Genomic DNA, 72,089 nt, shown 5'->3' with positions numbered 1-72,089 from the left:
TGTCCCCAGAGTTCTCATCTGGTAGCTCCGCTTATACTTCCTGCCTGGCTACTGACCAATCAGTGTTTTATTCAGCAACCAATAAGAGAAACATATATACAGAAGGACATCCCCCATCAGGGTTAATTTTAAAAGATAAGAATTTAATGATTCATGCTTCCTGTTAGGTTTTGTTTTGTTTTGAGCCTTTAACAGAATCTGGCTCATTTAAATTTCTGTTTATGCTGAAATCTATTAACGACTATTTTATTTTTGGATGTGAGCTTAGGCATTAATGGCCGAGCCATCTCTTCAGCCCTTGAGCAACTATTTTATGGTTCTAGGTAAACATGGTTGTCACAAGTATGAGGTATACTTACAGGTCAGGTAGTAAATCTACTTGTGATCATGAATGCTATTTTCAAATATATGTAAAAGATGTTTAAAATTGTAAACTTTTTAAAGAGACAGGCTGTCATTATGTTTATAGCCCTGCCCCTCCTAGAACTTTCTGTGTAGACTAGGCTTGCCTTAAACTCACAGAGATCCTCCTGCCTCTGTCTATTCAGTGCAGAGATTAAAGATGCATATACCACCCACTTGGAAATCTAAGCAATTTTCTAAAGTCATTTTTTTTGAGTCAGGGTCTCATGCAGCCTAGGCGAACTTAGAACTCACCACATGGCCAAGGATTCCTTAAACTCCTGATCCTTCTACTTCTACTTGCCAAGTGCTGGAATTACAAGCGCGTGCCGCCATACCTGGGAAGGACTGAATTCGGTGCTCCAATGTAAAGTAAGAACTTAACCACAAGTAGCCAGTGTCCTGAGAAAGGTCGAGTGCTTTGACAAAGTCTCATGGTCAGGCACAGGGAAGCATACCTGAAACCCTAGCACTTAGGAGGCAGTTACAGGAGGATCGCTGCAGGTTTGAGCTAGCCTGATCCAAAGCAACAAGCCTTTCCTTAAAATAGTGTTCCACTCTCAGTGCAATTTGCAAAAAGGACTTGACTTAGCTGTCCAGATTTATTTTATTAAGATAATTACTTATGTTTTCTGTTGGGTTTGTTAGGCTTTGGAGGAAGCTGAGCTGAATAAAGCCTGGGTTCAGTTAAGTACCTGCTTATATTAGAGCCCCTTAGTGGACCTCTTTATATACACTGTTATTTTAATTTATGACATTCAAACCTTTCTGATATATGAGTAAATATGCACCAGAGCTAAGTGTCTAAGCTTCATTTAAACACTGTGAAAACATTTGCAGAGCTACAGGTACATATGTTTAATACATACAAAGTGACCAACAAGTGTTCTCTGTCACACAGCATGTATTGGTTCTGGGCTTGTAACACAAAACGGCTCATAAAGTTCTTTTAATACTTCTACTATTTATTATATAATTGATACAATTCACATTTAGGCAAGCCTCCTATTGAAACCTGTTCTATATATATTCACCTCACACAAATGATCATTTTGTTGCTGTATATATGAAACACACATTAACGACATAAGAGGAGTCTATGTGTGCACATTGTTCACAAAGTTTGTAAGAAGTCTAAATGTTTTTTGGGGGATGATTTTTCAGACAGGGTTTCTCTGTAGCTTTGGAGCCTGTCCTGGAACTTGCCCTGTAGACCAGGCTGGCCTCGAACTAACAGATATCCGCCTGCCTCTGCCTCCTGAGTGCTGGGATTAAAGGCGAGAAGTGTAAATGTTTATACTTGCCAACGCAGTGAAGATATTGCTTTACCTAGATAAGGATTCTAAATTTTGCTTCCAAAGTAGAAGCTTCAGCTGAGGAGCTGGCCCAGTGCAAGAGGACCTGCAGCACAAGCTTGTGGCCCTGGGTTAAAATCTTCCTCTGGTCTCTGCACCATGTTCCTCTTCCTGAGGATGGAGATCTGGATGGAGACTGATGCTTTGAGCATCTCATGGGCAGAGCTTGTGAGGAGTCTACATGCTCTTCCTCAGCCCGACTAAAGAGGTACTCACCCATTCAGGGGGAGAGATCACACGTGCTATGTGAATTAACTCATGACTTCCCATGTGCCTTGCTCTAGGGGATCCATCTCCTGTCTTAGGAATAGAAGCTGAATTAGTAGGTATGTGAAGGACTTCTAAGTAGCTGTGCTCTGGTGACTTTGTGTGCCTTGTGTATCTATGTTCCTCAAGTGCTTAAGCCTTCTAGAGTACAAAGCTTAGGAGAGCATTTTGCCAACTTGGTATCCTCTAAGCGGAGATGGTTAGTGGTACTTCCTCTTCCTAGCTTGTGATCCTGTGATACTGTTTATGTAAAGACTACCACTTTTAAGAAAATACATTCACACATGTCCTAGACCTCATTCCAAGTGGTGGCTCTTTGATAAGCCGAAGGTATAGATCAGCTAATGAGTGTACTTGTAAACAAGGCCTAACTTTTCAAGGTATTTTTAAATCATAGTTGGTTTTTTATATGTATATGGACTACTTTACAACATGAACCACATTGCAGGACCAGAGCTGAGATAATATTGGATCAATATTAGGCAAGACCAATCCTTAACTAGAACTGCTTAGTTAGGCATACCTCTGTGTGGTTGTTTGAGTGAGAATGGTCTCTATTGGCTTAGACACTTGAATGCTTGGTTAACAGTTGGTGGAACTGTTTGGGAAGTATTAGGAGGTGTGACCTTGTTCGAGGAAGTATGTCACTTGGGGTGGCCTTTAAGATTTCAAAAGCCAACACCATGTTCAGTTGCCCCACCCCCAACCCACACCTGCCACTACCTTGTTCTTGTGGATCAGATGTAAGACCTCAGCTCCTGCTCCCCTGCCATGCCTGTCTGCCTGCTGCTATGGCCCCCAACATGATGGTCATGGGCTCTAATCCTGTAGAACTGCAAACCCTAAGTTACCTTTTTTCTTGTTGTCTTGGTCATGGTGTTCTGTCATGGCAATAGGAAAGTAACTAAGACAGAACACTGTCTCTTTAAACCTAAACGTCATGTAAGTTTCCTGGAGTTGATGTTACTGGACTTTTCATATCTGCTCCTTTTTTCAGTGTGGGATGAATGTCCTCTCTGCTTTTTACCATTACTTGTCTCTTTAATTGGCATACTGGGCACAGGTAACTGAGCCTACCTAGCCTGTGATAGTTGGGGCTTTTACTGTAAAACTCTGGTAACTGTGCTATAATTTCAGCTAGTATGATTTGCACCCCATCAACAAAAACATCAAAATTCCTAGGCTGCACCAGAGAACTGCTTGATCATAGCTCCATGGGTTCATTTAATGTATGTTGCTTTCAAACAGAGTTCTAACCAAAACAAATTCTTCCCTTCCTGAATCAAATGGTGCTACATCTGTTCAGCAAGGTCAATCTTTGAGTACGATTTGAAAATAGGAATAAAGACAGGAAAGCCTGTGTTCACACATACTAATTACTAAAGTCCTTTCATGAGAGAGAGAGAGAGAGAGAGAGAGAGAGAGAGAGAGAGAGAGAGGGAGGGAGGGAGGGAGGGAGGGAGGGAGGGAGGGAGGGAGGGAGGGAGGGAGGATGTTATGTTTCCTATGTTTTTGTGCTCTTTTTTTTTTCTGTTTTGCACCTGAAAGGTTTTTAAATACTAAGAGAAATGGTTCCTAGTGAAAATGTTCCCTCCTGATCCATTGGCTGGCTGGTAGCATTTTGGAGTCTGAGTTTGAGTCTACGTCTCTTCTATTCTGAATGTTCAGCACACGTCGGGACAGTGATGTTCAAACCTGCCCCCACTCAGGCCCCAGGAGTAGAGGGAGCACTGTAGGATGAAGGTGGTGGCAGACTGGAGCATGCCAGCAATAGAGTGACCACCAGGAGGAAAGGCACAAAGAGACCCTGTTCCAGTGTGAACCTGAAAGGTCCATGAAAGCTCAGGTGCTTTCAGCTCAGGAGCTTTAGGAAATGACGGCATCACAAGCACTGACTTCATCAGTGGGGCATCCATTCACATTTCAGGGGCTTACTGGAAAGCAATAGAGATTGATTTGACTGAAGAAAGTAAGTGTGGCGACTTGAACAGGAATATACTCCATAGGCTCTTATATTTGAATGCTTGGTCATTAGGGAGTGGTGCTACTTGGCAGGGATTAGGAGGTGTGGCCTTGTTGGAGTAGGTGCAGGCTTGTTGGAGGAAATATGTCACTGGAAGGTGGGATTTGGGGTTTTGGAAGCCCAAGCCACCAGCTCTCTCTCTCTCTCTCTCTCTCTCTCTCTCTCTCTCTCTCTCTCTCTGTTTCTCATCATGATGATAGTGGACTAAACCTCTGAAATGTAAGCCAGCCCCAATGAAATGTTTTCCTTTGTAAGAGCTGCTGTGGTCATGGCATTTCTTCATAGCAACAGAAACCCTAACTGAGACGGTAAGTCAATGGGAAGTATGCCTTCGAACTCCTTGCCATATCCTGTCTCTCCACTTCCTGCCACATACTCCCACCATCAGACCTAAAGCAATACAGCCAGCCAACAAATGGTGAGCCAAAATAAGTATTTCCTTCCTTATATTGATTTCCTCAGACATTTAGTGATAGCAGTGAAAATCCTAAGCAATGTAGTTCCCAAACCCAATGAGACTCAGGTATGCATACATCTTTCTTCACAAATAAGAGAGGAATAAGGAATGTAGGCTATTTTTGAAGGTAGTAAGAGGTCACTAAAGGAAGAAATGGACCAAGAGAAAAGACACTAGTTTGCCGTGGGAGCAATTATCCTTCAAGGCATGCTGCATTAGAAAGGACTGTCTGCCTGTTTTTTGTTTGCTTGTTTTTGAGGTACTGAGGATCAAATCCAGTGCCTCATGTATGCTAGGCAAGTTGCTCCACCTGAACTACAGCCCAGCTCCACTAGTTTACAATGATTCTCTTTAGAAAAGTGGACGGGTTTAGAGACAGTCAATACTGGTGACAAAGTCTGTGAACTATGGAGATAATTTCTTCATCTTCTTTCTTGTATCGTGAGTTCAGCACTGCTGTTTGGCTGGATGTTGACCTCAGAGCTTCTTTTGTGCTAGCCAAGTGTGTGACCACTAAACCACACTCTAGCTTCTGCTATGAGTTTAGTTAGTGAAACTCAGAGAGGGGACCAATGGCAGCCCATCTGGTCAGTATGCCTTTAGGCAAATGAGTGTGATAGCTAATGTTAATTGTAAAGTTGACAGAATCTAGAGTCACATGTGAGACAGGTATCTGGGCATGCCTGTGAGGTATTATCTTGACTGTGTTAATGAGAAGACATGCCCACTGTGGGTGGTCTACCATTTCCTTGGGCTTGGATACTGAACTATAGCAATGGAGAAAAGGAACTGAGCAGCGCTGACACGCTCATCCCTCCCTCCTTCCTGATTGGATGTGATCATCTCCCTCAAGCTCCTGCTGCCATGGCGTCCCCACAATGATGGGGATGTGAGCCAGAGTAAAGCCTTTCTCCTTTAACTTGCTTTTATAAGAGTGTTTTATCACAGCAGTAGGAAAAGAAACTAGAGTGATGAAGGACTATCTGAACACGTCATCTTCTAGAGTCACTAAGGGCCTTTCTTTGGAAATCGTCAGATTACTAGGGTACCATACTGTGGGGTGAAGTTCAGGGGTTCCTTCATAGGTGATAATGAATATCTGATTTTTATACTTCCGAATCTTGACTTCAGAATGGTTGAATAGGGCCCAGGGAAACTTATTCTTTAGTCTCCTCTAGAGACAGCATCATTGAATATTGGAACAGATGCTGCTGAAGCAGTAACAGTGAGGATAGTGTGTGGAGATCTCTGATGTAGACAGTAATGGGGGTGTTTCCTGAGTGTGTGTTGAACATAAGCAAAGTCAGTATTTTATTTTTTTCTTATGCAAAGTAACAGATTTTTGAGCAACAGAAGGAATGTTCTATAACACATCTTGCTTCTTAACTCTTAGGAAAGGGCTGATGTTTTGTACCCAGTTGGGCCTAGTTAAGGCGGTTGCCTCAAATGTGATTTCACCCTGCATTACATCACCCAAACTGCCTTAATAAGCTTTCCCTGTCAGTTTCCAGGCTGTTCAAACTGGTGATCTGAGAATCCTGTCTCATTAACCAAAGGGGAACTTGCCTTTCCTTGACAGATAACCCCCTCTGTATCCATTCTTCAATTTATTTTCAAAACAACTATGAATAAACTCACCATTTGATAATTACACTAAAAATTCTCCTAAAAAGGATTATGCTGTCCTAGAAAAATAGATTAGTCTCCCCCCTGCAGATAATCTACTTAAGGCTTATTTCAAGGCCTGTATGAATTGTTCATTGATTTTTCCCCCAAACTTTTCCAAGATGTATTTCCTTTCTTATCATGTATAAAGCAGTTAACTATTCAGATCCCTTAAACAAACAAATGTTCCAAATGTAAAGTTGATAGAGCAAAGAATATCACCTCAGTTACATCTGATAAATACGTCCATCGTGCTGGGAATGGACGCTAGAACCTTGTACCAGCTCAGTCCCGTAAACTGCGCTCTAGTTCAGTAATGGAACTGTAGAGTTGGAAGGATTCCTATAGCCTGCTCTGCTCACTCACCTTATTTTTCAGGAGAAAACCTGAGGCCCAAAGAATCAAAAGACTTGCTGGAGGTTTCTGATGAGTTCCTACAGTGTGCATTCAGAACGCAGTTCCAGCACTCCTGGGGGGAGCTGTCTTTCTATACATTAGGAAAGGGAGAATCAAGATCACTTCATTTATCAACAATAGAGCAGTTGGCTTCTTTTTGATGTTGTTGTTGTTACCTCTATTTAACGAGCCTATGATGCCCCCTGTCCACCATGCCACTTTCCTGGGAACCAGAATAAAATAAATTTAGCAATGTAATTGGCCGCCATAAGATCACAGGGAGTGGCACTGTTCAGGGGTGTGGTTTTGCTGCAGTAGGTGTGGTCTAGTTGGAGGAAGTATGTCATTGTGGGGTTGGGTTTTGAGGTCTCATATATGTTGAAGCCATAACTAGTGTCTCAGACCATTCATTGCCTTTGGGATCAAGATGTGTTCCCTCTCCACTCTCAGCTCCTTCTCCAGCACCACATCTGCCTGCCTGATGCCGTGTCCTGCCATGATGATAATGGACTAACCTCTGACACTATATACCTCCTGTCTTAGTTAGGGTTTCTATTGCTGTGAAGAGACATCATGGCCACAGCAACTCTTATAAAGGAAAGCATTTAATTGAGATGGCAGCTGGCAAGTTCAGAGGTTTAGTCCATTATCATCACAGCAGGAAGCATGGTGTTGTCCAGGCAGACATGGTACTGGGGAAGTAGCTGAGAGTCCTACATTTTGCAGGCAACAGGAAACGGACTGTGGCACAGGGAAGTATTTTGAGGATACAAATCCTCAAAGCGCACCCCAACAGTGACATACTTCCTCCAACAAGGCCATGACTAGTCCAACAAAGCCACACCTCCTGATAGTGTCTCTCCCTGTGAATTTATGGGGGCCAATTACATTAAAACGATCACACCATCCAATAAAATTTTTCCTTTATAAGAGCTGCTGTGGTCATGGTGTCTTTTCACAGCAATAGAAACCCTAAGACAATAATACATTTCATTTAAAATTCCTATTACATCCATTTTATTTGAGTGTGTGTGTGTGTTTGTACATGACACAGTGAGTCATTGGAAATCAGAGGACTACTTGGATGAGTTGCTTCTCTGTGGAGATTAAATTCAGGTCATCAGGCTTGCAGGAAGAACATTTACCCACTAAGCCAACTCACCAGACCTAATTGTAAACTTTATTATAATTATTATGTGTCTGATAAACGAGTGGGTATGAGTGTGATATGTACATAAGACAGGGCCTATGTGGAGGCCTGAATTCAATTCTTTCCTTCCACGTTGTTAAGGTAGGATCTCTCTTCTTTCTACCACAAGGCAACCCAAGACTTTCCAGAAGATTCCCCTGTCTCTGCCTTCCATCTTACTCTGAGAGTACTGGGACTAAAGATGCTTGCAATTATATCCAGCTTTTATATACACATATGTAAATATATAAGATAATATATGTATAGTACTAATTCTTGAGAATTCCACACATTTTGATAATATTCATCCCACACTCCTTCACATAATTCCCCCAGGTGTACCTCCACCTACCTACCCACCTTGTATTAGCTACTTTTCTGTTGTTGTGATTAAAAAACTGTAACCAAAGGCAACTTAAGAAACAGTTTGTTTGGGCTAATGGTTTTAGCGGGACAGTCCATAACAGTGGGCTGTACGGCACAGCAGTCGGTGGCTGCAGTAGTGGCTGGGAGGTCACATTTTCGAGTACAAACACAAAGCAAAGAGAGGGAACCAGAAGTGAGGTGAGACAATACACTCCCAAAGCCTACCCTTCATAACACACTTTCTCCAGTGAGGCCATACTTCCTAGACCTCCCCAAACAGCACCACCAACTGGGAACCAAGTGGTCAAATACCTGAGCTATGAGGGAGTGTACCTCACTCGTGCCTTTACTCCACTATACTCCTCCAACTTCATGTCCGTTTATTTTCTTTTACTAACCCATTAAGTACAACTTGTACTGCTCATATACACGTGGGGCCATCCACTGGAGTATGGTTGACCTTCAGGAGCCACTCTTAGAGAAAACTGACTCTCCCTTCTCCGGGCATGATCAACTGTGCACAGATCCTCAGTTAGGGGTGAAGGTTTGTGAAGCCTTCCACACTCCATGCTATAATGTGGACTGGATTGGTCATGTGCAGGCATCCATAGCTGCTGTGAGTTCATGAGTACAGAACTCTTGCTGTGTCCACAATGGTGTGATTTTGCCCTGATCCTCTCTAATCTCTGACTATTGCTATCTTTCCACCCTTCTTCATGATGATCCTTGAGCTTTGTGTGTGGGGCTGTGCTATAGCTGTGCCAGTTTGGATGAGCATTCCATCTACATTTATTTTCTGCACTTTGACCAGCTGTTTCTATGGTAACCACCGTCCACTGCACAAATATGTGGTCTGAAAGCTGAGCCAGTCTATCAGTGTAGAATATGAACTTAGAAAGCAGTTTGATTCTATGTCCACTTAGGAAAATTACAGTAGTAGGTTCACTCCTACTGCCTGCGAACTCCCCAGCTATGGGTTGCTGGCCAGACTTACAGTATCAGTTATGTGTTTCTTCTCTTGGTCTAAAATCCAACAGAAAAGTGGTTGGTTATCCCTCTAACATTCATACCACTATTACACCCATGAACATATCTTGACAAGCTGGTCGTGGTTGTAGTTCTCAGGGCTCACAGCTGGATAAGAGTGTTGATGACATCTCCCTCCCCAGCTCCTAGCAGCTTACAGAGCACTCTCCAGTCCTGTGAAAGCTAGCAAGCTAGCTAGCAGGGAGGGAGCTTTCCCGTCAGTACCAACTTGGTTTCCTGTTGTATGGCCAATGTATGTGGTGGGGTGTTTTTGTTTGTTTGTTTGGTTTGGTTTTCTTTTTGTTTTGTTTTCAAGACAGGGTTTCTCTGGGTTTCTTATAGCCCTGGCTGTCCCAGAACTCACTTTGTAGACAAGGCTAGTCTTGCCTCCCAAGTGCTGGTATTAAAGGAATGAGCTACTACCACCTGACATGTATGTGGTATCTTTAGCAATAAGGTCTTGCCATCGAGCTCTTGTGGGAAATCAAGAATGATGGCAATAACCTGATGGGGGAAGTCCTTCTGTATAGTTTCTCTTATTGGCTGATGAATGAAACGCTGTTTGGCCAATGAACTGGAAGATAGGCAGGGCTAGGAGATGAGGAGAATTCTGGGAGAGATAGGCAGGCCCTGGCAGAGTCACCATGCTGCCAAAGGAGTAACAACATGTGGGGCATTACCAGGTAAGCCACAGCCTCGTGGTAATCCATCCAATGGGTTAATAATGAGACAGAGCCAACCAATAAGAAGGCCTAGTCACTGAACAACAGTTTCACAATTAATATAGTGTCTGTGTGTTTATTTGGGGCTCTCAAGGGTGGTGGGACCCGGCCAGGACAAAGAACCTCTTGTTACAATAGCCTGTATTGCTTCAGGTTTTTCTGGGACAACTCTGAGCTTTTAATTTGTCGCCCTATTGATTCTGGTGAAAACATTATCCTCAGGTACAGTAATAAATTACCTTTTATATGAACACACACATGTACAAACCTTGTAAAATAGTAGAGTTTTTTCACATCTAGATTTTTTTCCCACAGATTCCAGGGATTGAACTTGAACTCAGGTCACCAGTTTTGCTTAGCAAGTGCTTTTACTCACTGAGTCATCCTGACAGCCCCAGTCAACTCAGTTTTAAAATGTTTTCAGAAAGAAGATACCTTATTCTGTGGTCATCTTTAGATGCATAGTATTGTATATTCTCTGCCTGCCCCCCGCAAGAGCTCAACTAACCTAGAAACTAGGGCAAGTACTTGGCCTTGAGTTGTAAGCACAGGACCTCCCTCTTCTGTCAGAGGCAAGTAGGAAGTGTCCCTCCCCTGGACCAGTGCTTCTTTCTTTGTAACTCGATAGGAATTCTCCTTCAGTCAGGCGAGATCAGAAAGTGGCTGAAAAGCAGGGCTTTCTTTTAACCCAGAATGAAAACATTCCTCTCTGACTGGAGCATGTAAAACACGGCCAGCATAACACAGAACAGCTTTATCACTTCCAATTCACTGTTTTATGACTCCATTGTCAACCCCCACCCCACATGAGTGAGTTTTTGCATTTGTAGCAATGGAATGGATAGAGAGGCCGAGCTCCACAGACTCTGCAGTGTCTAGGGCCCCCAGTTTCTCTGATGTGATACGTGCCAGTGCACCCCAAATCCAAGGCACTAGGACCTCTTTCCTCCTCACCCAACACCTCTGAAAGACTTGCCCTTACTGACCAGATCAGACCCCCTCCCTCATCCCAGAGGGAGAGCATCAAGAGTCAAAGTTAGTCTTCGGAGATCCATGTTCTGCTCGTTATTGGGAACGAATCAAAGTCTTTCTACCCCACTTCGGAGCTCCTGCACTGACAGGCCCGGCACTGCTTTCAGTCTCGTTCAGAGGTGCACTTCTTTTTGCAGCGGGCAGCAGTCACTTAAGAGACACATAGCTGGTTAGAGTGCTGTGAATAACAGACTGGGTGTCAGTTCTAAACAACATGTCTGTATCAGCTCTGCCACCACTAAGACTCGGGGAGCATCATGGGAAGGAGGCAGAGAAAATGTAAGAGCCAGGGAAGAAGAGTGCTGTGGAGCCCTGTCTCCTGGATGTGATGTAACTATCAAGGTCATGCACTTACAGCAGCTGCCTGTTACCTGCATAAGACCTACACAAGACCAGGTCAGCCAGCTTTCCTGCATAGCTGTAGTAGTGTAGGGACCAACCCCCCCCCATTTTAGCAGCCATGACAGGCTACCATGTGCTTGCATAACCTTGCCACTCCTGTCCTGGGCACTGGGAGTTCAGATGCCCTCCTTGTGGCAAGGAGCCAATGGGACGTTAGCTGGTGGGGCTGTGCTTTACGGCTCTGGGTGTGCTTTACAGACAAATGCACAACAGTGATGTGCAGAGCATAGCAACCACCCTGGGAGGGCCTATGGGCCATAAAACCAGTTGACCAATCAACACAGGGCAGGTCGTCCAAACTTGGAAGTGCATCAATCCTGAGACTGTTTCATACCCCTAGACACTCCCCTCACACTGCCCTTTAAGATCTCCAATTTGAGGGTTTTTGGGGTCTTTCTCCAGCCATCCTTCATGTTGGTGAATGAAGGGCCCAAGCTAATGGGTTAGCTCATTAAACAACTACAATAAAAGACTCTTTGTTTTTGCATCGAGAAGGGCCTCTTGGTGATTTTGGAGTTCAGAATTTGGGCACAATAGTAGATGACCTTCAGGCCACACTCCACACTGAGGAGCTACAGGCAGTGGCCAGTAGTTAGGGCAGGGACCATCCTTCTTTGTTGAGGATGTGACCACTGGTAGGTTTTCCATGCTCTAGTGGCTCCACACCATGTATATATGGGTAGCACTCACTGGGTTTAGTGGACTATCCAAAATAATTTTAAAAGACATGAAAAAAGGAGGGTGTCATGGTGAGATGAATACAGGGGAAGCTAAAGGGATAAATTGGAGGTAAATATGTTCATGTTTTATTACATACATCTATTAAAATATCAAAAATAAGTAAGGAAATTAAAGACCCCATTATACACACTGTGCACTAGTTTAAAAATTACAGAAGGATGGCTGGTGAGATGGCTCACTGGATAAAGGTGCTTACTGTTAAGGTTAATGACATGAGTTTGATCCCTGGGACCCATGTAAAGGTAAGGAGAGAACCAATTCATGCAAGTTGTCTTTTGATGTCTGTCTGTGAACGTGAAACTCACTTCCCTCTTATGCAAAAACCCCAATATTTTTCAAGTATTTCTTTCCATAAGGGAAACATTTTCCACCAAGAAATAGAAGTCATGTAAGTCAAGAAGCTCTCTGGGGAGTGGTCAGTACACCCTCTGCCCCCAAGAACCAATTCCAAGGGAACAAATGGATACCAATATGGAACATGGTGATGCTTCATACTGCTTGTGAAGGGTGCTGAGTAAGAGCTGACACACTTGGGGACTGTACAGTCATTTTACTGGACAAGGACTAGGGTCAGAGGTCGAGTGCTTGTCTAGTGTGCAAGAAGCCCCAGCAATAAAAAAACAAGCAACAAAAACCCTGTTGGAGTGTCTTTCTGGAGAATCTAAGTTGCCCAGGGATTCTCCTATCTTTGGTAGAGAGCTGACTCTTCTCCCTCCCCCCAAATACTGGAGACAGGCAGCAGGGGTGATGTCCCCTGAAGTATCTGGGCTTTCCCTGCTCCAAGGTGGGCTGTTCTGCAGGTCATCCCTCTCCTTTGCAGGGACAGTTAATGGACTCTGAGAGTATATCCAGCTGCAACCAAGAAATTGGAAGGCCTCAGAAAGAGGAAAGCAAACTTTCCAAGACCCTCAACTCCCTTTTCAACTCCACAGGAAGAAGTTTATGTTTGGGATATTTGATAGCAGTTTGGGTCTAGTTAACACGTCTCTCCCACCACAAATTATGACTTTGCATTCTTAAATGACATTGGCCAAATAAACTCCAGGAGAGCAAGGCTTTTGTTGAAATGTAAAAGAACAATGGAGAAACCAGATATAAGACACAGGGGTACGACAGGCCAGAACTGGCGTCAGATCCTGGGAGCCTGCTCCTGCTTCCCTTGCCGCAAAAGCAGAATTTTGGTACAGTGGGGGTATGGAGAATGGCACACGGCCCTTCCTTAGCAACCACTCCTGCGCAGTTAAGTCAGTTTGCAGAAACTTGACGATGCTTCCCCCGATCCAAGTGCAGGTGTTTATAGACTGAGAGCTTTAGATGGGTTAGGCCACACCTCTGTCAACTGTTACACTGGATTCCACACAGAGAAAACAGAATTAGGAGAACTGAGTTTCTAGGAAAGAGCAAGGCATTCTCCAGAATGGTTCAGTTGTCTAATGTGCCCTCAATGTGATATGCAAAGTGGCAAAGTCAACGGTATTGATTTTTGCGGTGCTGGGATCAAACCTGGGGCCTTACACATGGTGGGCAGGCTACCAGCAAGGGCCAGGTCCCCAGAAAGAAACAAGAGCCTTGCTTCTCTTAGCATGATCCAGTAAGTTTGTGGTGCTCTGGGGTCTCCCCCACATGCTGTCATCCAGTCTCTCTCTTAAAGGGCATCTGGGTAACCGATGGCGAGCAGAGACTCGAGGCCTCGTGAGGATAGTGGCATCTGGCTTTCTTTCTCTTCTTTTTTCTTCTCTGTTAGTGGCAGGGACTGTTAGGAAGCCCCGTGGTCCCAGACATTCACTTCTCACCATGCCTTCCCTGTGTCTTCTGGCATTTCTTCTAACTCTGCTTTGCTGGAGCAGGCAGGTTGTTCTAGAACCCCCAATGTACTCCAGGAAAACAGTGAGGATCCAGGGGCACAGTACTGGTTGACCACCCTTTATAATCAATACAGGCTCTCTGGCAAGTTCACACAATTTCTGAGAAAACTGCAGACTCCCAGGGTCCAGGGGTTTCACAGCTGCCCCGTAGGGATGCAAAGAATGTGCAAGAGCTGGCCAGGGGCTTCAAGCCGGAAGCTGCTTCCTTAGCTTCCTTCCTCAACCCCACCATCTCATCCCAGGTTCTCCGAACCCAACCATCAGTAGGAAACGTCCGGCTCTCTCCTGGTACACAACAGGCAGACACACCAAGAGGAAAGCAAGGCACTGCTCTGCCAGCATTTAGCACACAGCATGGGATAACACAGCCTAGCTCTGGTCCCTGACAAAACACCCCAATTCTGTGTAGATTCAACTCAATGTTGGCGGTGGGAATTGAAGTGTTTGCAGACAGAGTGAGCGTAATGCTCCCCGAAGTCAGTCAAGGGTCATCCACGCCCCATCCAGGTCTGTCACAGGCACATGTACATTGCTGCAGTTTTAGTGTCTGGGAGGACACAGTATCTGATATCTTACTATGCAAAGTTTTTCTATGCAAAGTCTATTTACAGTGGTCCCCATTAGGCAATGGGATTTCAAAATGTCTTTTCTACTTTTCTGTATTTGCTGTGGCAAATAATAGTGCTTTTTTTCTGAGTAATTTTGTTATTCTTTTGGAAATGATTATTTTTCATGAGGGTATTGTTTATATGTACATGGGATGGGTTTATTGTTCTTGCTTGAATCAGTAAATATCCTTGAACTATGTGGCTCAGTTTATAGCCTATACCTAGGATGCAGAAGGCCCTGGGTTTTAATTCCCAGTACTGCCCACTTGTTGTGATTGCTGAGACAGTATCTCTCACTAACATCTTTTGGCTAGGCTGGCTGGCCAATGAGTTCCAGGTGTCCACTTGCCTCTGCCTTCCTAAGCCCTAGGCTGTGGTTAGGGATATGTGTGGCTGTACTTAGTATTTGTGAAGATGCTGGGAATCTGAACTCAGGTCCTTGTGGTTGCACAGCAGGCTGAGACACCTCCCCAAGCTTGACGGTATATTAATATAAAATGTCATTCATAATGTAAAAATATTTGAACTTCTCTATTTGAATTTTGTGGTAGAGAAAATAAGGACATATCAAAGCTACAGAGCCACCATTCTTCAGGACTGAAGAGACAGTAGAGAAAATGCGGCTACAGACACGAGGACCTCAGTGTACATCTCCAGAACCCCTGTAAAAATTTGGGTATGGTGGAGTATCTGCCAGAATGCTAGGGCTTTGAGACAAGAGACTCTCTGGAACTTTCTTGGCCAGCTGGTCAAGTCAATATGTATGTGGGAGACCCTGTCTTAAAACACAAGGAGAGCAATTGCAGGCACCTGATGTAGGTCTCTAACAACACCCCCCCCACACACACACATACTTATTTGCACAAGTAGAAAACACAACCTTCATCAAAGAGAAGAGATAGTTTATTTTGGAGGAACATTTGAGTAATCATGGCCTGGGAACACAGATTTAGGTTACCTCAAGCTCTATGTTGCAATATGACAGCAGATTCATGAAGTTTTTATAGTAACAGAACAAAGAAAGTCATAACTCATGAGTTAGACAGATAACAGTAAAGTGGGAAAATCTCTGCTGTAGACTTCAAATGGTGTCTGATGACACTTTTGAGTTGGTGGAAGCCAGAGACCTGATCACACATTCTAAAAGGGTTTACTAATATTTACGGGCTGTTTCCAGCACATAGAGTTAGGCAATAAATGACTAAGCAGAGCATCAAAAGAGCCCAAGATCCTTTGGCTCCAGACCTGTAACATTCCAAGCTCTCCATGATCACTCAAATCCTCTGTAATCAGTTTATCAGCTTTGTAGAAATTCAGTTAACAAGCACAAGTGCACGAGTGTGTACACACACACACACACACACATTTAGAGTATGAAGGGGGTTCTAATGTCAAAATAGTTAAAAAATGACATGCATAGAAGACACAGAGGGTTTGGAAACAGAACCTAAACCCGGGCTCCAAGTCTGTCACTGAAAGGACGTGAACGTTCGTAAAGCTACACACTCTGCAGTCCCAAGACGTAGGCACAGAAGTTGACTTTTGCCTCTCGCTGGTGGGACTTTGGGCGAGTCACTTTATCTCTGTGACAGAGATAACTTCAGCATTTCTCCTTGCCACTTGATTTTAGAGCTAACAGCTCTACCCAAAATACAGGACGAGGTTGAAAAACATTATTCCCTCTTGTTAGGCTGACACTTTTTTAAGTGGAAAGAAACAAAATAACATCAAAACACACACACACACACACACACAGACATACACAAACAAAACAATACAGACAAACAAACAAACAAAAATCCACCCCACTATCTTACTTCCTTTTCCATTTTCTCCAGGCTTAAAGTGATCAGTAATAAAATCTGATTCTAAAGCCGCTGGAAGCTGCTATCACCATGGCCACCTCTGTTGCCTCGTGGCCGAGGCCTGGGGAGACCCTGACTTCAAAATGAGTCCTTGTTTGACAGGAGGATGCATGTGGTCAAGGCAAGTTGTGACTTTAAAGCAACAACAGGGAACGTGTGAGCATGCAGGCTGTCGCACAGGCTGGGAAAGCTCTGGAGAGATTCAGCCATGCTCATGCCATGCTTTAGACTTCATAGACCTGGGAGACATCCAGCTTCCCCCTGAGCAGCCACAGCCTGGTCCCTTCCCCTGCCACACCATCTGGTCCACAGAAATACCAGACTTCCTTGTCTCTCGGCCCTATAAAAAGCAACATTCCTTTTCCTGTCTTCTCTACACCCGCCCCTCCCACCCACTCCTGCCTCTTCTTTCTCCTGTGCCTTTGGTCTCTCTTCTGTCTTACCCCGTCTCCCCTGTCAATCACTTCCTTCTTCTCAACACTCCTCCTCCATCTCTCTTTTGTGCACCTGCCGTGTTCTTCTTTATGCAACCATGAAAACGTCCCCGAAGGGCTTCTAGAACATTCACATGTCTGGTGGAGTTAAGAGTCCTTCAGTAAAGGCTGGCAGTTCCAACGCCTTTGCAGCTAGCGCGGGTGAACTATTTATTCCGAGGCTTTGGGCGCCCTCTTGTGGTTCCTCTGTCGCGCCAACACCCGCAGACAATGGCTGCTTTGTCCAGAAGGGAAGCCGACTTAGATGACAACCTGCCCCAAACCACAGAAGCCTTCAAGCTCTCCTTCTTCGAACAGTTTTTATTAGAAGGATGGCGATGAAAAAGGAAGTCGTTAAACACAGAGACCAGGCGCTTCACAGCGATGTTCACGCGGCCCGGGAAGATTCCCCACACACAAAACCAAGGCAACAAAAGCAGGGTGCAACAGATGTGGCTTAGCGGTGGGTGGGGGAAGCACAGGAGAGAAGTGCGTCCTGCCTAGGTGAGGCTTGGCATCTCCGGGGCCCTTACACACTTGAGCCACTTCACACTTGAGCGCAGGTCAGCACAGAGCATTTACGAGCAATTTCTCTATCCTGAGCACAACAGTCTCTACCCTTAAAGAGTCCCACCTGGCCAGACTGCTCGGCTGTCTCAGGAGGTCCGGGAGCGAGCAGAGGCAGATCCTGGCTCCTATGATTACTGCACAGCTCTCTCCCTCCTCCTCCTCCTCCTCCTCCTCCTCCTCCTCCTCCTCCTCCTCCTCCTCCTCCTCCTCCTCCTCCTCCCTCTCTTCGCCTCCTCCCTTCCTCCCTTCCTTTCCTCCCCCTCTCTCCCTCTTTCCCCCATCTTCTTACTACAGCCCAGGCTGGCCGCAAACTCACAATCCTGCCACCACCTTTGGTTAGTGAGATCTCAAACACATGCCACAAAGCCCTGCCTGCCTTATTCTCTCCAAATGGCAGGTTGTTCCAGAGAAACCTGTTCCGTACAGTGAGCCCAGGATGAACACATGCTTTAACTTGTGACTTCGAAAATCAGGTTGCTGTGACCTAGAACTCTGGAAAACAGCATCACGACGTCACAAAAACTTGTGCTGGGTTAAAACAGCATGCCCTGGCGTCAATAACTCATGCAGCTCTGTGAGAGCAGATTTAATGATGCGAGCCCATCCGTGGGCTAGTACAACAGCCCCGGTAATAACTGTTGGCTTGTTTTGACTGGGCCTAGGCTCAAGTTCAGGATTAGGCAGGAATAGTATTTCCACTTAGACACTTTTAGGTAACAATAGCAGGGACTTAGGGTTTCTGATGAACGGCAGGTCATAAAAATGTTACCACTTTGCTTTTAATAGGTTCATGTAGGCAGTAGGTATGCCATGGTCTTATTTGATCCATACTGATTCTTCTTCCTCTTCTTCCTCCTCTTCCTCATCTTCCTCCTCCTCTTCTCCTTCTCCTCCTTCTCCTCCTCCTCCTCCTCCTCCTCCTCCTCCTCCTCCTCCTTCTTCTTCTTCTTCTTCTTTTGAGACAGGGTTTCTCTGTATTGTTTTGGAGCCTGTCCTGGAATTTGCTCTGTAGACCAGGTTGGCCTTGAACTCACAGAGATCCACCTGCCTCTGCCTCTCGAGTGCTGGAATTAAAGGCGTGCACCACCAATATACTGATTCTTAACTTCTCAGATTGGTTTGATCTGAGTTTTGGGTTTTCCAGACCCAGCAGAGACTAAGGGGAGTTGTGGCATGTCTCCAGGAAGGGCATCATGTTGAGGTTGGTGGAGACTGCAGAGTCCTGGTCAAGTGATCAGGGGCTGCAGCATCTGGGCATCAAAATTTCTCTTAGGAGTTGTATGTCTCATTAACAGAAGAAAGTACAAAGACAGGGAGAAGCCTTTCCCAGTACACCCCAGGCTAAGAAAAGCTAATCCTTTAGGTTAAAGCCCAGAACAACCAATTAAGGATGCTGACACCAGCATTTAACTTTTAATCACACATTTAGCCTCAAGACTCCTGCCACAATTTTACGGGGACCACTGTGAAACTCAGACATGGGCATGTCCTGAAAACGTGGGGGCCCAGAGGCTGAAAGCAGGGACAAGCTGGGCATCGAAAGCACCGATGCTTCTGTCTGGGTAAGAACAAGGGGGCTTTCGATGTCTACTTGTTTGTCTCCAGTGTGCCCTTTTGTCATGGTGGCACTGAGCTGTGGAGAGAGCCCTGAACCGGGCATCTCTCTGGAAAATTGGCCACCAACTGCTCAATTCATTGGCACCAATATATAATTGTAATTCATCAAGTAATTGCTGAGATCATTCACTATGGCCAATGAGGTGTGTCCCCCAAACAAGTCACTGCAAAGAGAGAGAGAGAGAGAGAGAGAGAGAGAGAGAGAGAGAGAGAGAAGAAAAGAAAAGAAAAAAAAGAAAAACAAAAACAAAAACCAAAAAGCCCTGTGACCTCCCAAGGGTGCACTTCTGTGGCAGAACACTGCCTAGCGCGTGCGGGGCCCTGGATTCCCACTTGGGTACCACACACATCTTGTCTCTAAAAGCCCAGAGCCACATGACTTATCCCTAGCACTGGACAAAAAAGTTAAAGGATTGCTAAAGTTGTGAAATAGTAAAATTTACCAATTTGCTAGTTTTCACCAAGCACATATTATATGAAAGATTGTATTGTGTCATAATAAAGTATGCAGACATATTTTTTGTCTTACATAAATGAGAAAAAAATTTATATGTTTGTAGCAAATTTCTCTTTCATTTATTTTTATGTTTTAGAGAGCTTTTCATATCAGGACATGTATGTCTGACACCATTTTCAACTGTGCAAAACAAACCATATTTTTATATAACGTTTCTCTTTTTTAAAAGTTTTAATTAGTTAACAGAAGAAAAAAGTATTTATTAGCATGTATCAACTATGTTTAATAATGGGCTTCATTGTGGCATCTTCATATGTGAATATAATTCAAATTGATCATATTCACCCCCATTACCCCTTCTTGTCCTTCTCACACTCCTAATGACCCCCTCCCCAATTAGACCTCTTCTATTATATTGGTGTGTGTGTGTGTGTGTGTGTGTAGGGGGCGGCTAGTGAGTTTCACTATGGTTGTTCACAGGAATGTGAGTGAAAGGTCATTTATAGGGGCATGGGCACCTTACGTCACTAAGGAGATGTGTCTCCTTTGCCTAGAAACTGTCAGCTGTCTGTAGATAGTCCGGGAGGAGAGGAGCCTTGTGAGCTTCTCCTGCTTCCACGACAGGATGTTGATGGGCTCAGTCTTGTACACAGAATTGCAGCTGCTTTGAACTCAGGAGCGTAATGGCCAAATCATGCCCAGAGGTGTCCTGTGATATTCTGTTCCTTCTTCAGGCCCTTACACTCCTTTGTGCCCGCCTCTTCCATGGGCTCTCAGAGCCTTGGGGGATTTGGATCCTCTAGGCGTCCCATTTGGGGCTGAGTGCTTTACCAGTCACTTCTCAGTACCTTGACTAGGTATGAGTAACCCTTCTCTTACAGCCCATACAATTTAACCTGTTGCCAAGATGTTACTACAAAAGCATAATTAAACAGAATTTTAATTGCTGTACCAAATGTAAGTATACACAAATTATAAATATGAGACCATTTATGTTTATAGATGTAGGTATGTTTTTGATTTGTAAAGGAAAAAAATATACCATAAGTTCATTCCTCAAAATAGAGTTACTCCAACATCATAAGCATCCATTTTTTTACCCGGTGAGTTAAGAGCAGACACATTAAAGAATGCTCAGCTCTATTTTTCCCCTCTTACTCTGTAAACTGAATATATTCAGTCAACAGAATCTCTATGATATCTGAGACAAAGCGCATACTATGTATATTAATTTATCCTGATCCAGTTAGAGAAAAACAGGTTGTTTAGTGAACATCTTCTAGGTCTCGTGCGGCTGTTAGTTCTTACATGTATTAGACATTTGATTTTTTTTCAGTAAATCATTTATTTCTTTTCTTCAATTTCGGTTGAATTGTTTTTCCTTTGAATACAGTTATTAAATGTATACATATATTTAATTGTACACATACATACCTTGTGTGTGTGTATACATGATCTGAAAATAACAAGAGTGATCCCCAGTGTCCCATCCAGCAATTGTACCTTGCACTAGCTTAATCTAGATATCCTGTAATACACCATGCTGAAGTCTGCAAGCTCTTTCCTATGATGACTATAATCTAGACAACTGCTCTTGGGTAACAGTTCCCAGTTCCACTGGCCATGAGAACCATCTGGATTCTGGTGATAACTGGGTCCTGTTCCCAAGTAGGTGTGGGGTGAGACCCAAGATTCTGTGCTGGTAGCAGGTGCCTAGGTGGCAGGGACACTGCTTTGCCAGCCGTTGACCTAGCATCTCTACACATCTCCCACGTAGTCTGGCTCTTTCTTCCCCAGTGTCTGTGGGCCAGATGTTGCAAGGGCTGCTCCGTCCTGTAAAGCTGTCTCTGGCCTTATAATGAAGGAAATGTGCAGGTTGAGAGTGCCTGTCATCTCTTCGTTGTTAGCCAGTGGAACGTCCATTTGAGCCTCTTAATATTCTGGAGAGATTATCAGCACAAACGAGGCAAACACTAAATGGCAAAATGGATCACCTTCCCACAGCAGCTGCTACCACACCGACGACAGTTCAGCCACATGAAAGGACACTCCGCTATTATTCCCTCTCACTCTGTAAACTGAATATATTCAAAGTCAGCAGATCTGTAAGATATTCGAGACATAGCATCAGCAGCGAAGAGTTAAGATCTAAATGCAACAATTCAAAAGCCAGGAGAGAGACCGAGAAGCACATGATAGCTTTATTATTCTAAATTGCCCATTTTAGCACAGATTCTAAAATTGGAGTAGAGCACATTCTGCCTCTGTCTGTATCAAAAGTGTTCTCACTGCCCTCCAGCCCTCCAGATCTGCAGATTGGAGAGACAAATGAGCTAATGGGTCATTCTGCGCATGTGCCCAGGTGATCCTTTATGTGTCCTTTCTTTCAGGAAAATGCCCTCAACTGTCAGCACTAAGCCAGAGCAGTTTGTAGGTTGGTCCTTCTCAGCAAAAGTGCTCACTCTTAATCCACGCCTGGTCAGCCATTCTTTGTCATTGTCAATGGCAATGACAAGCCAGGAGACATCCCATGACTCTTAGTGATTGTTTTGCCTTTTTTTTTTTATCTTTTTTAGACAGTAGGGTGAACATAGTCAAATTTGGCTGTAGGTTAATCTCTTGTGCCTGTTAAAAACTCTTATCAAATTATTTTGTAGTTAAAAGCTCTGTTGCCAAGAACCTGGAAACACTCAATGCCGCATCTTCAGTCCTAATTTGCTTCTTAAAACCCCAAATTTGGGGAGGAAGCCTGCTTCCTCAGATGACAATCTTTCACCAGTTGTTGGAATTCCCAGACATTTAAGAATTACTCTTCCTGTAAGTGCACCTTCTAGGGGGTGTGAAGCCAAAGGGAGTATTGTGCCTCTCCTAGTGATATCTCAGTCAGAAGCTACCATTTCCAGTCACCTCCAGTCTTCTGCAAAAATGCCAAGCTCCTCTCCCGAATACATGGGAGGCCTGGAGAAGGGGCATGGTTTGTGGGATGTGGGTCAGAGTGAGTTTTTACTTTTCATTCTTTCTTTCACCCTAGCATGCTGGATTTGGTTATAAGGTTGACATATAGACAGTGCCCCAACTCATAGCCCAGAAGAGAGGGAGGGAAGAACAGAGAAGAAGCAGTCCTGTGCTGTGTTAATACTATTGCTCTGGTTTGGATGTATTTTGTCCTCCGAGGGCTGTAGACTGAACTGTGGGGGACCTAAGATGTGAGAGGTGGTATGGTCATTGGGAATACTGTCCTCAGAAGGGATTAGGTCTCCTGAGGTTGTTATGAAAATCAAAGATGTCTCCCTCCCACTTTCCTGCTTCCTATCTCTCTATCCGGTTCCCTAAATCTAAAGGAAGATGTCTCTTTATCACACACTGTCCCATAGTGAAGCCAGGACTTGACGGTTGGAGGGGGTCCTGTGCACTTTCCAAACTGTGAATTATGTAATACTCTTCTTTATAAGGTATACAGCCTCTGGCCTTATGTTAGAGCTATGGGAAGGGAACAGATATGATGACTACCTATTATTGGGATCAAGTTGACCTTCGCCTAGAGAATTCAGCAGGAAGCACTCTGGCTTGCTCTAGCACTGGTGACCCAGTCTGGTGTTTTAGACTTGATGTAGTAGACTGCATCTTCCCTCTGCATGGTATTTAGCTTTATGCCAATCTGTCAGCAGAGATCACTCCTAGAACAATCACATCTCCTCATAGCCTCACCAGGAGCCCGCACTTTCTTACAACAACACATTTCATTTGCTTGGTGGCCTATGGGTAACCTCACAGCTCTTAGCGTCCTCTAGGATCCACACTCCTCCATGTGGACCCATGGAAATAATAAGATATGCCTTCCTTCTCTTCAAAGAACACACAGAAGTTGGTTGGGGCAGAGGTGTATTTTACTTACCCATAGGTTACTACTGCTGTTCAAAACTCCCTTGAGCAGAGAACTGCACTGGACCTTCCTTCTAGAGAACACACTAGACCAAAGGGACATGATGGCCTCTATGTGCTTAATATCTCTAACTCTAGAGAATTCAAGCCAGTTTTCTAGACAGCTCTCTCACCACATTTTAGTCTGGCTTTTTAAACCTCTAACAAAGACATAATACACATGCCTTGTTGTAGGCACATCCGATCTCTATATACAATTTTCTTGGAGAAAAGGGGGAAATTAAGTTCAAAATATATTATATGCATGCATAAAAACATAACAAAACCCATTATTTTGTACAACTGAATAAATTAGTGAACATGTGGATAAGGAAGGCAGAGTTTACTAAGGCCTTTCTACATACATTCTACCTGATTAGGAAGTCTTCAGAAAATGAACTTGAATATTGTCTCATTTTTCTGGAACATGCTTCATGTTGCAAACTTGTTAGAATATGGACCAAAATGAAGGTTAGATAATTATTTTCTTTTTAGCAGAGCTTTCAGAAAGATGAGTTCCCAGAAAGTTTACAGGAAGATGAAAGAGAACCACTGCTCTGTGTACCCTATGAGATGTCCCTTGGTTGTCATGTGAGCTCTGTGACTTTGCCGCCCATTGTCTGGGAGCCACAGCACCTCTCAGCCTTACAAAGGAAAGCTCCTCAGACATCATGTGTTACAATACAGGAAGCTAGCACCTCCTGAACCAAAGAGAAACTTCATCTGTCTTGACTTGTCAGGGCTTTGTGTGTTAGGATTGATGGAGAATTCCTCAGGGGCAACCTAATGAATATGCATGCATAATGGAGACACTTCATTAATGGCTTGTGTAGGGGTGAATTGTTTTACTAATTTAGTTTGCTCAATGACACAGGTCTAGTGAGGAAAGGAAACCACAGAATTTTTCCCTGAAGAGATGCCCTAACAAACTCCGGTCATTGTGGCATTTTGCACTTGTGCTAACTACCAAAAATAATATAGCTATTTGGAAGGCTGAGGCAGGTAGAGCAGCTTGTGCAACAAACACAGTGATACTCTGTCTTAAAGTAAAATATGTTGAAAAAAGTTCCTTGGTACTTACCCAGTAGGAGTCAATAATGCTGCTGACATAGAACCACGTCAGTATTCTTACAGTTGCGGGCTTCTTATTCTTGAACACAAAAGGTACTGAAGGGCCAGGGAGATGGTTTCCCTGGTAAAGAAGCTTTCCAGTAAGCCTCAGAATAAAATGGGTCAGAGAGTAGGGCTGAGGTGAAGACCTGGAGTGGGCTGGATTTAAGGAACTCTGAGTAAAAACCGAGCAGTCTACTGAGAGTAAGCACTCAATATTAGAATTGTGACTGGCTTGATCTTATATAGGTTTTGTGCAGGCCACCGCAGCTGCTGTGAGTTCACAAGTTCAGCAGCACAAGTTAGATTTGGTTGGTTATTAAAAAGAAAAGAAAACAAAAGAAAGAGGAGACAAACGTGGGAAGACTGGAGAGTTGAATGGTAGATCTGGGAGCAATTAGGTGGAGGAATAGGAGTGAATGTGATTAAAATATATTGTATAGCATTCTCAAGGAATTAGTAAAAACATCATGTTATAAACAAAGAATATAGGATGTGGAGCATGTTGGTTATGAGATTTTGAGCCCTTACACAGTTGACTGCAGAATCCAAGACAAGTCGTTTGGCTCTCTGAATGTCAACTTCTGTCTATGAAAGAAGGGTGCTGTACTTACTGATTTTCTGTCACTACAATAAATACCTGAAACAATCAGCTCATAAAGGGAAAAGATTTGTTTTGATCCATGGTTTCAAAGGTCCCAGCCTATGCTTTATTGGTCCTATGGGGTTTTGCTATGTGATGAGACCTATGTTATAACAAAAGCATTGAACATAGCAAAAACATTCATTTCATGGTCAGGTTGCAAAAGAACCAAAGAGGAAGAGGCCAGGATCTCAGGCCCTGTCCCCATTGACTAGGAGACCTCTCAGTAGGCTGTTGTTCTTAAAAATTCAGCCACCTCCCAAAACACCAAACCAAGCAAACAACTTTCAGGAAATGGCCCTGTGGGAGATACTCCAGATACAATCTCTTTGCAGATACTAATGTCTGTTTTCAACTGAAGGTAGATTTCAACCCCTGCTGCATCCTTGGGAGTTTAAATAAGATCTAGGATGTCCAGGGGTCAGGAGAGGGCCCAGAATTCCAGGAATGTTAGATGCCTGTTCTTATTTATTGCTTTCTCTAACCCCTGTCCCTGGTTGCTTGCACTCTTCAATGTTTGCTTCCTTGCTATCTTTGAATGTTTTCCTCCCAGCTTCACAGTTTATATAGCTCTTTTTATGCCTCCCTCAAGCTCATTATTTTACTTGTATGAGACCATCTGATTTTCCCAACTTAGAGTTTGTTCATGTGGAGTTACACTTTGACTACCTAAGTTTGTTAGATACACTATGAAGACAGAATTCATGCCATAGTCTTGTTTTATGATCTTTCAAGATTAATTTAATATCTATTAATATTTATTATCTTAACTCATTGAAAACTTAGAAGTTATAGTGTTGGTATTTACAGAAGGAGGCCACAATAATCCATATTTTTTCTTTAAAAATTTGTGATTATGATGATGGTGTGTGTGTGTGTGTGTGTGTGTGTGTGTGTGTGTGGTGTGTGGGGGGCATGTGTGTTATGGTGCATGAGGGGAGATGAGAGGAGAACCCCAAGGAATCAATTTTCTCTGTCCTTACATGAGCTCCAGGCATTGAACTCAGGTCATCAGACTCGTGTGGCAAGTACTGTCCATGCTCAGCCACCTCACTAATGGAAAGCATAAAGTTCTATAAAGTTCTGAATAATAAAGAATCAAGTAGCAAACATTTGTATTCGAGTGATGATTGCTTATTTACAAATGCAAGAAAATGGGTGGTGTGCTGAGTTGATAATTGCAGGATCCACATGAACTCATCTTGTAGAGAAATGGTGTGTGAGAGTCAGCTTTCCAGCCTGTGAGTCAGGCATCTAGAAGACCAGGCAGGGAAAAGAAGCTAAAATGTAATCAAGGCAGTTCTCCATGCCCTGCTTAGTCAGCTGTTGAGACCGACAGTGAAATGGATACTTTTAAATAAAATTCATGCATCCATTATAACATAAAAGGAATATTTAATTAAAACAGGCTTTTAAAGCAATATACTGCGCATTAACAAGTGCAATGTATAGATATAATTGAGACAAAACAGATAAGATCCTGTTAGTCATTTCTCGTTCTCTTCTGCTCTCCTATAGTGCTCTGTGGCTCACAGGGCTTTTTACATGGAGACAGCTCTTATGAATCAAGGAAACCGGAAGTGGGTCTTTTTTCAATTATTACTTAGTTATAACTATAGAACTTTATGCTTTCAATTAGGACCAATGAGATAGCTCAGATGTTAGAGCTCTCTCTCTCTCTCTCTCTCTCTCTCTCTCTCTCTCTCTCTCACACACACACACACACACACACACACACATTGTATGCCAGCCAGCACATGCAGAGGAGGTCAGCAGACAACTTTTTTTTACCTTGCAGACGCGGGGTCTGTCTTGTTTCTGCTGCTGCTCCATGACTACCCATTAGATGGCCTGTGAGCTTTCACTCTCCTGTCTGCCTCCAATCGGCACTGCCTCCCATAGGACTGCTGGGATTATAGGCTCATGTCACTCTGTCTGGGATTTACATGAGTTTGTGAAATTGAACTGAGACCTTCAGCCTTGCACCATTAGTATCTTTACCCAATGAGTCATGTCTACAGTCTGAGGTGGGCCTCTTTCTTGCTTAGTGAAGCCTTATGAACATGCTCTGGGGGAACAAGGGTATGACTCTTATGTACTGAGGCTGTGGGGGAATGTAGGGGTAGTATCAGCCTTTATAACCTTCATTTGACTAAAGCTCAAACCAGGAGGTTGAATTCGATGGCTGTTGGAGTACTTTCTTCTCTGTCGTTCAATCGCACTTGTACAGACTTGGAAGGGTGAGTCTTGCCGATCAGTTCTTGACTGGGAGTGTTATCAGAGTCCTTAAAAGGTTGCCATTCTGTGCGCCTGTGGAATGACGGGTTGACTGATTCCTGGTGTGGTAGTGCAGGTATGGTTGAGAGTAGAGTTTCACTGGAGTCATTCCTAAAGTTGTTTTTATTGACTGTAACCACCCTGGTGTGCATTTGACAAGAGGATGCCCTGATTTAGTGAAGGAGTCCAAAGCTTTGCAGAAGCTAGAGAGTTCAAGTAAGAATTCCTTGGTCTTGCCTGGGAAAGAGACAGGCTTCTGAGAACACTTGAACTACGAGGGACAAGGTACTCAGGGGCAAAAGCACAGAGACGGGAGAAACAAGAGCATGTTGTATACAAACTATATTAGCTGGGTTTTAAAACCTAAATGATAACACGCTCCAAACCCCTCTTTGCCTCCTCGTGAGTTAAATGTTACTATCTGCAGGCTTTCTGCTGTATAAAAACCTTTCTGAAGTTGCCAGAGTTCTGATTTGCATACAAGCAAGCACAGAGTCAGCCTAATAAAGACATTACAAAGATGAGTTAGATATGCAAGAGGCAGAGGATGGACTAAAAGATGGTGGAAAAATACTTTCACTGTCACCTTAGAAAAGTGAATGAACAAATATAATTTGAGTCACAGACAAGGAGGAATAGATAGAAAAATGTAATGACTAAAAATTTCAAAATTGTAGAAGCATTTCAACCCATAGATTCAGGAATTGTAGAAAATTTCAAGCAACATAAGTTATAATGACAGTCATGTCAGGGCACATTGTGATTAAAATGTTGAAAATCAAACATTACTGTGATGATTACTGTTGACTTGTCATAAGACACAGGGCAAGCCAGAAATCAATGGAAGGATATGTTTAAGTGCTACTGAGCAAGAAAGTTGACCTAGAGTTCTGTAATTGGAAACGAAGGTTAAAGTATCAAAGATGGGAACTGTCCTAGATGCCCAGCAGCAGATGAATGGACCGGAATGGGATGGTAGACACAGTGGAGTTTTCTTCACCTGTAAAGAAGAATGGAATGACATTTTCAGGGGAACGGATAGAACTGGACATCATCATGTTAAGTGCAACAAGCCAGACATGACACATTTCTCCAGACTTGAGCATGTGTACCTGTGTTTGCTGTTGTTGATCACACGTCTTTACAGGCTAATTGATGGCTGGAGGCACCAACACAACTGTGCCTTCCCAGGATGCAGTCTGTGCTGAGGTAAGATGTGTAACAACAGTAGCACAACAGGAGTCTGCTCAGCAGAGGGGCCCAGCTGAGGATTCTCTGTGGGGAGACGGTGACAGACTGTGATAAGTTATGGGAGTGATGGCAATCACTAAAGCAATCGTTAAAAATGAAAATCGAGGCATGATTTAAAAAGTGGATAGAGGGAGAAAATGGAATACTAAAGTCACCAAAATTTACTCCAAATAAATAGATAAATAAATAAACAAAGAGTGAGGAACAAAAACCAGATGGAACAAATGGAAGTGAAATAGAAAATAATCCTCTGAACCACAGATTATGGTTCCTGAGGGGATTGGCTTCCTACAGAAAAAGTCCTAACAAATACTGTTAAATCCACTCAATCACATAACCACAACTCCACACAGACACAACAGTCATATATATGATAATGTATACAGATTAAATTAGTCTGAATGGGTTACTAATAATTTTCATTTGCCATCTTGTACTCAAGAGAAAATTTTAGGATGTTTTTACCCAGCAGTTTCATCAAGAGGCTACGGGGTTCTTCCTCACAGATAAAACGCACCGGTTCCTTCCCGAATCATTGAAGTGGTTCAATTCTATGGATGGAGTTTACTTTGACTGCTTGAGATGGGAAGCTCTGGGTTTGTCACTTATTTATTATACTCTCTTAAGCATGGCTTCTATTATACTCTCTTAAGCATGGCTTCTGAATGTGGATGCCCTTGGCTCCTGTCCGGTGGGGAAAACAGTTTAAACAGCGGGGCCAGACGGGGCTGCAGATGAACTCTAAGGTCACCCAAGAATCACAGCTGAAAATCAGGTGCAAACTCCTCAATGAGTGTGGGAGAGCCATCTGAAGGGTGGCAGATGGAAGGCCCGAGAAACTGTCACGGGTCCTGCAGGCTCATGGGACCTCATCGGAAGAATCGCACGGAAGACAGCAGTGGGACTATGACACCAGGTTAGAGATTCTGGTCATCTGGATTTTGTACTAGCATTTCCTCACAGCCTTTAGGAATTATCCATTTGGGGGGGGTGCCAAGTGGAACACACTCAGTTACTATGTTTTCCACAACAGAACAAGACACTTGTCACCAGTAGCTCCAAAGAGAATGGTGGTATCCCATGGAGCAGATTGGAGAGCCCGTGCAGACACCTCCTCCAGGTCTGGGGCCTCGGCGTTAGAGTCATTGCCCGCAGAACACAGTTGGTGGGCTCAGAGTCTCCTCTGTGGAGATGGAGACTTTCTGTAGGAATACAGTCTCAAGTGTGTTTCTGTTGCTGGTGCTGTGACAAAAACATGTGTAACTCAGCCTCTATGTGCCTGTTTTTCTCCATCTATAAACTGTGGAACCTGATATTTACAATATGCCCAGCTGATAGGGAGTCTCATAAAATAAAGTAATTACAAAGACTTTTATGTTATGTGTGTGATAAAATAAAATTGACTCTGTTTCTTCAGCCTTTAAAACAACACACAATGAAGTCAATGTGCCATTTTACAATGACGAACGAAACCTAATTTAAATACCAACTTTAAACACTTGTAAAATTGAAAAGAAAAAAAAATCCAGGACTTATTCTCCTTGACTTAACTGAAAACAAATGCACCCAGTTTTTTTGTCCTCTAATGACCTCTTGATAGTCACAAAAGCCAAAATATACCTACATCAAAAATGTAAGTAAATTATAGTTCCTGGAAGTGAATTTCTTGATAATATTTCTGAAGAGGCATTAAATTCAAAGGACAAACTCTCATCTATCTCTTTGCAATACCAGTTTTCTTCTTTTCCAGTGGAATTCTGACCATAACAATCAGATGACAGAAAAAAAAAAGGTCTCAATTCTGATTTTACCCCCTGGCGTGTAAATGACAGTTTTGTGACTTGCTAAAGTCAGTGTCCGAGTGGCGGCAGTGTCCCAATGTCTACTGTCCTTCTCACTTCCCATTGCCTCAGACCAGCAGCCAACGAAACAGGCGATGGCGAAGTCAGTTACGTGATTATTTCCCGAGCCCAGCCTTTGAGAGCTGTATCTTACTTTTAAATGTGGCCAGCTTCCAACGCATCTCAGCAACAGTAAAACAAACACATCCATCCACTGATGCAGGTCAGCAGCAACCCCAGGGCTCCCTCTCACAGGCAACACAGAGCAGTCAGACTGTAGCTGATGATGTGGTGAGGCCCTCAAAGAAAGAGATGCACAAAGCATTTGAGGTCAAGAAACCCAAGGCTACATAATAATTTGTTCTTAGGTTTTCCACCATGGGTCTGATTTTTAAAGACATGGGGATTCCCCATTGCCTGTAGCTCATTAATCACAGTAGCTTTTGATTATGAAAAGTGCAGTTCCAAAGATAGTACTCCAGGACTTGGCAGGGAGATTCTATGCCTGTCCTTTGAATGTGCCAGAGCCCTCCGAACCCTGCCAACTCTGATTGCACTTAGCATTAATTGAAGATGCTGAGGAATATAAGCCTTTTTGAGTTTAGCCACCTGGAGCAGATTAAAACCTTTGTCCTGCTGGTAACGTGGTCCAGGGATTGGGAATACAGGGCTGTTTTAATCTTTTCCAAGTCAGGCTGTTTAGAAATATCCATACATCAAATGTTCATGGATCTCATGCACTTTCCTTCTCAGGGGAGAATTCAATTACCAGCAACACGAAGTGGGATTAACTTGTCATGGTGAGCCATCTGGAGAAAGAAGGCCCACTACCCCTGCAAATATGCTCAGAGATTTCCACTATGCTTGTGAAGTTTCTGAAGGCACTCCAAGCTGCAAATGATGTTTTCTCTGAAAGACATTTCAGTTAACCTGGTGAAAATGAAATGCTATTAGACTAGGCCTCCCTGTGTGCTGAAGATCTACCAGGCCACCTGGAAAGTTCTGTTAAAGACAGAGAACCACTGAGAGAGGCTTGGAGCTGCACTACAAACACCGACAGAAAGGTTGGTGAGACTTCAGAAAGGCTGAGATGAATATGGACACTACTGAGTTGGGAGTCAGCTTTGTAGATCTTTTCTGGAATGCTGGCTTCCTTGAAGAATAAAGAAAACAACAACAACAACAACCCTAGAGCACTCCATAGGTTAAGGCAGGAAGATCTAAGTCAAAGTTTGCCTAGGCTATAGCACTACAACCTACATAAAAGGAAAAAAAAGAAATTTAGATTAACTTCAGAAAGCAAAAGCCAAATGAATGGCTTCATAGTTCATAGTTCAAACCAAGAAGCAGAGTTCAGGGGGTAGATATGATAAGACCCAGGAGATCAATAGTCAAGCCAGTATACCCTGGAAAGAGTCATGTTGTACTAAAATGTAGCCAGCCTTCAGAGCCACCAAGATGGCAGTCCTCTGGAGGCAAAGCTAAGCTATACCAAAAAGCAAGTGCCACCCATGAAAATTCAGTTGGGAAAGCACTACGATGGGAGGGAAGGTCAAGCCAGGAGGGTGGAGGACAGACAAATTGGTGAGAAATGATGGTTTATTTAAAATTAGTTTCCTTAACTCTTTAGTGTCTTTACAGTTAAAATCACCAACAACCTATATGAAAAGCACTTTTAATTTGCAAATAAATTGCAATGCATTCAAACAACAATTAGATTGCCAAATTATGATACATGACCACATTGATTCTGAACAATATGCATTAGGTTTCTAGGCACATTTGATGAGACTAACATAAAGTTGATGTGAAAACCAGGAAATGGTATTATGAGACAGGAACAGTTCCAGCTCAACTCAGTTTTGAGCATAAATGGAAAAAGTCCCACCCCCAAAAAAAGATATTAGCAAACTAAATCTAAAAATGTGTAAAACCAATCCATATATAATGCCCAAAAAACATTGATCTCAAGATTGAATGGGAGTTTAACGTTACCAGAAAATCGAGATTTGACACAAGCAAGGAGGGAACTTCGATTGAGAAAATACCTCTATAGTATAGTTCCAGCTATAGGGCATTTTCTTAGTTAGTGATTGATGGGGAAGAACCCAGCCATTGTGAGTGGTGACATCCCTGGGCTGGAGGTCCTGAGTTGTATAAGAAAGAAGGTTGAGCAAGCCACAGGCAGTAAGCTACTCCCCTCCATGTCTTCTGCTTCAGTTCCTGTCTCCAGGTTCCTGCCTTGCTTGAGTGCCTGCCTCCACTGTTTTTGGTGATGAGCTGTGATACGGAGCTGTGAGAGAAATAAACCCTTTCCTCCTCAAGTTGCTTTCGGTCATAATGCTTCATCTCAGCAGTAGTGGCCCTAGCCAAGACAGTCCTCATCCAGAGCAAAATCCAAAATCTCTTCTATCAGTTTTTTTTTTGTCTGTTTGTTGTTTGTTTTTCGAGACAGGGTTTTTCTGTATAGCTCTGGCTGTCTGGAACTAGCTCTGTAGATCAGGCTGGCTTCGAACTCACAAAAAGTGCTGGGATTAAAGGCACACCTTTAATCTCAGTATTTGGGAGGCAAAGACAGGGAGATCTCTGAGTTCAAGGCCAGCTTGCTTTACAGAGTGAGTTACAGGACAACCAGGGCTACACAGAGAAACTCTGTCTCACAAAATCAAACTAAACTGAAACAAAACCAACCAACCAACCAAACACCAACCCTGAAGGCTAAGAGTAAAGCTCAGTACTTGCCTAGTATGGGCTTTATTTCTAATATTGAAAAACACAGGCTAGAGCTAAAGTATTATCCTCCTGTCAGGTTCAAAAGCAAGAGAGCCTGCTATCACTATTTCTAGTCAATTTTTGTTGCATCCAAGCCAGTACAGTAAGAAATTAAAGGCAGTGGAGAGGAAAGAAATAAGGTAATGTGATGATAAGATAGTTTTTACAGAAAATTGAAGAAATGTTTTAAGACAAACTATTGCATGTAAGGACTTTAGTGAGACTACTGGAGAAAATACCAGTATGTTTAAGTTACATATAAACAACACAAAATAAATTGGAACACATAAATAAACTCACAATGGCAACACAACTTACAGCTTCAACCGATAAACCTAACAAAAGAATTCTGAATTCTTTCTGACTAATAGCTGGAATATAGAGAACACATAAGTGAATGGGAAACTACAGTATACCATTCTACAGTTGTTTATTATTTTGATGACTAAAAAGTATCTTCAACAGCAATAATCTATCCCTTAATATCAAAATTCAGTACAATTTCAGATAGTATCTCAATAGTTAGTTTATGCTATTAAATTTTGCATAGAAAATTACTGTACTTAATTTGATAAATCAAGAACTAATAAATTTTTCAAAAGTGAGAATTATGTTTATCAAATACTAAGGGTTAAAATAAAACTGTAGGACTAAAACAGTGTAGCATCAAGGCAGTGATAAATATTAGGCAATAAAACAGAAGAGATTTTAATGAATGGCTAATAAATGATTGTGTAGTAAATGGCTCTTAAAAAATGGTGTCCAGATAGAAAAAGGCAAAATCATTTCCCATCTCACTCTATACATGAAAATCAATTTTGTGAACAATAAAAGTTTTAACTTCTGATTACAAAATAAGAGAAAACCATTATTATATTTTATATTAAGACCCATTAAATTGAAAATCTATAGTTACAAAATTTTTAAATAAAATGTCGAGTTTGAAAAGTAAGTTGGAGTCTAGTGGTGGTGCACATCTTTAATCCCAGCACAGAGGCAGAGGTAGGCAGATCTCTGTGAGTTCGATGCCAGCCTGGTCTACAGAGTAAGTTCCTGGACAGCCAGGACTACACAGAGAAACCTGTCTTGAAAAACTAACCTACAAACAAAACAAACAGAAAAGTAAGTTGGAGGTTGGAGAGATAGCTCACTGCACATGTGTTCGGACCTGAATTTGATCCCTAGCACCCGTGTTACAATCTGAGTATTGTGGCCCATGCTCCTAATCCCAGCAATGAGGTCTAGACAGGACGACCTCCAGCCTAGCCCAGGGAGTAAGTCCCAGATCCAAGTGAGAGCCCTTGTCTCACAACACAAAGAAGACAGCCCTTGAGAAGCAGCACCTGCAGTTGGCCCTGGGTCTCACAAGTACATACACCTGCAATAACATGCATACCCCTCCCCGACCACAAAGAAACCTAGGCTAAAGCTGGACATATCAGCTCATATTTACAATCCCAGAACCTGGGAGTCAGAGAAATGAGGATACTACAAGTTTGAGATCAGCCTTGTCTACACAGTGAGTTCCAGGCTAGTCAGGGATACATAGTGAGACTCTGTTAGAAAAAACCAAAAGAGAAAGTGATAGACAGGGGAGAGGAAGGAAAATTAGGTTGGAAAATGATATGCAGTATACACACAGATGAAATATGACACTACAACATATGGATTACAAAGATAACCATTGATGAACCCAACTCCTTACAAATTAAAACATCTACCCAGAAGATACAACCAGCCCTCTTGATTCTGCTAATTATTAGAGAAATGAACATTAAAGATCAATGAGAGTCCAGCATATTGGCAAAAGGTTTGTTTGTTATGTGTACTGCAGGACTCTCTTTTATTATCCTGTTGATTTTCTAGTTTTGTACTTTATTGGACAGTTAAATATGGCTGATATATGTATATGCAAAATACCTTAACATGACTTTAACATTTCATCCCTTTCCTCACCAGAAAAGAACATTGTTTCATTTGTTACCAAAAACTGTATAACAGTAGAAATGAGATTAAAATCATTTGAACTCTATTTCCTTTCCTCACTGGTATCATATTTTCCGATGACCAATCCAAGTCCAAAGACTGACTTGTGCAAAAGGAAATAGCTGAAAACGGAAGCCAATGGCGGTGCGATGCTTTTCTACCAAGCCACTTGTTCAGACCTTTCACAGACACCAGAGTTGCCCCAGGAGGTTAGTTTCTAGGAAATCTCTAGGTTGCAGTGGGAGCAAACTGACCGTCGATATTGAACTGTGGTCAGATGAGAGCAGACTGCTTCTTTCAGGAGGAGAATGGCTCAGAGCGGAGCTGTCTCATCACTCCTTGACAAATAGTTTTAGGTAGGGAAAAGTCTATCGACTTTTGACCTGGTACCCCACTTTGGTAGTCGGTTCATCTTTTTCCTTTGTAGGTTTAGTTATCATTTTGGTGGACACTCCATCTTATTCTTTTAGGGACTTAATTGTCATTAACTTTTTGTCCTTGTGGATATCATTTGCAGAGCAATGTGTGAGATGTACAGAGAGCTGATGTTGTAGAGCTTAGCCTTTATGGAAGATTCTCACCCAGGTTACCAGCAGAGTACCTGTGTGGTCCTCAGAAACCATTACAGTTTAAACAAAACATGGATTGGCTTGCCTCGAATGCAGTGGGTAATTGTAATTCACACAAAACTCCATAGTCCATGAACCCAGACCTCCCACGCACCTCCTATTTAGCGTCGTGCATATCAGAAAAATGTTTAGTGTTCCGGCCATTAACAAGTAATTCCCAAGCAGAGAGAAAAGGAAAAGCAAAAACAGCCAGTGCAGAGTCAGCTGCTCTCTCACTAGCTCTCCTAGCAGCCTCCCAGTCAGTCATGTTTGCTTCTATTGTTTTCCAGAAACATGCCAACGGGATCACCACGAGCAAGGAAGTGAGCGCACTGATGCCACGCGACCACCATGAGCACACTGAGACTCTCAACAAAACTAAAAGATCTGTTTGTAAATAAGGTGGGGGAAAAAGGGGCAGTTGGTCAGGCGTCCAAGAGTCTAAGTCATCTAGTACACAAAATCAAGGGTAAAATGCCAAGTGGGTTTTGTTCAGGTTAAGGCCATATGGCCAGGAATGTAAAATTAGCCCACGGTCTTTCTTGATGGTGAGTTGGATTTAGACAAATGGTGGTGAGGGGTTGGGGGTGGGAGCAGAAAGGCCATGTGCAGGGGTGGGGTGAAATTTCTCAAAGCAGTGGAGAGAGGAAACAGAGAGAGGGAAAGAGGGAAGAAGGCTTTCTTTCCTCTGTGGTTTCTGGGAGTGCGAAGGCAGGCAGAGTGGCCGTCTCAATGCTAGCTGATTCCACCGCCAGTGATAACAGATGGTACAGTATTGATATAAACACTTCGGCATGCTGATTAATAGGGAAGGACAGAAAGTCCAGAAACAGACCCTTACATTGATTAAAAACCAAACCCCTGATTTTTCTCCTCAGTGGTTGTGAGAGAGCCTGAGGCCTCAACCTGGCTGGACAGTTTGTCTAGCACTCAGCTGTATCCGCAGCCAAACCCTGATTTTGACAAAGGCAGGCAGGGGAGAACAAAATGTGTTGCCTTATTGAAACAAAACAGCCTAACTCAGATGGGTAATAGACCAAAACGTAAAACTCAAAACTATAAAATTAGGGGAATAAAACACAGAAACTATTTGTGGTCTTGGACTAGCAACCATTTCTTAAATCTGATACCCCCAAGTCCCCACAAACGATAAAATGATAAAACGAAGTTCAACAAAATTAAAAGCTTCTCATCCCAAGATATAATTAGGAAATAGAAAATAGGATCCACAGATAGGAAAAGTGGAAATTTGTAAGGAAAATATTTGATAAAAATTTCTGCCCAGAGAATATATAAAGAACCTTGAAAACATCCTAACAAGTAATCTAACAATAAATGGAAAAAAATAAAGATGTATATATAATTTTCCAAGGGAATTTCGTGGTCTACAGTTTAAGTAAGTACACGAAAAATGTTGGGTACTGCTAATTGTCAGACACTGACAAATAACACCCGCACAAGAGATACCTATTACTGTAATTTCAATCTAACTGTATAGCGATGCACTCCTATAGGCTCAGTCCGGAAGCAGGAAGATTCTCAGAAACAAAACGAAACAACAGCCAAAGAAAAGGCCTGGACAGTCAACTGTGGGCAAGGGAGGAGTGAACAGGGACTTTCATACATTGCTGGTGAAGCAGCCGCTGCCTTTGAAACCTGATCGGTCCCTTTCTAGGTGTCCACACAAAAGATGACACCTCCATCCACCTACAGACATGCACAGGAATTCTCCTGACAGCTTTGTTTTTGATGTGAAGAAACCGGAAACAGCCTAAACTAATAGGTAACTGGCTGAATACAGTTTATTTAGTACAATGGAATACTACTCAGAACAAAACATGATTTGGGCACAATTGTAACACAAAAGGCCAAGTAGCCACGTCCAAATAATTACGTTGAGTGAAGGAAGCCAGATAAAAGCAATTATAATTGGTATGACTCGGCTTGCACACACTCTGCAAAACGTAAACAAACTGAAACACAACAGGTTTTAGGCTAGCAATGACCCCAACCGGAGGGAGGTGCCTGCGGGAGGAGGGAATGCGGATCCGGAAACGCAGTGAAGGTTAAGGGCTAGCGGGTGCAAAGAGCAAGCGGATAAATTAGGCAGTGGGGGTGGGGTGAAGAACGAGCCAGAAGGGAGAGCGGGGAGGAGGAGAGGGGACCTGGGCGGAGGGGAGGAACCTGGCGGAGGGTGGGGGTAGGTAGCGTGGGGAGGGAACCCGTTGGTGGCAGCGTCATGGCGCGCCTACTGCGAGCACTGCGGGGCCTGTCCTTGCTGGAGGTGCCTGGGCGGCCAGTTCGGGGTTGTGCGGGGTCGGGACGCGGGGACTCAGGTAGGTCTTCAGTCGCCTCGTGGCTTTCGGTTTCACTGCCCACTGCCCTGGCTGATTCGGGCCGCTCTCTCGTGGTGCGCTGAGAGCATGGTCCCGGTGACCCGCTGCCCCTGGCAGCCCGAGTTGTCGAGCACCGTGGTCGGTAAACTCGGTGTGTTGGGGGAGCGTTGATCCCGGAGAGAATCTCGGGAGGGTACGAATTCTCTCCCACTCTTGCACACAATTCGTTTATATGTTACATTTTAGTTAGTGCAGTGTCAGGAGCCAGTCAGGGACCCAGTGGTGGTCAACAGCTGAACATCGTGCACAGGACATTAACTCCTGAGCAGGACGAAATTAGTCCTTTGCCCGTACATCCCCTTTCCGAGGACTGCCCCCTAGCTGCCTCCCGACCTGAGTGAGCTGCCTGCCGACTGGCCCAATGCTGTCCCGTGGGTGCATACTGCCAGACTGCATTGGTCTGTGTGGATCGAGTACCTGAGACATGTCCTGATTAGTCTCGTGTTCCTACAGTCATTGTTAGTGGCTGAGAGACGGAAAGGGAGTGGGGTGGAAAGTGCTTTTGGTCCTCCTTTGTGAGCTGAAAAGGCGTGGGAGTCATCGATTTCATGCCCCTGTGATTTGGCTCTGGGTAGCTGCTCTCTTGACCTCCTTTCCAACCCCTCCTTTTCAACCTAATTTCATATATTATGTGCTGACGTTTCCAATTCTTTTGGTCTTTGTAGACTCTTGCTACTTTAAAATTTTAGTGTTCGATGAATATATGCCCTAGATTGTAAACTGTTAACTGATCCAACACCGACTTACAGTTAGAGCTTCTTCATTCCTTTGGTGTCTCAGTTAGACCCTGTGCAAGCCTAGTGGACTGGAGCTGTGCTGGTACTTACAGCTGAGCGACCGTTAGTGGAAATCCCATGGAACTGGTGCTGTCAGAAGAGGCCTGCTGAATAGCCCCGGGAGCTGAGAGTCTTCAGCCATATTAAATTTGGCCAGACACCAGTATATAGCTGTGTAACTTACCAGACAGCCCCTCCAGCGAGTTTATTCTACGGAAATAATTCAAAAGAACAAAGCTGTATTGCAAAGACCTTCTTAACAGCATTACTCTCAGGATGGGAAACTGGCCTCAGCCCAAACAGTTAAGGAATACTTAAATAAAGCATGAAGGTCCAGGTCAACAAACTGTAGCCATTAAGAATGAGAAGCAGGTGATGGTCTGTGGTTAAGGTCTTGGTTGTTCCAGTGTCAGCTCTTACTGGCTTTGATGTGTAGGCATCCATAACAAATACTAAGTAGAGGGCATAAACAAAATGTAGTTCTTACCATTTCGGAGGCTGAGAGGTCAAAGATCAAGGAGGCAGATTGGGTTGCCAGTGGGGACCCAGTATCTGACTTGGAGATGTCCACTATCCTGTGTGTGTTCATACGAGGTTCCCTTACTGCAGTGGGAGTGGAGACAGAAACTCTCAGGGCTAACCCTTTCTTTTCCTCGCTTTTGTCTCCACAACAGTTCCATGTTTCCCTTACTCATTCGCCTGCTGGACGTCTAGGCTGGATCCATTTCTTAGCTAATGTGTAAACATAAATGTGCAAATGTCCCGAGGTGGACTTAGAACCCTTTAGATATGTGTTGGAGATGAAGATATAACAATCTTTAATGTGTATGCACTTAACAACAGAGTGTCAAGCTGTGTCATGAAAACTAGTTGGGGGGGGGAGGGTGAACTCACCATCATGGCTAGAGTGGAGATTTCCAGGTGGTGATCATGGGCTGGGATTTGGAGCTATTAGGTGGTAAAATTTCCAGGAAGGCAGTATGGAAGCAGAAGGAGGCCTAGGACAGGACCCCTCCTGCTGGACGATTATAAACTCCTTCCAGTGTTGAACAGTGAAAACATTTATTATCAGAATTAGGCTTGCTCTGGGGGTTGCGTTTTATTTGTGTTTTGTTGTTAGCTTGACACAGGCTAGAGTTACTTGAGAAGAGGCAAATCTGTAAGGACGTTCTCTTGACTGGTGATTGGTGTGGAAGGGTCCAGGCCACTGTGGGCCTTGCCATCCCTGGGCAGATGGTTCTGGGGTGGATGAAAAAGCAGGCTGAGAGAGCTGTGAAGAACAGTGGGTAGGCAGTGCTTCTCAGACATCTCTGCCCCATTCTGCCTCCAGCTCCTGGCTCCCCCCAGGAATGGCATAGGACCTGGCTTGTGAGATGAAATGAGCCCTTTATTCCCAAGCTGCTTTGGGTCATGGTGTTTTGTCACAGCAATAGAAACCCTAACGGCTTTATACCCACCTTAACTGTGCTTTGTGTACACGTGTCCATATAAATATAATAGCGCAGAAGTAGTACCAAGCAAGAGAAAGGGGGAACACAATATGGACAGAAATCACGAAGCACACAGCAACACATTAAAGTACAACAAGAAGTGTCAGCAGGTCAAGGTCAGCCCAGACTACACAGTAGGCGTGGCAACCTGGCCTTTGCAAGACCTTATCTTAAAACAAACAAAGGCAAACATAACAGACAGATTCACTTTGGGGCGATACACTAGGGCTCTCTATGCAAGAGGATTTTTGGAATACAGACCCCTTTGGGCTTACAGAATTCAAGATGCCTTTGCAAGTAGCTAGGGAAGGAGTGTAATAACTCCTCCCTTAAAGATCATCTCTGTCCAGTCTCTCACTGCTCCTAGCTGGGCCCTGATGGAAACCACTTTTCAGAACGAGCGTGTGGTCCATCTGCAGCACTCCCGGGCACATATCTAAAGGGTTCTAAGTCCACCTCGGGACATTTGCACATTTATGTTTACACATTAGCTAAGAAATGGATCCAGCCTAGACGTCCAGTAGGTGAATGGATAAGGGAAACATGGAACTGTTATGGAGTTCAAAACCATCTGAAAAGCACCACCAGACTCCATTCGGATAATAATTAGCCAAATGTATTAAAACTTCTAGCAAGGCCGCGGTGTCTAAATGTTTTCCAGAGGCAGGTGAAGGAAACCTTTGTCCTTTAAAGGTGAAAACCACAGGGAGTTCCTGAATATGTGCAAAAGCAAGTTAGGGAGGCCAAAGAGCCATTCTGCTCTGCCAGCATCAGGTTTTCATGGTGACCTCAAAATAGTCCTTGGATATCTGCATAAGCAGGCTACAGAAGCCCAGATCGGGAGGTAGCCCTGTCATTATAAGCAGATGGTCGCTGCTGCAGTTTTGAGTGGCAGCTCAAGAAGTCAGGGTTGTCAGGAACTTACCTTTGAGACAAAATGGAGTTTCTTTAGCCATCACAGTACACACACACACACACACACACACACACACACACACACACACACACACACACTGGAACTTTATTCAACTCTAAAGAAAATGAAATCATGGTGTTTGCAGGGAAATCAATGGAACTTGATGTTAAGCTTCCCAGACTAGGAAAGACATGCCTCACTTTTTCTTTCATATACAGGTCCTCATATATTTTAATATATTTGTGTGTTTCGGGTAACATAATGTATGTGCCAGCAAAAGGAGGGTAGGGAGCAGAGGGACGGAGTGGAGAATGAGAGAGGGCCAGTAATGAAAACAGCGCATGCGTGGAAATGCCTGAATGGAATCCATTACTCTGTGCTGAGTTTTTAAAAATTTTTTAAATTGCAAAAAAGAAGCTGGGACACAAAAAGATTTTCCGAAGTCATGTGACTAATCAGTAAATCTACGAAGGGTCAGGAGGGGTCGGAAGGGCCAGGAAGACTGATCTGCCCTACTGTAAGTGGGATATTATACATTCTGTCTAAGGAAAAGTAAACCAAAAAAAAAAAAAGAGAGAGGAAAAAAAGAAAAAAAAAAGACTTGAATTTGTTGACTGCAGAAATGGGAGGTGCCTGGGGAGAATTTGTTTGGTAGTATTTCTTATTTGAGCCACTTTGGGGTCTGTGCCCCAGGAGGACCGGACAGGCCACTGACTCTCTACCCATCACTGGTTTCTTGTTAATGAAATGGGGGAGGTGTCTTGTGCCGCCTGAGCCTTCTGGTTCCTGTGACCAGTGAAGCCACAGCTGAGAGAGAAAGAACTGGGATTATCCCTCCAGGTGATTGTACAAGCCAAAATGGGGGAGGGGCAACGCTTTATTTTAATAAAATAAATTCCCTACTTAACAATGCAGAGTCCCTTACAAAGCCCAAGCTCTGTCTAAGCAAGACTGACTGGCAGAAGAAGCTGACCCCCGAGCAGTTCCATGTCACGAGAGAGAAAGGAACTGAGGCGGTAAGCAGAACGACACACAGTGCCCTGGTGGGGTTTTCTCTCGGGGAGGGGAGGCTGGGGTAGAGGTGCCTGCAAACCCTCACATGCGCACTGTGAGAATCCCGCCGGCCTCCAGCAGTCTCCACCCACCCGAAGAAACTAGAATCCTTCTCCATCCTTCAGTGCCGCACATGCTCTCCAAACTCCACTGCCGGTCACTGCTGACCCCAGGCCAACATTGACAATCCACCTCGCTCTAGCTACTTCTCTCTTCTCCCTGCTTTCTCTCCCTCCCCAAAGGAGTCTTTTGAGAACAAAGTGGACCACGCTACTTCCCAGCTAATAATCACTTGGAACCTTGACATTGCTCTCAAAGTGAATGCACAGCACTTAAATACTAACTAACCTCTCACTACTTAAAAACACAGTCTCAGCTGTGGTCCCTACCGGGCCCCTGCCTCAGAGGCAGCTGTGTTTCCTCTGGTTCCTGCACTATGGCCACATAGTCCTCACAGCAAGAAAATGCTCTGCCTTCTTCCCCTTAAGGCCCTTGTTTCTTGGGCTCCTTTCCCAGTCATTTGTCCTGATAATTAATTCAGACCCTCCTTTTAAGATTTACTATTTTATATATAGATATACATATGTGCATATGTAAATATATATATATATATATATATATATATATATATATATATGTGTGTGTGTGTGTGTGTGTGTGTGTGTGTGTGTGTGTATGTCCTACGGTCCTGAAAAGGCATGGGTATCCCCTGGAGCTGGAGTTACGGACTGTGGTGAACTGCCACTGGTGTGGGTTCTGGGCACCAAACTTGGGTCCTCTGGAAGAGCAAGGAAGTGCTCTTAACTGCTGAATTATCTTTCCAACCCAACTCAACTCAGATTCCTTTCTCCAGGAGGCCTTTCCTCAACTCCAGCCTAGGCTGCCTCTTCAGTATTCCCCCTCACAGCAGTGCCCCAAGTTCTGTTTCCTGGTACTTGCTCTGTGCCTGGCTGGAGGAGGCACCCAGACTAGAGATGCTGGTGAATGTGGTGTGTCAGAGGCGGACACACCCAGCTGCACTGAGTAGTCTCAGCTTCTGTTCATCTCCTCGGGTGACGGCGCTGCGGCTGACGACAGTGGTGCCACTGAGGCTCCAGTCTTGAGCTGGTCTATGAGATGCTTTCATTCCTGAGGTAGATCCCATGGCAGGCCCTGCGTAGTGGCTCTTCGGTGTTGTGTGACCAGTGTGTTTGCCTGTTGGTACCCGTGCAAGTGCAGGCAGCTTTGGGCTTTTAAACACAATCATAGGCTCAGTTTCTCTGATGCCACAGCCACCAGCCAAGTTGGCAGATCCCGATAGATTCTTGTGAAATTTTTCTGAGGCTATATTTTTGTCCAACTTCCTGTGGGTGGAAATGAGACAGTTTTTCTCATTGTTTTTAACAGCACAAGAGAAACACACAAGATGCTCTGAGATGCTGTGTAATCCCGGAATGTCCTAAGACCAGCCTAATTCCCACGTAACCAGCCAGGCAGGGTTTGGTGTGTACAGGGAGCCTGGAGACAGTCTGCCAGATGTTTAGGAGAATAAATCTGCTGGCTTCTGAAGCAGATGGTGGATATCCTTTACATTTGGACCTTTTACAAAATGAGCATCATCCATTATTTTAACTAATGTTGTAAATCCCTTCCAGAGGCTCCATTTCCACATTTAACTTTTTAGAATTGTGCAGAGCTGTAAGCATCAGTCAGCTTCATTAGTCGAAGGGAAGAGCAGCTCCCAAAGCCTCCTGATTGCTGACGACTAATTAAAATTCAGTTGCACTTATTGTTTTTTAATCAGGTAGTAGTGGTGTGTTAGCAGTGCTTGCAGCCAGTGCAAAGATTTGCACCCTGACTGAGTAACAGCCAAGAGTCGGGCAGCCACAGAAGGGGAGTTAGTTTCTCAGGTCCTTCTCTGTCCTCTGGATCTGGTCTCCATACTTTGAGCCCCAGGAGGAGGACCAGCTTTCTTGCCCTGTGGCTTCTGGTTGACATGAGGCTGCAGAAGACACCATGAGCCCTAAAAGAGCAGGGTAGAGGAATCAGGCGGCATTGTCTCCATCAGGCGGCCCGCATGTGCATTCCTGGCAGCCACAGCCTCACCAAAATCTGGTGATTGTCTCTTCCCTTGCCCCATAGGCCTGTTGGGGAGTGTGTCCTCAGAGCCACCAACCCAGTGTCTCCTTGAATCCTTTTGTTGGCTTCCGTCTGTTCTGACCCTTCCTCTTGAATAAGATTACCTGCATGCAGCCATCTCTTTTAAACATGTGCTCTGCCGCTAGCACATGAGAACTAACAGAACCGAAGAAGAAGGAACTGTTACTGGTCCAGACAGACTTGAAATCTCAGGGTGGTGTTTAAGTTCACTCTGTTTTTGACCCTGCTCCCTTCTCCTGTGCAGGCGGCCATTTCAATTCTAGCTTCTGAGGCCCCCTCCCTCCCTCTCTCCCTCCTTCCCTCCCTCCTCCTTCTCTCCTTTTTCTTTTTCAGTTTCCAACTGCATCAGTAGCACTACCCAGAACTGGATTAATGATTGACATTCTCTAACCTCCCTTTTCTCTTGCCTCTGATATCTCTTTGCCTTTCAAGTCATTTGTGTGGTGTGTGTGTGTGTGTGTGTGTGTGTGTGTGTGTTTCCCCTCCCTCCTCTTCCCTTCCTTCCTCTTTCCCTCTCCTCTCATTCCCTTGGCGCTGAGAGTGGGCACAAAGCTCCGATCATGAGCGCAGCAGTAGCCAGTTTGAAATGTCCCTCTCCAGTCCCCGCTTGAGCAGAGCCAGGTGTACATTCTTATTGCATCCCAGGCTGGTCTGGCTCCTCCTACCTTCTCAGTCTGAAACACTCTCTTTCTTATCTGCTCAGTTCTTACCCATTCTTCAAAGCTCAACTCAGTAGTGATTGGCATTTTTCTATAATCAGCATGTATCAGCTGATTAATTAATAATGAAAGGTTAAAAGACTAAAGACCCCCCATCCCCATCTCAGACACCGACTGTACAGAAACCCTTCACAGACACTGCTTCCAAGGGAAGGTTCTTTGTTAGTCTCTCTTATGGCTGTCATCATGAAGTATGACTATCATCTCTCAGGTTCTTGTCATCAGGGCAGTACAAGAAAATTGGTTTTAATTTGGGAAGGTAATTAACTTTTGAGTTAATTTTTCCCATCTGAAACTTTAGCACCCAGTCCAGCACTGATTATATGCTAGATTATCAGTAAATACTAGGACAAACAGATAAAATAGAGGCTGTCTTGTTCCTGATATGTGAAAGGGCTTAGACTACATCAGGAGGGCGACGAGGAGACATAGGAGTCAGGAAGGGCGTAGCAGATAGACATCATGGCAGGACATAGGTTAAGTCATAATTCCTGTGCATTTGGATTATTTAGTTTAGTTACTGTTATAGCAACCCCATGACTCTTATATTAATGAAATATTTTGAATTTTGTAGGCTGCCTAGTTTCTGTGGACAGGACTTTGTAGATCAGTCTTCATGGCAGGGATGTCCACAGTGCTCAAGTCTGTGAATGAATAGCTCACTAGACTCATTCAGACTTGTGAGTAAATTTATTATCACTTCCTTTCTTCTTTCCTCCCTTCCTCTCTCCATCTCTCCTTCCTTCCTCCCTTCCCTTCCTTCCTTTCTTTCTCTTTAGACAGAGTTTGGCTGTGTATTTCAAGATGGTCTTGAACTCTTGATCCTCCTGCCTCAGCATCACGCATGCTATGCTTGCAGCCGTGTGCCACCAAGCCAGACTTTAAGTTTAAGACTCTTAGAGAGAGAGAGACAGAGAGACAGAGAGAGACAGAGAGAGAGACAGACAGAGAGAGAGAGAGAGAGAGAGAGAGAGAGAGAGAGAGAGAGAGAGAGAGAGAGAACATACAAGTGTGCCCATCTGGTAGACTCAGCAATGGATTTAAACATCCCACAGACAGCTTTTTCTCGAGAGATAGGAGAGCTGATTCCCTGGCAGTGCTGCCACCCAGCCAGCATTCCATGCTTTGAGTCCTGTTGTCTGTGTGGTTGGGTAATGCTTGCCACCATGACACGGCTTTTACAGTTAGCTTGTGCAAACGCTTTATAATTTTGCTGACTGAGGGGATGATAAAGGAACTCGACAAAATTTTTGAAAGATTATTCATTTTATTTGTGTGTGTGTGTGTGTGTGTGTGTGTGCATGAATTGATGTGTACCATGTGTGCAGGTATCCAAGGAGGCCAGAAGAGGGCATCGGATGTGGACTGCACTCATTCACTGCTTTGGTTCCCCTCATAGCCCTCTAAGCAGTTGAAAACCTACACCTTCTTTAAACTCCATCCACGTGATGACCTAGCACCGGGGCCCTGGCTCATCATTTAACCCTAATTGACTCTACACAGTGTTGACACTGCACAGCGTGTGTTAAAGGCAGAGCCCCAAATTCACTGAACGGTGCTTTTGATGTGATTGTGTTTTCTCTCCCCTTCTCTGTCTCCCTCACCCTCTCCCCCCACCCCTCCTATCAGGGATCAATCTCACGGTCTCTGCATACAAGTGAAGTACTCTGCCACTGAGCTGTACTCCCAACCCCGTTATATTCCATCTTTAATTAGGGAGTTCAAAGTGTCTTGGACGAGTGTTTAGACTCCTGTTGCTTTAGCTCTTTTGAAATGAGAGAGTGAAATCTTCCAGGATGGCAGAGGATGGGACTGGTGTTCATGCTTTCTCATGGACTTTGATGTTCTTGGATGAAAGGTGGTACATAAATACAAAGCATTATTAATGTCACACTTTGAATATTTGGCACGATAAAGGCCAGGCTGCCAAGAAGCTCGCAGGCTGCTTCCTTGGATGACTGTAGGTCTTCTCTGCTGATACATGCCCCTTTGCAAATGACTATAATCCCTTGATTGGGGGCTTTATTGTTGGTTTTGGGGTTTTGTTTTGTTGTTTGTGATGGTTGGGACTGACCTTAAGGCAAACACTTCAGAACTGAGCCAGCCTCACTCTTGGGTTTGTCCACTTTATCACGCCGAGTGTGACGATGTTCCTTCCGTCTTTGTTTTCAGCCTTTCAGTGGGATGTACTTGAACAACAAGGAGACAGGGATGTACCACTGTGTGTGCTGTGATAGCCCACTCTTCAGGTAAGAGGAGGAATGCAAAGAGACCTTAAATAAATACTCTTAGTTTTTGGTACTGAAGACTGAAACTGAGGGCTTCCTGTATGCTACCGGCCCTCAGGGTCCATTGATTGCCTTTGTCCTCTGTGATTACTGCTGTACAGAGAGCTGTTCATGGAGGAACTCTGTCTGCCTTGACTTTTTTCTGATATTTCATGCAGCTGACAGGGCTTCTGCCCCTCCTTTATGTATCTCTAAGAGAAAACAAAGTTCTGATGGGGACTTCATGATAAAGCCATTAGGAATTTTTAGAGGGGAAAGTATGTAAAGAAATCTAAACCTTAATAGTATTTGCTTGGCTATATGATTAAAACTATACCTCTCCCAGGGAAAATGGGTTTATAATTTAATTTAGCAAGCGCAGACTTTTATGAGGCTTGATTCCCCACAGTGCTTGACAGAAGCGAATACCGTGCCCTCTTCTATGTAGCTAAAAGTAAATTTAATTGTCCCTTGATTTCAAAGCCTCTTTTAAGTCAATCAGCATCTAAAATCTTTCAACAAAGGCTTTTTTTTGTTTAGATATTCAGGAAATAGTCTTTTAAAAAAGTAGATTCAAGGAAGAAGAAAGGAAACATCTTTGAAGTCCTGTTTTTCAGAACTTCAAAGATGTTTTCCTTTCTTTTGCATCAACCTTAAATTGGTTTAGAATAAAATATAAATCAAGCCAGCCCTGTGAATCTTCCATTAGGCAGAGCCTCCTTCTGTCCTTTGGGCTTTCAGCAGCCTGGCTTCTTGGCCAGCCGGCTGCTAATGTGAGCTGCATTAGGGAAGCCAGACCCCTCCTGCAAGGACAGGCGTGATTAGGATCGATTTTCCTTCATGCTCGGGAGGCCAGGCCGTGGCCCAGGCATATTGGGACTGGTGAGAAATTACCTGGAAGAGCCTACTACCCATCACCAGCTGCCAGGTCAGGCGTGCCAGCCAGGGAAAACCAGGATGAAGTTAGTTCTTACACAATGGTATTAGAAGAACGCATGACTTCTCCTGTCACAACACAGCAGTCAACAGACTTCTGTGATCCCAAGACTTTTTTAAAAATTTATTTTATATTTAATTGTGTGGGTGTGCACACATGTGTATGTGCATGCTCGTGTGAACACAGGTGCCCTCAGAAACCAGAGATGTCCCTTCATCTGGGGTTACAGGTTATTGTGAGCTGTCTGACATGGGTGCTGCCAACCAGACCTGTCCTCTACAAGAACATCATGTGCTCTTAACCCCTGAGTCCTGACATCGAAACCTGTGAGGCCTTTTGTCCACCAGCAAGCAGTCAGTTCCCCAGCAGATGCAGGCTGAGGGCATCCTCCAATTTAGTTCAGATCTGACCTTGTCTACATGGAGACAGTGTCAGATCCTGGGTGAACAGCTCAGGCCCCAAGTCCTGTACTCTACTTCTGATGTCCAGCACACTCTCCTAGTGTGCTCCTGACTAACCAGCTCTCTCTCTGTCAGGCTTCCCACACTCTCCTGTGTTCTCTGTTTCTCTTGAGTGGTACCCAGAACTCAGGGAGGCACTTACACTTACCACTTTGTTGGAAGGGTACCACTATTATGAAAGACACAGTTGAAGAGAATGGCTGCAGGGGAAGGATACAGGGTTCCATGCCATCTCTGAGGAAATTCTCTAGAAACTTCCATGAGTTCAGTTACCCAGAAACTCACTAGACCCTGTCCTTTTGGGTCATATGGAAGCTTCATTCCAAAATCATGGGCGTGGGTGACCAGCTCCCTTCCCTGCATGCTGGGGGCGGGGCTGAAAGGCCCCATGCTCTAACCATGCCTTGGTGACAAGTCTACATCCTGTATCCATAAGTTAAGATATTATACTCCAAAAGGATACTGTCACTCTGAGGATCATAAGAATTTTAGGAGTTGTATATGCTAGAAAATGGCAGAAAGAAACAATCATGTGGTTCACAGAATCATAGTAGTAAAAGGTGAGAGTCAGGCTTCAGAAAAATTAGTTATTCCTTCACCATCATTTCTGCCAATAGGAGATGTCAAAGGTTAGGGCGACTCACTAACCTTTTTTCAGCTGGGGACCTTGTAAAAATGTAAGACTACATTCTTCCCATTTAACTGCTGTGTAGGTATCCTGTTTCTCAGTCTGGAAGATGAGAAGTCATCCTTGTAAGGATGCTTCATCTCCAAGCTTCTGTTGACTCCATTGGTGTCCTAGTTTCTGTATATTTTCAGAGAAGTCTTTCCCACTATCCAATGGCTCCTCTCCCCATACCACGAAAGCTCAGTCACAGCACTGAAAAATAGGGGAACAGAGAGAAAGCAGAGTGAAGGCCTCTGGCCAGCAGGGCTTGCTATGGTGAAGGACACACTATGTCTGCACAGATCTCTAGAGGAATTTCAGATCCCATGTGGCCGTTGGGCATCCAGAGTATTGCCAGTGTGGTTGAGAAGCTAGACTTGTTAGGATTTTTAGCAAATTTAAGCTTAAGGAGTCACATGTAGCCAGTAACTACAGTGTTAGTACAGTGCTACAACCCCAAGTCACAGTGATACAGCCCAAATCCATAAGAAATCCAATTGAAATTCTGAAAGCCTGTTTGCCAAGTAGCCAGTTCACTGAACCAGCAGTTAGTTCATGAACCTCCATTGTTTTTTTTTCAGTAATTTTAGTTTTAAATGCAAAGCACCCCCCCACCCCCCCCACCCCCCCCCACCCCCCGTCTAGCTTCCTGTTACTATAAGAACATATCTGTCTAGCTACCTGTTACGACAGCTGACAGGACAAGGGGGAGCTCTTGAGCCCCAGACTGATGGCTGAGAGGCCAACAGGGGACGGATCCAGACTCCATGAATGTAGTATCAGTGAGGAGGTCTCAGAAATCTCTGGGGCCTTGGGTAGTAGATCAGTGTTTACCATGGCGTATGAATGAACTTTGGGAGCCCATTCCACATAAAGGGATGCTCTCTCAGCCTGGACACATGGGGAAGGGCCTAGGTCCTGCCCTGGATGAAATGACAGACTGTGGAGATCCCCCCCAAGGAGGGTCTCACCCTCCCTGGGGAATGATGTGGGGATTGGGTGGGAGGCTGGAGGGGTACTGGTGGAGGGACAAGGGAGAAGGGGTGGGAGAGGGAGCTGGGATCGACATGGGAAGCATGCATGTTTCTAATTTAAATAAAAACATATATTGAGTGGGGGAAAAAAGAACATATCCATTGAGCTTCCTATTACTATAATAGCACAGGAACTAATCAGCCTATAAAGATTTGGCTCACAGTCTTGGAGGTCTCATTTTTTTATGATACTGTATGCTAAAGCAAAACCTCAACTGCATGGCCGGGAACAAAGGGGAGAAAGGGAAGAGCCAGGCTCCCGCAGTCCTCTTCAGGAATGGTTGTTAACAAAAATTGAGTCTTAGAGAGACTAGGAGGTAAATTCAGGAACCCTGATTTCTTTTGTGGCTTCTTCTGCAGGCTGGTGGTCCTGCTGTGTGTTCTCTGGGATGTGCTCACCCCTGCTGTGCACTGACTTAAGTTCCCCCCCACGGAGCCTTCTTGAGAACACACATTGCATTTGGCTGGCTTTGTTTTCTCTTCTAAGTTCCTGTTACTATGTTAGCACACAGTTCAGAGCTTAAATGCTTTCTATTGACCCAAATGTTTTATTTAGTGAAGGAGATAAAGCTGATAGGCTGTTCGAGGCCCTTGGCCAGTTAATTTTATGTACATGTATCATGGTTGAATTCTGTGTCCTGGTCAGTTTTGATTGTTGATTTAATGCAACCAAGAGCCACCTGGGAAGGAGTTTTAATTGCCTAGACTAGATTGACCTGTGGACACATTTGTGGAACTGTCTTGATTGATGATTGATGTGGGAGGGCCCAGCCCACTGTTATTTGTGGGCAGTACCTCAGGTAGGTGGTCCTGGGTCAGATGAGAATTTGAGTCTGAGCACAAAGAGAACATGCAGCAAGCAATATCTCTTCCTCCATGTTCTAGCCCTGACTTCCTTCAGGGTGGGTGGATTGTGGCCTGAATGTTGTAAAATTAAATAAACCCTCTTACTCCCTATGTTCCTTTTGTTCAGAGAGTTTTATCACAGCAACAGAAAGGCCAACTAGAGCATTGTGTCTCTGAGGAAATCATGTTGGAGCCTTCATCTCCAGAAGCTCTGAACGTGGCCTTAGGTGGAAATATGGTCACTGCAGATGGAATGTGTTGCAATCAGGTCACACTGAAGTTGGATGCTCTTTTAATCCAATATGACTGGTGTCCTAATAAGAGGAGGGGGAACAGGTCCAAAGAGGAGACTGTCACATGACAGGGACAGAAAGACTGGAACATTTCAGAGGTTTGCCAGCCACTTCCAGATGCTAAGAGGAGGCAGAACACAGGGGCTTCCTGGGGTCTTCTAGAGGACCTGGCCCTGCTGAGATCTTGATTTTGGACTTTCAGCCTTCAGTACCATAAGACCATATCATCTACTTTTGTTGCAATTTGTTAACACTGCCCCTAGAAGCTAACATGATGTGCTTAAAACAGGTTTCTCGACTCATCCATCCACCGCATCTTTCTGACTCATCCTCCATCCACAGCATCTTCCTGACTTATCCATCCACCGCATCTTTCTGATTCCTCCATCCACAGCATCTTCCTGACTCATCCTCCATCCACAGCATCTTTCTGACTCCTCCATCCACAGCATCTTCCTGACTCATCCATCCACAGCATCTTTCTGACTCCTCCATCCACCGCATCTTTCTGACTCATCCTCCATCCACAGCATCTTTCTGACTCATCCTCCATCCACAGCATCTTCCTGACTCCTCCATCCACAGCATCTTCCTGACTCCTCCATCCACAGCATCTTTCTGACTCCTCCATCCACAGCATCTTTCTGACTCATCCTCCATCCACAGCATCTTTCTGACTCATCCATCCACAGCATCTTCCTGACTCATCCTCCATCCACAGCATCTTTCTGACTCCTCCATCCACCGCATCTTTCTGACTCCTCCATCCACAGCATCTTCCTGACTCATCCATCCACAGCATCTTTCTGATTCCTCCATCCACAGCATCTTTCTTCTTGACTTATCCATCCACAGCATCTTCTCTGCTGCTGAGCATCCCCGGCAATGTTGATGCCACCTGAAGATTTTAGTTATGACACCTGAAGACTTCAGTTATGAAGCCCCTGTGGATCTGGAACAGAAGTCATAATTTTTTGAACTCTTTTTAGAAAATGTTTTTATTTTTTATATATTTTTAATGATCAGTACATGTATTTTTGTACGCGCGTGAGTACAGTACTCACAGAGACCAGACAGTGTATCTGATCCCCTGGAGTTACTGCTGGTTATGAGCCTCTCTGAGAAAGGAATGTGCTTTAAGACACTTGTCTTAAGCACTGGGTTCAGTACCATGCAAGCTGTCACCTGCAGTGAGGAGCTGTTTGTGTCCATGTAATAAACAGATATGGAAACTGACATTTTGAGTCTTAGATGCTCCATGCCTATGTGTCAGTTTCCTTTGGTTTGCTGAGACAGAACACCTGATACCGGTGTTGCCTTATTGAGAAGTGTTTTGGGGGCCAGGCCTCAGGAGGCTGAGAAGTCTGAGAGGGTGGTGCCACATCCTTGTGGGTTCTAGTGAGGGCTTCTTGCTATTCAAGACAGACGGTCAAAGGCTGAGAAAGCACACAGAGATAAAAGCAAGTGTGGCCTTGTTTTACCGACTGGCTCTCTTGTTAATTGACCCCGGCCTGTGAGAACTCCAGTATTCCCTCTTAAGGCCCCATCACCTCTCAACACTGCCACATGGCAAGGAACTTTCAACTTAATTGAAACCATGTTCAGACCCCAGGAGCCATACATCTGTTAAGTGCTAGCACTGAGCTCACGTTCCACAGGAACTGGAAGTGTGTCAGCACCGAGGGCACCACCTGCCAGACAGTTAGCTCACTTCAGCAGGGCTCTCAGGGGCTCTCCCTGGTGGTCTCTTTTCATGTGAGGAACCGAAGCCTTGCAAGGTTAACTAGCTTACCCAGGATCCCACGGCTACCAGCCTTCCGCTAGGCCATACTTTATTACCTAGGTCTCTGTAAACCACTCAGACAGGGTAAAAACGTGTCTTCACCTTCTGGTGCTAGCTCTCAAAATCATAGCTAGAGGTCCCTAGGTAGATACTACAGGCCTCTAAAGGTACACCTGGCCAGGTTACCCCGCAAACTCCCTTTCCAGAGCCTGGTTCCCAGCCGTGCCTGGCAGGGCTCCCATTGTCCCTCCAAGGTTCTGCCTTGTTGCAGTGAGTGGAACCTATTTGTGGAGCTTTGCCCCCACTATTCTGAGAATCGAGTTGCGGGTTACCAAGCCAACAATACTCTCCAGCATGTTACCTGTCCCCTATAGATCCAGAATCATCTTGTTAGCCTTAGACTCTGGTAACACTGCCTCCTCTACCTCCTTTTCTTTCCCCCCATAAACTTTTCTAAGGAGTTGTTGCCAGGACTGGTGGGGCATATCTTTAGTTCAAGTGACCAGGAGGCTGAGGCAGAAGGAGCTAGAGTGAGAGTTGCCAATCTGGATTACACAGTGAGACCTTATCTAAAGAAAATCTATTTTAAGATTATGTATCTTATGGCCATAAATCTTTCTTAAATTAGGAGCATTTGGGGAGCCTGCTACTAGTTGGTGTTTTATGTATTGCACCCTGATGTCCTGTATGTCCCAAGTAACATGGTAATATTGTTAAAACTTCATGTATCCCTGTTCAGAAATGGATGGAATGCTTCTACTGTTACATTTGGAATTATCACAGATTATCCACTGCTTCTGCTATTGCTTATGAGGGAATATCCAGAAATGAGGAGAAAATAAACATAGGAGAGCAAACTCAAAAAGCAGATGCCAAAAGAAAGAGGAAGGAAGGAAGGAAGGAAGGGAGGGAGGGAGGGAGGGAGAGAGGGAGGGAGGGAGGGAGGGAGGGAGGGAGAGAGGGAGGAAGAAAGAAAGAGGTGAGAGCAGTCTCAGAGTGTACAATGTGAGGTGTGAGCCATGTAACCTGCTAATCCATTAAATCTGTATCCTGAACTTTCTAGTCTGCCTTCATACTTACACTGTTGGTCTCAGACCATCTTATATTACTTGGTAAAATCTCCACATTTCTGCCAATTCCATCAGTAAAGGTTTATTGTTTCCCATAAAGCCAGTTAATGACTTTTTATTAGCCTTAGAGTCATTTGTCGATTTTTAAAAAGCTTTATTGCATTCATAATTCTCTATCAAAATCCCTTTAATAGTTAGTAGTGCATATAACGCCGAGGGTGGGAAGAGACAGGAGGTGCTGAGGGGTTTTTCCTGGAAAGTATCCAGGTGAATTCGTTCTCTCTCTCTCTACATATATATATATATATATTATATATATATAATATATATATATATATAATCCCTCTCTCTCCTTCTCTCCCCCTCCCTCCCTTCCTCTCTCCCCCTCCTGCCCTCCTTCCCTCCCTCCCTCCTTCCCTCCCTCCCTCCTTCCCTCTCTCCCTCCTTCTCTTTCTCTCTCTCTCTCTCTCTCTCTCTCTCTCTCTCTCTCACTCTCTCTCTCTCTGTATGTGTGTGTGTGTGTGTGTGTGTGTGTGTGTCCTCTCCCCTAGGCTAGGGATCAAACTCTACCCTGTGCACACTAGGGAGGCTCTCCAGTACTATCTTTAGCAGTAATCTCAAAGAAACCAACTCAAATGTGCAGCTGCTTCTAGCTGGACTCAGGGTCACTCATATTCCACAAGCATCTGCTACTGGCAATAATAACAAAAGCTAGTTAAAAGAGTGACAGTATGTAGCATGTGTTAGGCCCTATTCTAAACATGTCATGTGCCCAGACACCTCAGTAATTCTTCCTAGCTACCTTAGGAGATCATTATGTCACTGTTGCCCCACGCTCCATGACTTGGTGGCACCAGGGGATCAAATAATGCTTTAAGGTTCCAGATGTATTGAGTGTGGTTTCCTACCAACACCTTTTGGAAGTCAGGCTCTTACTTCAGAGATTTCTCAAAAGGCATCCCCGAGGCTTCCTGAGATACTTCTGGGGTAGCAACGAGGTACTACAGCTTGAGGCCCAGACCTTCTGTGTGCAAGGGTACCCTCTACTGAGCCACACCGCACTCCAGTCCCCTCTACAGTCTTGGGTAGAGTGAATGCAGAGACAGATACCAGTTCATTTAAATGTTTTTTCAACTAGACAATAAAAATATTTGGAAAATTATGAAATAACACAATCCTTCCATGAAGTATGTGGTTTATTCTAGAAAATAAAACTGCCACAAAATGTTGTTAATGTATAAAGAGTTTATTATGTATTAAGATGAACAGAAATCATGTATGGTGATACATGCTTATAGCCCCAGCCCTTGGGAAGCTGAGGCAAGAAGATCATGAGCTCAAAGTCATCTTGGGTTACTTGTGAAACTGTCACAAAAAAGTATTACAATACTTACATGTTTTAAAATTCCAAGTCATGGATCACACTTGCTAAATGTTGGTATTTGTAACCCTTAAAGATTTGGGGGTACAGAGGAGCCCTGAGACCACAGGTTTGCACTCCTGTCCTGTGGTCCTGTTCTCGATGAGGCTGCGTGTCCAGCTGAGCTAGACGTTTGATTCTTCATCACTCATTTTTCCAGTTTTAGGCAGGGCTTAGCTTCAAGCCATTTCTCCCTTAGGTGGAGAGGATCATCTCCTGCCGCCTGTAATTTTAAGTTTCTTTTCCCGATGTGGGTTGTAGGCACTTTTCCTGTGTGAGGTCTGTCTGAGAGATAATTCTGGGAATCAAACCCAGGACCTTGTGTGTACAGAGCAAATGCTCTGCCACTGAGCTGCAATCTGCCTGAGGGGGAAGTGTTCTGGGAGCAGGCCTCCACTTTTCAGCCTCTTGGCCCACTCCAGTGATTAGCATCCTTTGTCCCCAGGAGGCCACCCCAAGCATCGGGCTTTATCCAGTGATTAGTCAGAGTGCCAGGCTAATTGATTAATGACAATAATCATAATGAGTGCTCCCAAGCACCTGCCACACTCCCCGCTTTCCACCTGGCTCCACCGAGGAGTGTCCTTAAATCCTCAAAGTGTCCTTGCAAGGCAGGTATTACTGTCCCGGGTAAGGAACCCATGTCCCCCCCCGAGACTGAGTAGCTTGCTACTGAGAGCTGAGTACCTTCACACCTCTAAGAGGTGGCACCAGAGCTTTCATTCCCCAGGACAGGCAGCCTGTGTCCCGATAATAGAATTTGCCATTGTTACAGCTGCTGTTTCTTTGGATGTTACGCCAGTGTGCCTATATCATGCAGACCTCCCCAAACGCTGCTCTTCCTTCTTCATTTCTTCCTTTTCTGCCTTTGCAGTGCTCGGATTTAATCTGTGGTTCCTCATATGCAAAAGGGGTTCACATAGCCTCAGTGGTTTCAGTTCTTTTAGGTCAGATGCAGAGAAAGAAGATATTAGCATCCAAGGAACAAGACATCCTTTTCCTGTAGCCAATGTCCTGGACAGCAAAGGGGCAGCAGGAACAATTCCCCGGGAGTGACTGTTCATGGGATCTGACAGAGGGAAGTAGGATTCTAGTCCTGGTCAAAACAGAGGGATGGAGTCTTGAGAAGCTCCTGATATGCCAACAGCCATGTGTCTAATGGCTGTGATTCTGTAATGTCCTCTAACCACCATGTCTGACTGACTGTCCTCTAACCGCTGTGTCTGACTGTCCTCTAACCGCTGTGTCTGACTGTCCTCTAACCGCTGTATCTGTCTGACTGTCCTCTAACCACTGTATCTGTCTGACTGTCCTCTATCACTGTGTCTGACTGTCCTCTATCCTCTGTGTCTGACTGTCCTCTAACCACTGTGTCTGACTGTCCTCTAACCGCTGTGTCTGACTGTCCTCTATCCTCTGTGTCTGACTGTCCTCTAACCACTGTGTCTGACTGTCCTCTAACCGCTGTGTCTGTCTGACTGTCCTCTAACCGCTGTGTCTGACTGACTGTCCTCTATCCTCTGTGTCTGACTGTCCTCTAACCGCTGTGTCTGTCTGACTGTCCTCTATCCTCTGTGTCTGACTGTCCTCTAACCACTGTGTCTGTCTGACTGTCCTCTAACCACTGTGTCTGTCTGACTGTCCTCTATCCTCTGTGTCTGACTGTCCTCTAACCGCTGTGTCTGACTGTCCTCTAACTGCTGTGTCTGACTGTCCTCTATCCTCTGTGTCTGACTGTCCTCTAACCGCTGTGTCTGTCTGACTGTCCTCTATCCTCTGTGTCTGACTGTCCTCTAACCGCTGTGTCTGTCTGACTGCCCTCTAACTGCTGTGTCTGTCTGACTGTCCTCTAACCGATGTGTCTGCACTGTCTCCCAGTTCTGAGAAGAAGTTCTGCTCTGGCACTGGCTGGCCATCATTTTATGAGGCTCATGGCACAGAAGGCTCCGACGAGAGTCACACAGGGATCCTGAGGCGACTGGACACTTCCTCAGGACGGACTCGCATGGAGGTGGTCTGCAAGCAGGTGATGTGTGCTTTGTCATAAAAATGGCCCAGACGTATACCCTCAGCTGTGGTGATCCCTCCCTCCCATCCCATGAGGCACTGAAGATGAAGGTGGCTTCTCTCTACCTCCTTCCTGATTGGCAGCATGCCACCAGTAGGAAGATTCATTAGCACCTTACTCCTTGGAGCTTGAGGAGGGGGAGCTTAGGTCTAGACAGAAAAATTGGCTTTGTATTTTATTATTCTTGCTGTTGTTTTTCTCCTTTCCTCTGCGGGTTCTGTGGATCAACTCAGCTTGTCAGATGTGCACCTCAAATGTTATCTGCTGAGCCATCTTGCCAGCTGAAGGAGTTTCATTTTTATGTTCTTTGGCGCTCATGTTTCCTGATGCATGGGATTTATAAGCTGGCAGAGGCTAATGGATGAAAAGGGTTAAGTTTCATCTGCAGGAAAGGAAAGTGATTGTTGAGTGCTCACCCAGATTATATTAATCCTTACCTGCCTTGTGCTCATTTGTCTTCAGAATGGCTCTGCTGTGTAGGTATGGTTATGGTCCCCATCTGATAGATGAGCAAGTCATGGCCTAAGCTTAATCATTAGCCCACATGCTCACTGGGAAAGTGGGACTGCTTAGAGCCACAGCTCTCTGTGTATATCTATTTGCCACTTTTGAACCGAATTTTAATACAAAAGACCGTGCTTCCCAGCTGCCAGGCTCTGGGGTAGGGTGGGCCTTGTGGAGCTGCTTTCTTGGAGAGTGACAAGGGTGTCTATCCCCTGCAGTGTGAAGCTCACCTCGGCCATGTGTTTCCTGATGGACCAGAGCCCACTGGCCAAAGGTTTTGCATCAACAGCGTGGCCCTGAAGTTCAAACCAAGCAAGCACTGACCATCACCAGGAGGCCCGTTCTTTGCCCTCCATTGTGTAGAGCTTTGGCTCTGTAAATCAGATGGATGCCTTATTTCATTCACTATAAATTTAGGCTAAGGTTGTTACTGGCTGCACAGGGGCCACAGCTTCTTAATCACCTGAAAACAACTCAACCCCAGCTTCCTCTTTGGCTATGGTATATCAGAATAACAGAAAGGCAGCCCATTCTTCAACTGGCTTCCAAGGTTTTTGGTAGGACCTTTGCAGGGTTTGAGCAAGTTCTTGGGCTGACAAGGGTCCCCAAAACACCCAAAGTAAGTGAACCCGAATTGGCCATAGCAATGAATTCCTTCATGGATGTACACAGGTGAGGATGGCTCAAGGGGGCAGGAAAGGATGGCATAGGAGGGATGAGATCCCAGCACGGAAATGGGGGGTGGGAGTGGCCGAGCGTGGGAAACACATACAAGGATGGATGAGATTTGTGGTTTCTTGTCAAAAATTTCACTGACTCAGACATTCGACTTCCAACCTTACAACTCACAAATGGGATTCATATGAGCTGAGTCAATTTCAGTGATTGCAAACAATGCTCCTCCTCAACTCTTTGTTCCAACAGTAAACTTCAAAATATTCAAATAAAATATTGAGGTTGATGTTCACTTTGTGTCTGTCTGTTAATTTGCTCTTTTATAAACATGACTCTGAATCAAAATGACAAAATAAAAAGATTCCAGCAATTGGACACACCAGTATAATAACCACACAGATGGTTTACAAATTGGGAATCTTGAATTATTTGTTAGTAAAAAGTATTTAACTAATTCTTTTTGTGTTGTCGGAAACTTAGCCAATTTCCCTCTTTCAGTTTGCCTTACATTATTTGACATTTCATTTACTAACTTATGCAAATCATGACTTCTTTTGGCTTCTAAAAGAATGCTAACTTAGATCACAGATTCTGAAAGAATGCTAATCCAGAACACCAATGCCATTACTTAGTGTTACCATGGCCAAGTAACTCAATTTTACATTCGTGTTGTGAACAACCTCAGAGCCAAACAAATCTTGGAGCATTGAGTTGTGCTCCCTTGGAGCAGATCATCTCAGCTGCGCCCATTGACTGTTTAAATCCCCTCACAGGAGTGGGGAGGGTCTGGAGACTCACCTGAGTATCCCTCCCTCCCACGTGTTATATGCCTCAACTGCATATGGCCTAGGGAAGGACTAGAGTGTATGGACCCCAGAAGGGAGGGGGTGCTACAGCCACACTGCTGGATGAACACTTTCTGGTGAAGCCTTTTGAGGTGGAAATATACACACCCCTGTAAGGAACCCCTCACTTATGCTCTCAAAGGAGTGAAGACTGGAGGAATTACACCTCAACTTGTCATTGAGCCCTTAGGAAGAGGAGGTGATGTTGTTTTTGTCTCTCTCTGTGAAGGAATTTTAGCAACAATACACGGTTTAAAATACAATTATTTTGAGTCTGGCAAGGCTGTGGACACTCATGCCTTGGTGTACACATGGAGTCAGAAGACAACTTTTGCTAGAGTTGGTTCTCTCCTTCTATCACATGACTCCGGGGGTCAAAATCAGGTTATCAGACTTGGCAGCAAATGACTATGCTCATTGGGCCATCTTGTCCACCCTAATTTTTCATGTGTCTTAGTCAGGGTTCTATTGTTGTGAAGAGAAACAATGACCTTGGCAATTCTTAGAAAGCATATATTTTCAGAGGTTTAGTACACCGTTCTCATGGCAGGGAGCATGGTGGCGTACAGACAGACATGGTAACTGAGAGTTCTACTTCTGGATCTGAAGGCAGGAAGAGAGGAGTAGCTGAGAGTTTTACATCTGGATCTGTAGGCAGGAAGAGAGGAGTAGCTGAGAGTTTTACATCTGGATCTGTAGGCAGTAGGATGAGGAAGATATTGGGCCTGGCTTGAGCATTTGAAACCCCAAAGTCACCCCAGTGACTTTATTAGGGTGATAAGTCCTAATTCTTTCAAATAGTCCTGCTCCCTTTGAGCCTATGAGGCAATTTTCATTCAAACAACCACATCCCATGACACTCTGTAATTATTATTAATGTGTGACATTATTTATTTATATATATGTGCATATTCGTCCTGTTTATCACTTCTTTAAATTGCATGCTTTTACTTTTCTCGTGTATGTGTGGGGCATATACATGTGTGTGATGTATACATTCTGTGTGCAGGAGTCAGAGGGACATCGGTGTGCCCTGCTCCATTTATCCCTCTGAAACAGAGTCTCTTGCTGAACCTGGAGCTAGGCTCACAGTCAACAAGCCCCAGCGACCCTCCTGTTTCTGGCCCCCGTGGCCCCCGGGTTACAGGTGCACGCCAGTAAAAAGCCACAGCTTTTAACATGGTTCCTGAGATCCATGCTCGGGTCCTCATGCTGCGTAGCAAGCGCTGCTGCTGTTCCCGCTACGCCGTGCCCCCAGTGCCCAAAGTCCATGCTTCCTGGTGGGATTAGTTTTCAGTTGCCTGAAGAGCCTTGTTTTTCTTTTCACTTGTGCTTCCTTAGTTTCTGGGCTTTGCAAAATGTATTACTTCTCTTTTCTTTTACACCTTTCCACTCACCCTCCCTCCTTCTCTTGCCCAGCTCTTGGTTTGCCAATGAAGTTCAGCTGCTAAAGCCTATGAGATATGTCATTTTCTTCTCAGTGTTTTCAAGGTTCGTTTACTGTCGTTAGATTGCTGTTTTCCTAATCTGCATGTTCTGCTGTAACAAGATACCACTGGCTGGGTAATTTATAAAAACTGGGGTTTAGTTTCCTCCTGTGCTTGTAGAAGCTGAGAAATACAAGATGAAGGTCCCAGCAAGTTCTGAGTCTAGGGGTTACCTGGCCTAGGTTCCAGAATGGTATCCGTGTGGGTGTGGCATCTTCACAAGGTGGAAGGCAGAAGGGCAGAGTGGGGCATCTGCATGGTGACACAGAAGAGACTGAGGGGACTAACCTGCATCCTTGAGTCCTTTTATGAGGGCTACTGTCTCATCCCTGAGGGCTTTGCTCCATACTTAGTCACGTGTTTAAGGGTCACCGCCTAATATAAGCTTAACATAAAAATTGGGGGCATTTGGGATAATAGCAACTTTTGATAAGTGTGTCTTGGTGTGGGTACTTTATTATTATTATTTTTGCTTTGTATCTATGATTCTTTTGTCTTTTGTTCAAAGTTTTCATAGTTTCTTCACTTCTCCTCAGCACCCCATCTTTTTCTTGTATTCCAGACACACACACCTTAGCCACTGCTGCGGCCCAGCAGCTCGCCAACCTTCTGCTGTTTTACTTCACTTCCTCCGCCCCCTTCTCCCCAGCTCTGTTCTTCACCTTGGGTGTTTTCAGTCATCTACCCTCAAGTTCTCATACTCCTCCTTCTGCCATAGCTCTCTGGTTTGGGGGGTCGTAAGTAAGTTGTATTCTAGATCCTGTATTTTCTTAGTCTTCAATTTATGTTCCTGTTTTCTACACTGCTTACATCTTGGTTGAGACTCCCTGACACACTGCTGGTATTCTGAATTATTGACAGAGTGGTTTTGTGTTATTTCATGGAGGGAGTTAGAGCAGCCAGCTCAAAACCCTCACCTGTTAGGTCCAATCCCGGGTTCATCTAGGGATGAACCTTGCTTTTCTGTTGACTATGCTTCCTGGCTATTGTTGTGTTTGTCTTTTTCCTTTACATATCATGTGATTTGTGTAGCTCTCTCCCTCCATATTTTCATAGGTTCTGAGGATCAAACTCAAGTTGAGGATGACAGTGGTTCTCAATCTGTGGGTCTTGACCTCTTTGGTAAACCTCTATCTTCAAATATATTTACATTACAATTCATAACAATAGCAAAATTGCAGTTATGAAATAGCAATGAAAATGACTTTATGGTTGGAGGTCACCATACGTTAAGAACTGTGTTAAATGGTCACAGCTTTAGGAAGGTTGAGAGTCACCGGAGACTGGCAAGTGTCTGCCTGCTCAACGACCTTTCCAGTTGCCTGTGTAGTTTTGGATTGCTTGCTGGGTGACATAGAGGTCAGTTTGTGGAGACTGAATTCTTAGATTTTCTCTAAAGAGTCTTGTGTCCTTTATGTGAACAGATAATATTCTTAACTAGACTTGAATTGTGAGAAAAAATTTAAAACACCTTCAATCTTAGCTAAAACTCAGCGGGTTTTGCTGGCTTTATCTCAGCCACTTTGAGCTGGCAACAAGAAGGTTAAATTTGAGGATTTTATTCTGTCTTTTGTTCCCCTGTAAGGTTTCTTTTGTCTCTTTGTGGTGTTTATAGTTTCCTGGGCTCACTTCCTGAGTAGTCCAGATCTAACCGGTTACAGGTGTTCTCACGTGTGGACTCCATTACCACTGTACGCACCACACAGACGTCACTCAGCTGTGGTGATGGTCTGGACAGGTGAGAATGGACTGACACGTCCCATCACCCATTCCTCAAGAGAGTGCAAACTTCTCTTTGTCGCCACCTGCTTCCTTTGCGCTGGTGCTGTGGTAGACAGTTTTGTTTCCTGTTGTTCTGCAAAGCACATCTGGACAGCCCTCAGCCACTGATGTCAGTGGTGGAAATGTACAGCTGTTTCCAGTGTAGTGTCCCTTCACTCACAATGGGTTGAGTCAATAAGCCCACCATACACTGAAAATACCAGGGGTCAAAAAATGCATTTGAAAGACCTAACTGAATTTCTGGCCATGGTGGTGCACACCTTTAATCACAGCATTGGGAGGCAGGCAGATCTCTGAGTTCGAGGCCAGCCTGGTCTACAAAGCAAGTTCCAGGACAGCCCGGGATACACAGAGAAGTCCTGTCTTGAAACACTTAAACAAACAAATAAATAAATAACCTAACTAAATAAACATCACAGCTTTATACTCAAATCATGGCAGACACTATGAAGTAAAGAAACATAGTATAATAAAAACATGGAAGACCATGATTTCAGAGACTACTATGAAGTCACCTAATGGTTTTAATAAAAAGATAAAATATTTATATAATACAGTATAAGAATAGATGTGATATGTTTGGCTTTTGTTTTATGACAATATACCTGACATAAGTGAATGCTGAGCAGGAAGGAAATATTTTGGCTCATGATTTCAGAGGTTTCCGTGATGACAACAGAAATGCGTGGGTGGGCCTGTTGGCCTCCTGGTACACAGGAAGTAGAGAAAGCAATATAGAAAGGCACCACAGGAAACACAGACTCAATGTCCTACTTCTCCTAACTACACCTCATCTCCTAAAGTTCCTACCACCTCCAAAATAGATGTCACCAGCTAGGGACCTAGGCTTCAGCACGTAACTCTGTGGGGAACACTTTATATTTGAAACATGACATACTAGGAAATGTAAATTACCATGTACCCATAAAGCTCTGTGGAAATGGTTGGAAGATACGTTTTTTGCAGAAAGTATTAAATTTTCTATAAAAAGTGTTGGGATATGGCTGAGTGCTAGCGAACATGCTAAGCAAAGATGTGTGAAGTCCTGTGGTCAATCCCACAGTAACACAAAAAATAATAACAGAGTAGATTGGTATTCACAGTGAAACTCAAGATTCCTCCACCAACTGACTCCATACTAGAGTCAACTTAGAAATGTGTTGTTTCAAGTTTCCACAATCCCTTGGCTGTGATATTGTGTGTGTGTGTGTGTGTGTGTGTGTGTGTGTGTGTGTGTGTGTGTGTGTATGATGTTGCTGGGATGGGGAGTGAAAGAGGAGGAAGTCAGAGTGTCTTTCCTTTTGTTTCTTTTTCTTTTTTATTTGAGACAGGACCTCACCATGTAGCTCAGGGTGCCCTTGAATGTTTGATCCTCCTGCCTCAGCCTCCTGGCCCCAGTGGTGGGTGTGTTACAAAAGTAAAAGGGCTGGGTGCTAATTCCTTTACTAAGGGAACCCTGAAGGAGTCTGTGGACCACAGACATACCCACTGGCTGCTGTGGTCTAGATCACCCTTCAGCCATGGCTTTCCTCTGCTGACTCCAGGCTGTGTCAAGTTAGTCAACGCTAACAAGGGCTCGTGTTCTTCCTCACCTGAAAGACCCCATACATTCCCTGGGTGATGGAGTTAAGGATGCTTATGGTAGGAAGGGTTAACTGGGGATTTCTAAAGCTATGCCTCAGCCAAGAAAATGAATTGGAAGCAGTGCGCCATCTCAGGGAGGATGGCAGAGTTGAAGCAAATCTATGAAAAAAAAACGTTATTTATACTTGAAGGAAATGCAGCATCGAAGCCCATGACACACCACTGCCTTTCTTGTCACGTAGTTCACGTTGGCTTGAAGTCTGAGCTCAAAAGGTGACCCAGCAGGCACTCCTGTGGTATGGGTGGCGGAACCCCAGTCTTTGGGCTGGACAGTGGCTTTCCGTAGGTCTCAGGCGTGTTGGAAGCCACCATGAGTGATTTTAAGTACGCCTGTCTTTTAGGTGGTCCAGGGTGCTGTCACAAGTGGCTGTGGCCTGACTCAGCTTTGGTTTAGGCCTTAAACAGTGTTACCATTCCCCTTGATGACCAATGATCTCAAGATCCTTGGTCTGTACCAAGGTGGCATCCAAGTGTCCCATGAGTCAATGCAGAGGCTTCAGGACTTTAGGGAATGGCATTTTTAATAGCCTGTCATTTGTTCAAAGTAACAGGTTTCATTTTGACATTTTCACACATGCATATAATATACTGTGGTCACATTCATCCCTTCTTTTACCGTATCTTGTCTTCCTTCATTTCTCTGCCAGTCCCCTCCTGTGCCTCTAATAATCCTCCCGCAGCCCATGTTTTAACAGGTCAAACGTGAGGAAATCTATGACGAATCAGCAGCTGATTTCCGTGTTTGTCTACCGCCATCGCTTCCCTCTCTATAGACTTCTGTCCATCTTAAAGCTCACTCTGAGTTCTCCAGGCCCTGTTCTAAAGAGCAGCAGGGATATGGCCCAACCAAGGTGTTTAGTCCCGGCACCCTCCCTGCTTCCTGGCCCTTGCTCCCCTCATCTTAATTTTGGAGCATTCCACCTTTTCCCGGCTGTGTTGTGGTGATAGGTCTGTGTCTGTGAAGTTATCCCAGACGTGGTCCTGGTGTCTCAGTGCCCTCCAGTCTAAACCTTCATCGTCTTCCCTCTGAGTCACAAACAAAAGAATAATCCATGTTGCATTTTGATGCTGATTGTGGGGTGTAGGAGCTGGTAAGGGACGAGAGGAGAGGGGGTATTTCCAGTAATGGGAGTATTTGGCTGATTGGTAACTGTTTACAGACGTGTGTCTTTCTACGGTATACCCCTTGAAATCATTTTCTTTGTAAATGTTAAAAGCCACAAGAAAAAAACCAACAACCCTGATTACTCCTCTTTGTACTTCAATCAGCAGCGTGTCAGCGGCTGAATGGACTGTAATTCCTTCACTGTGCCTGTCAAGGAGAACATTTAGGCCACGTTTTTAAAAATATCTTGGTAGGGGTCTCGAGAACAATTAGCAATTAAAATAATCTATTTTCTACATTTTGCAATATAAACACGGCTGCGTGATTGATTTCGCAGTCACAGCGCTGCTCCGCCTGCGAACATCCTGTTCACTTTCCCCAGCTCTCAGATTCTTCAGCGGCGCCATAAGTATTGCAAAGCAGCTCTTAGCCGTTCGTTATTGCACCGTTAATTTTAGAATACAACTCGATGCCTTCCCCGGAGAATGGGCTTCTGTACACGGCCAGTACACTCTCCACACTCTGTTGCTCAGGACTGGCATCTCAGAGAATGGTGGTTGAAGCCCTGGAGAGCCTGTGCGTTCCTGCCACTTTTTTCATGGCTATGATAAATACCTGAGAGGACCGATTTAAAAAGCGGGAAGGTTATTTTGGCCCACGGTCTCAGAGGTTGCTGTCTATGATAGGCAGTTTCTGAGCCTGTGTCGAGGCAGACGAGCACAGAAGAAGGACAGAGATGCTCACCTTGTAGCAGCTGACAACAAACAGGAAGTCGCGTCAGCCAGGATAGATTCTTCAGAAAGGCACAGCCTCTTCACTACGACACGGCCCCAGGATCCTCCTGCCTCCAAGCAGGCCCCACTCCCCTATAGCACGTTTGGTATAAGCTCCTCAGTAGAGTAGCCCACTGACAAAGCTTATGTTTTCTATTTTAATATGAGCACATTTCATATATAAGTCAAAACACTGTATGTTCTCTCAGGTCCCCAGTGAGTACTTGATGTGCTTTGCCTAATGATGTTTTCCCATTTGGGCCGGAGGAACAAGCTCAGGAACCACAATGTGATACAGACAACAGGGAAGGAAGAGTCACCATGCTCCAATTCTGGACTTCAGAGATAAGGAAACTGAATCCCAGAGAGCTCAGCCAGGTGGCAACAGCCACGCCCCCAGGCTCCAGAATCCTTACCCTAGCCTCTGCTCACACTGTTTTGTGACTAGACATTAGGTTAGGAGTTTGTGTTTGGGGAAAGCAAGTTATTGCATTTACAAAAACAGTTCAGAAATTGGTCGATGTCATACAGAAGAATGGACTTGATGACAAGAATGGTCTTCTCAAGGCCGTGGTCCAATCCAAGCCTCTCAGAGCTTCAGAAAATGAGACAATGTTCTACAGGCTACTCTCCTGCTTCCCTTAATTCTCCACCTACCTCCATGGAGCCCAAATCCTGGGTATCAGGGCTGGAACCTTGTAGCAGGGTCAGGACTAGCACGAAGCAGAAAGGACATCTTACTCTGAGATGATCCTTCCAGATGGTATCCTTGGTAACTCACCTATCTCATTATTTTCTCTGCAGGGCTTCCAACAAACATAAGAGCAGGGAAATGAAAACAGTGACCCTCAGGTGACATTGGCCCAGAAAGAGTCACTAGATGGAGTGCAAAGGAGAAGGAACCATCCCTGGCAAGTAGGACCTAAGCCAACCACAGCCAGATCCTGGGTCTAAGTTGTGAGTGGAAAGGAAGATCTCTGTATGGAACCACCAAGGTGGCCATTTCCACATGGACCTACGGCAGTGGTTTTCAACCTGTGGGGTACAAACCCTTTGGGTGTTAAGCAACCCTTTCATAGGGGTTGCCTAATACCACTGGAAAACATAGATATTTATATTATGATTCAGAATAGTAGCAAAATGACAGTTACGAAGTAGCAACGAAAGTAATTTTATGGCTGGAGGTCACCACAACATGAGGAACTGTATTAAAGGGCCACATCATTAACAAGGTTGAGAACTGCTGACCTAAGGTTGAAACTGTCATCCCTGGACAGGGACAAAGGGCAGCATCTCTCTGTGGTTTCTCTGTCTTTGGAGCCGGGGGCCTCTGGAAATCCTAGCAGTAGAAAACTACTCAAGGGACCCTTGTTGCTAAGATAAGTTGAGGCTATGAAACGTCTGTGGTAGGCTGGAAAAATCTAGAATGGAAGTAAGTTCAACAGTACAGAATGCTTAAGGTCACAGCACATGATTTTGCCCAGAAATCTCCACAATAGTTTGCATGTAACAAAAGTGGTTCTGGGATAAAGAGATGGCTCATTGGGTAAAGCTTTTGTTTACGGTGTAAAACCTGAGTTTGAATCCTTGGCTCCCATGTGGGTGTGGTAGCACTTACCTGTAATCTCAGTGAGATGAAAGACAGACGGGAAAATCCCTAGAAGACATGGACAAGCTAGACCACTGTACATACTAGCAAACAATAGACCCTGCCCCAAGCAAGGTTGAGGCAAGGACTCACACCCAAGGTTGTCCTCTGACCTCCATGCCAACCCCCCTCATGATGATGAAGAAGGAGGAGGAGGAGGAAGAAGAAAAAGATTCTGATTCACTCAAGAACAAACCAGTGGATTGTTGGTAACCCCAGATAAACAAATGTTGAAAAACACTGTAAAAATAAAGTTTCCAGAAATTTTTGTGTATATGTCTTTGAGCAACATTTTTAACTTACTGTGAGATTTTTTTGAAATGTGGGAGGGGAATAGTAATATTTATTACTATTGTATGAAATACATTATGGGGCTATTTCCAGACTCTTTGTCTTTCTTAGAATTTTTAAGGGATATCTTTCCAAAATTAGTTAAAATCACTTAGCTTTTCTTATTTAACAGCATTTTCCATTAATTTAATGTTTCCATTTGGTTTCCGAATAAATCTTTGAAAGAAAATTCATCAAAATGAATCTTCCAGGAGAGTGGAGAGATGTCTTGGCAGGTAAAAATGTTGCCACATAAACATGGGAACCTGAGTTCCATTCCCAGCACCCATTTAGAAGCCAGGTGTGGCAATGCCTGCATATAATACCAGTGCGAGAGATAGGGACAAGAGGCAGCCAGTCTAGATGAATAGGTGTTTGAGCAAGTCCCAGTGAGAGCTCTATCTCAAAAAATGAGGTAGCTTGGGTGATTGAGGAAGACGCCTGACTTGCATGTGCAGGCCTGTGTCCTACTGAAACAATGGGAAGGAAGACCCATGCAGGGTGCTTGTGGCTAATGCTGTTGGTGCAGCTGAGACCCTCTGATGTGTGTGCTCTCTTCCAGGGTCCCTGTGGGGCCAATGCTCAGCAGCACAGGGGATGACCTCAGTTCTCCCACTGACCTCTTGGATGGGAATTGAACCATCCAAAGAAGAAACTCTTTCCATGAAAATCTCTGTGAGATGCTCACAAGTTGGAAAGCATAAACAGACAGAATGAGCTCTTCTGGAGACAATTCAAGGAGATAGACACATGCTTAGAAGGAGACTCCCCCAAGGAGCTACGAGTCGTAAGGGTAGATATGCCTTTCTTAGATTGGGCGGGTTGTAATTTGAGCATTGAAAGTGGGCCACAGCCCTGATCCTGGATGTCTTCCCATGACCATAATGTTAAGTCAATGAGAATATTAGTTAGACAAAACTTTCCTTATCACTTTCTAGTAGTCTTTGTTTAAGAACATTATTTGAAGGGAGTTAGGACTTCTCACCCATGAAACTAGCAAATGACTAAAAGAAAGACAAGGGAGAAACAGATGTATTACATGTATTGTCAGCCATAACTGTGTGGCACAACCCCAGTGCAGAGCGATTTCACATCTAGGAGCTGATACCACAGACACATTGGTGAAAATAAGAAAAAGAAACTTCAAAGGTATTTATTGCAGCCTTGACTATAAATTCAGAAGCCAGGAGCCACTCATGCAGTCCTGAGTCACTAAGTCACACCACAGAGCACTGTCCAGTTATCAAAATAAAAGGAGACCAGGTCTGTGGCTAATTCTTCATTAACCCTGAGATTTTGCTGAGTGAAGGAAAGTGGGGCAGGGAGAAAACTGCTCTCATTAAGGAGGGAGTCGTCTTCAATGAAGCTCAGAGATTTGTCTCTAACCATGGGGATGGTTTATGTAGTTACACAACAAAATTAATATTTAAAAAGCAATTCTCAGACTACTAAGAGTGAAGTGAAGCATATTAACCCAACTCTCACTTCTAGCTGTAAACAGTGCTAAATCATAGTGCTTTCCAGTGGATACAAGGACCGGGAAAGTCTCAGGAGGTTCCTCCTTTATATAAAGAGCCACAACCAATCAATGGGTACTAAGAGAGCGAGAATCAGTCTTCTCCAGGAATGAGCCCCCTAGTAGGTTAATCCAAGTGGTCAGCCCTAAATACATGTATATGAGAGCAACACTAAATAGACTCAGTAGGGTGTGTGTGTGTGTGTGTGTGTGTGTGTGTGTATGTGACAATAACTATAAAAGAAAAGGCCATGAACTTGAAATGGAGTAGCAGAGGGTGAGAATAGTTGGGGGGGTAGAAATTATGTAAATGCAGTACTCATTTATGAAATTCTCAAAAAATATTTTTAATTTAAAAACATAGGATGATGGAGATACATTTCAGTAGTTAAGAACACCCGGTTGCTCTCCCAGAGGTCCTGAGTTAGATTCCCAGTACCCACATGTGTTATTACATATAGCAGAAGAATGACCAATGGAAGAATTAAGCCACTTAAATACACGTTTTTGATATATGAGTGATTACTTTGGTATCATTGGAAATTAGGACCATCAATATGAAAAATGAAACACAATGGAAGACAGAGAAGAGGAAGTAACATCCTAGTCTGGTGAGATAACTCAGCAGGGGGAAGTGCCCACCTGTAAGCCCCATGACCTAAATTTGACCCCTGAAGCCCACACTGGAAGGAAAGGACTCCAGAAAGTTGTCTCCAGACAGCTCCATGTGCACCATGGCATTAATTCGCTTGTATTTACACATATAACAAAACAATTGTAAGCAAGTAAATGAACAGAAATGAAAAACGGAAGTAATGCCATGATGGTTTTCCATGTGGTGAGTTGGGGATGATCTGTAGTGATGTAGAAATCTATGTATACTTTGTATTTTTTAATAAACCTTAATACTGCCTGGGGGGGATGAGCAGTTGGTGTTAGTGGACAGCTGTGGTCTCTAAGCGTGTCCCATGGAAAGTAACCAGGGCTCCCTTAAGAGAAGGATGACTTTGCATCTGGGACAGGAGAGGTACAGGATGGACCTGGGGCGTCTTAGGATCTCCAGAAGGAAAGGGTTCTATCAAAAACCTGCCTAGGATCAGCCCTAAAACACTCAGAATCCCTGAGAAGGGCCTCAATTGACCAAGGTGGGACAGTGTTACGATAATATGAACAGTCTCCATAACACTGTGAAGCAAGTTGTATGTGTATAAGTCTGTGAGTTTTGAATGATGAGATAAAATATGTGTTGGCTTTCTTCTGAGGATATTATTAGGAAATCAAACAATTATTTTGAAGACTGACAAGTAAAGAAATAACCCTGAAGCATCGCCCTGTGTTTTCCTAAAGAGGCTGTTCTTTGAGACAGTCAGATCGTAGAGTGAGTGTGGAGAAGTTTCCTTCTGTAGAGGCAGTCTAGGCAGTAAATGGAATGATGCATCCTTCTGTGTTATGGGCTAGCAACTCTGGATGAAGTAGTGGGTTAGGTAGGGAACATGACAACGGGAAGAAGATATCTAAAGACTTTTTACTAAGAAAGT

The 72,089-nt window shown here is 44.3% G+C and overlaps 1 protein-coding gene and 1 long non-coding RNA gene across 2 annotated transcripts; one reads left to right on the top strand and one right to left on the bottom strand.

Annotated features, from left to right (window-relative positions):
- Positions 1-26,270: 26,270 nt before the first annotated feature.
- Positions 26,271-39,811, bottom strand: LOC106022201. Its single transcript, XR_001197224.3, has 4 exons — positions 39,567-39,811; positions 30,696-30,840; positions 28,562-28,724; positions 26,271-28,449 (listed from the first exon to the last, which is right to left on the bottom strand). It is a non-coding gene; the product is annotated as an uncharacterized LOC106022201 (long non-coding RNA).
- On the top strand, positions 38,088-59,713 carry Msrb2 (methionine sulfoxide reductase B2). The gene is made up of 5 exons (XM_005082704.4): positions 38,088-38,243; positions 42,401-42,501; positions 47,569-47,645; positions 58,053-58,200; positions 58,965-59,713. The coding sequence occupies exons 1-5, from the start codon at positions 38,147-38,149 to the stop codon at positions 59,067-59,069; spliced, it is 528 nt and encodes a 175-aa protein (XP_005082761.1). The 5' UTR covers positions 38,088-38,146; the 3' UTR covers positions 59,070-59,713.
- The last annotated feature ends 12,376 nt before the right edge of the window (positions 59,714-72,089 follow it).

This window comes from Mesocricetus auratus, unplaced genomic scaffold (assembly GCF_017639785.1).
Source record: "Mesocricetus auratus isolate SY011 unplaced genomic scaffold, BCM_Maur_2.0 Super-Scaffold_100013, whole genome shotgun sequence".
Lineage (NCBI taxonomy): Eukaryota > Metazoa > Chordata > Mammalia > Rodentia > Cricetidae > Mesocricetus > Mesocricetus auratus.
The sequence above is the reverse complement of the archived record's forward strand: the minus strand, read 5'-3'. Positions and strand labels throughout refer to the sequence as shown.

Excerpts from the sequence above, each read along its gene's own strand:
- Msrb2 (XM_005082704.4), top strand. The coding sequence starts at position 38,147 with ATGGCGCGCCTACTGCGAGCACTGCGGGGCCTGTCCTTGCTGGAGGTG. Across the intron at positions 47,646-58,052 it reads TGTGATAGCCCACTCTTCAG|TTCTGAGAAGAAGTTCTGCT; the intron begins GTAAGAGGAGGA and ends ACTGTCTCCCAG. Across the intron at positions 58,201-58,964 it reads TGGAGGTGGTCTGCAAGCAG|TGTGAAGCTCACCTCGGCCA; the intron begins GTGATGTGTGCT and ends TATCCCCTGCAG.